Source organism: Pinus tabuliformis, chromosome 7 (genome assembly GCF_031772625.1).
Source record: "Pinus tabuliformis cultivar Carrire ecotype Pingquan chromosome 7, CPIR1, whole genome shotgun sequence".
Taxonomy (NCBI): Eukaryota; Viridiplantae; Streptophyta; class Pinopsida; order Pinales; family Pinaceae; genus Pinus; species Pinus tabuliformis.
Genome location: NC_142293.1, coordinates 1,430,198,984 through 1,430,271,072, shown reverse-complemented (window position 1 = coordinate 1,430,271,072; position 72,089 = coordinate 1,430,198,984). Strand labels below are relative to the sequence as shown.

Genomic DNA, 72,089 nt, shown 5'->3' with positions numbered 1-72,089 from the left:
AATTCTACAATACACCTCCAACTAACGAATCTAGTTATCTAGCTTTTCTGCATTAACTTCTCCATTGTACATAGGCAACTCGAATTTAACATCAAGCTTTAGAAAAGGTGATTTACCAGTTCCTTTTGTAGAATGATGATGAGTATGAGTAAGGGTTGTATTAGTGGAAGAGTGTGAAGATACCTGTGAAGAGGAAGATGAAGAATATGGTGGAGAGGTTGGAGGTTTGTCTCCATTCCCATTACCTCATTTTCCATTACCTCCTCCTGAAGAACCTTCTCCTTTGGGGGGTTTGGAACTTTTTCCTTGCAATCTGTTATTCCTCTCTTTATAGAGGACCTTCACCATATATGTCATATCAAAGAAAGCCTTTTTGAAGACCTTCTCATCTTCTGTCATGGTAAGTTCTCCTTCATGAGACACAGTCTCTAACGACTCAACTGCAACTTCTACAACTTGAGGATGTACTCGTGTAGAGGAATTTGGCAACCTTTCTCTTCTTCCCCTTGAGCCAACTATAGGGCTTTGAACCAACTTCCCTTCTCCTCATTTGAGTTTTAACCTTGTTAGCATGACACAAACTTGCAAACAATTAAATCCTTCTTTCACAAAGAAAATCTAGTAAGCAAAAACCAGTGCTCTGATACCAACTTGATCTGAAATGGAGTAGATTAGTAATGCTGTGTTAATTCCCCATTCAGAATCAAACCCAAGATGCTTATAATTTTCTTATAAAGTGCTTAAGGATTCACCATGTTTGCTTAATTAACTAATTCCCATGAGAGTTTCTTGTGTAAATGTCATAAACAATTTAACATAAAATATATGTTGAACAATAGCAAAATAACAGCAAAAAACATCAAAATACAACACACAACACAGAGATTTGATGAGGAGTTCACCCCTCCTGGGCTACGTCTCCTTGGTCCAACTTCCAATGCTTGGGCCTCTCTATTATGCTCAAAATTACAACAAAAGTGTGTTTACAATGCTCAAATGCCTCTGAAACATGTCTCAATGAGTTCATAATGCTAAAAAATGGTTATCTAGCCTCATTCTGCATCCAATTTGGAGAATTGAAGAAGTTATGACTTCTCTTATTTCTCCCACTATTTTTTCCACAAATTGCTCCAAAATCGACATAATCCCACAAATTCGCTCCAAAATCCGCTAACTGAACGAGAATTTGGTCATGCTGCAGGCCATAACCTGTCGGCCATATCGCAAATTGCAATCGGAAAGGGTCGGTGACTTAAAGTCTGTGAACATGGTGGAAATGTGTGATTGTGCGATGCAATATTGGCGGACCCGACAAGAACTTAAATTGTGGCTCATAAACATATCACGTCTGGGAACTATTGCATTTCACAATCGGTAATCAGTGAGGAAACATTAATCGACAGTATCGGTGGACCCAACGACATATAAATTGTAACACATAACATATCACGCCTAGGGTATTATCGCTCATCGCAATTGGTGAAGAACCAGTGGCAGTCTTAAGTGGAACTTGTCTTTCCTGCGATATGTGATTGCGATATAGCATCACAACCCAACCTCCCGGGGGCTGATTTCCGTAATACTCGTCCATCTGCGATTGTGATTAGATTGCATCGCAACCTGTCTGCGCCAGGATATGCGATATGCGAGGGCCAATGGAAGCCTGCCACTTGGTGCCTCCTCATTCACTGGGACCTTTGCCATGTCATCTAATCCTGCCATGTAAGCAAGTCAGACTTGAACTTTAACTTGCTCTAACTTTTGCATACGAGCTCGGATTTGAGTGTCGTTCACAACGTTGGATTCAGAATGGTGAGCTCTTCGATCTAAAGCCGTGTTTGACAAAATTCTGACACTTTGATTTTTTAGCATAAACTTGAGCCCCTGATCACTTTATTAGTTTTTACATGGATTTTTTACCAGGGCTGTTACATCAACCCACAATTGTGAGTTCAAAATCACTAGCCCACATGCCCTAATCTTGTTTTACCAGTAAGGGGAATTATGAGGGGAAAACAACAAAAATAATATAATTGTTCTCCACTTTAGTATCAGGTTATTCACTTTAGGTTAGCAACTCTAATATTAGGGTCTCCAATTTAGCTTGAAATTCTAGTATTAGGATCTCCAATTTAGCCTGACATTTTTTTATTTGATAGATCAAAATGGTGGAGCTCGTGGACCATATCAAGCATGAAGTAGAGAATACTTGACAAAACTTTGAAATGGCAGAAAAAGGAGAAGTTAGATAAGAGAAAAGATAAGAATTGAAGTTACGTAAATATTAACGTACCAGAATCTAATGAATATTTTTTGTGAAGTACTTATACCACCATCATAATATATAATTAATACATACAATGAATTATGCAATAAAAAAGGGGATATATATATATATATATATATATATATATCTAGATATATATATATATATATATATATATATATATATATATATATATATATATATATATATATATATATATATATATATCAGTGTTGTTAATATCGCGATATTATCATTTTATCGCGATAATTTCCCGCTACCGATATTATCGAGAGTAATATCCGAAATTATCGCCAGTTTTTTTTTATACCCGATATTTATTTTTTTTCGCGGGCAATCGGGGCAGCGAGGTTTTATAAGGGATGCTAAATGTTCGAAATGCAATTTGCTTTGAAAGAAACAAATAATTTTTGAGTGGGGCAGCTTAATGATCAAGTCTAGGCCCTAGTATTGATATGCTATTCATGGTAATGTTAAATTCTTAAAGTAAAAGGATGAAAATGAAGATTAAGGAGAATGTCACTTTTACTTAAATTTTTAACATTACCATGAAATGACTCAGGATGTTTGAGAGTGGTTCCGGCCTCATTGGATTTATATGGAGAAAGTAGAATTTTAGATTTCATTCAAAATCCAGCAGACTTATCAGTTTTTCAGAATTTCAGGATTAGGAGATTGTAATGTTTCCAGGTGACACCACCTGCCCGGGCTACCCCTACCACTAGTAGAGGACGTGTTCTACCTCCTATAGCTCCTACTTATAGTTCTTCAGCTTCTAGAGCATAGCAGACTTCACTACCAACATCTATATCTAGAGGGAAAGGGAAAGCTGTAGCATTTTCTCGCAAGAGGGGCAGAGGAAATCAATAGGATTAGACCTTAGTTATTTCTCCATTTTATTTTATATGACATTATGACATGATGAGATACATTATTATATTTTTTGTTGATATTTTGAGGCTAAGTTGGGACTCAGAATCAGGCTTACTATTCAGGACATGATTCAATGTTATGTGTGATTTTAGCACCAGAAATGATATTAAACATCTTATATATTAGTTCTTTTATCATATCTATGTGTCAATGTATTTATTTTATGTTGTAGATGGTTTAGATATTAAAAAATTTGAAAAAAAAATGAATCTTTTAGTACCAAACGTTTTTTTCCCGATTATTTCTGATTATTTCCCGATAATTACGATTTTTCCGATTTTTTCCTCACGCCGATATTATCCCGATAACGATTAATGCAACCTTGATATATATATATATATATATGCTCAAATCCAGAAAAGAAAAGAATTATTATTATTATTATTATTATGACTTATTAAAGCATGGGTTTCATGCTTGGGTCATCATGTTTTAGGTCAAAGTCCCCATTGAGGACTTCTAGGATTTATTCTGAGTTAATAGAGTCATTTTACTTCTAAAGAGACTCTTCTGGGGCTTTTGAATAATGTAAAAAGGTTAGGTATTCAAGTATACAGACTACCATAATCTAGCCCCTTTTTCCATGAAAGATTTATTTAATGTAATAAATGGGATCTACAAAAAAAGAGAGGTTTCAACCATCCAAGTGGATTATTCTATCACGAAACCTCTTCCATTTACAACCAAGAAGTCTATAAATAACACAACAAATCTAGTTTCAAGGTCTCTAGTTTTGCCTAACATATTTATAGTGCACGGTTCCAATGATGGAGCTAATGGACCATACACTATTGACGTAGAAAGTATTTGGCAGAACTTGAACTTTCAAGTGACAAAAAAATTTAAAGTTAGATAAAAAAAGTAAAGAATAGACAATTTACCTTACGAAATAACAGAATAATTCTAGTCTTAATATTTGTTAATTAGATTAAGAATTTTTAATGGATAGTTACAATGATTAAGTTCATCTCATGGACCATACATAATATGGGGTAGAGAAAGCTTAGCATAATTTTGAAATGGCAAAAAAAGTTAGATAAGATAATTTTATTAATGTTTAGTAATGACCTAAAGGTAGATCAATCAGACTTGAAAATACAGTTAGTGGTAACAAACTGTAGGAGTACGAGAGCACTTATATAAGCTAAATGATGAAAGGAAAAATATAAGCTAGAAGAAGCAAAACTAACAAATGAGAGAAGTAACAAGACATACCAGAAAGAAAGAAGTAAGACATGTATACTTGCAGTTGCAAGTTTTCTTTGTCAGTTCAAATGAACTATACATGTATGAATGCAAACATGGCCTTATACATACAAGAAAGTATATGCATGAGCTTTTGTTGTATCAATTTTCCAGGTATGGGAATGAATTGTAGGTGCAAGAATGCAAAATTCCCATAAACATAATACCTTTGCCTTTCTTGCTAACCTGGTAGAACTACATTGTCTCGGGTGCTCAATATTTCCTAAGTTTATGATAAATCTCAGTATTTCTTGAGCTTCTAATAGCTACGATTCATAATATTAATCTCTAAGGGTTTCCTCTTTCCTTTAACTCATGGTTCTAAACATTTTCTGCAAGAGAAACATATGTCCCATTATAGACACTTGGCATTAGAAGGGGTGAGTAATATGCAATAATCTAGCCAACTATTTCCATATTGAAAGTTGATAAAAAGCCAAAAAAATGACCCCTCTACAATTCAAAGCACACAACATATAACTTGATTTAGTTGGCATTTGGTAGAGGTTCCAAGTGGAACGAAGCAGATGCATATCGGAGACCAGGGATGACCATCAAATATATACATGCAGACATTAAGATATCATCCCATTTTGTTGAAACAATTGATGGCGAAAGTTTTAAAGGACATAGGGAGAGGGTTTCGAACAGCCTGGATGGGAGACCAATTTAGAGTTTTTCAATGCTACAATAGAATTTTTTTCGAGGAAGGAAAAATTTCAGGGTAGTGAAGATGTTGTTCGAAGAGAATGCGACCTCTCAAATAGATAGGATATTTCCTATTAACATGTCACAAGTGTAGGTAAATTATACAATAATGAAGCCTCTATTCTATTTCATTGTGTTGTGGGTTATATTTGTGCAACTTGGAGTCTCTTGTAATAATTTGTATGGTTATTCATGATGAGACGATTCCTAGTGGGCTTGTCTGCAATTGAAAGAGAATAGAAGTGTAGCACCATGTAGTCCATAATCTGGTTGAAGACTGTATGTTTGGAAGTCATAGTATCAGTGAAATGCCAAGGAGTATGACTATTATTTGTTCGCACTAGATAGACCATTCCACCATAAAGTTTGATGTTAGTCCTACTAGTACAATTAATAGCATGCCAATCATATATATTTATTTATTACTATAAAGACTAATAGCTATAGTGAACCGCATGGCCTAATAAGCAATTCCAATAACAATCTACAATTCTATGTGGTAACAATCCCAATACTAATAGTAGCAAGAATAACGAACAATGGACCTAAATAAGACTCAAGAAGACTTGCTAAAAGTTAGACATAGATAACTCAACATGACTAAGAAGATTAATGGTAAAGCACTGATCGTTTTCTTGCTAATATAAATGCTAAAATACCAGTGATGGTTTAGGGATTTTTTGGATTTTTATTCAACCTATACGGGTGTTTCTGGTTTCCCTACACATATTTATACAATATATAATAGTGGATTTTTATTTTTATTTTTTTTTAAATCTTTATTTGTGGGCATGTCTCCAATGGCACGGAGTTCAAAAAGAGTTGCTAAATTAGTTAGACATATATGGCTTAGTGCGACTAAGAAGATTAATGGTAAAGTACTAATCATTTGCTCGCTAATATAAATGGTTAAATAATTGTGATGGTTTAGGGTTTTTTTGGCTTTTTATTCGACCTATGTGGGTGTTTTTGGTCTCCCTACACATATTTATACAATGTGTAATAATGGATTTTATCTAGGTTTAAATCTTATTAACAACATATTGGTTATGTTTTTTTGTGGGCATGTCTCCAATGACAGGGAGTTCTAGTAGAAAGACACATAACAATACTTTCTTCACATTTTAGCACAAATAACCTATTTGTTGTATTCTGAAAGCAAACTATTGAAACCTTTCATCTTTGATGTTTTGAAATTTGTCTATTTTCATGTTGAAACAACAATAGGTAAACAATAAAGGACTACAATATTTGAATATACAATATCTATATCAAGATCTAGCAGATAAGTTACCGGTTGTTTTCTGAAAGCAAACCCTTGACATCCTTAAGCTTTGATTATCCTTTAGGTTCGATGTTCTCATAAACTCGTAGACTGCTTCATTGCTAAAAAGGGCACCCCTTTTGAGTATATATTGGCATTGGAACTCCATGGAAACACAACAGCAAACACACCACAACCAAAATTAAACAGAGAAATTGAATGAAGCCCATGCCAACCCAACACAACAATAAACACAACGCAGACAATAACAAATGAAATACATGCAAAATTAAATGAAGTCCACGTATCCATGCTTATTCAATGCACAAACAGGCAACCTTGACATACATAGGGTCAATTAACAGGCAGGTTGGATATACATAAGTTGAATATTGAATGAATATCGAAGTGAATATTGTTATTGAATGTGCGGTGATTGAATGGGTGGAGACTGCGTGAGATGCATGGAATGCAAAAACCCAAACGATGATGCAGATTTGGGTGGGGCAAAATATTGAATGTGTATAATTAGTAGGAGATACAGGGAATACTGATGCCACAAATTGGTTAGCGGGTCCAGACACTATTGATGATAGTTTAGGTGAAAGTTATCATTGGACGAAAGAGGATGAAAATAGAGACCTCTTATTGGTTGGGGTGAATAGTATCTCCTCACCCCAAGCTTGTGGAGGAAACACTTATTGACGTAATTCTATATATCATTTTTATTTTTCTTAATAATAAATTATATTAATCAATTATTATACATGTCGCAAGCATGGTATTACGCATTAGTTTTTCCTTTGACTACATATTAGTTTGTCTTTGACCAAAAATTTATGTTATTTATCCATAGTTTAACATTGGGTATTCAATTTTCGTAATTTTTTTATCATTATTTAAATTGATTTATTTGTAAGGTGATTGGTTGAGGTCTTATTATAGGTTGTTTAGTAACTTCCATTTCTATTAGTTACTAATTTTTTATTTTTAGTTTTATTTCCTTTCTATTTAACTTTTCTATTTTGATTTTTTCCCTTTTATTTCCCTTTTCATGAATTATAGTTTTTTCTCCATAATTTCAATTTAAGATGACTTATTACTATAAATTTCACTAGATGTTGCAAAGGAAATGTTGTAAGGCATAAATTCGAGAAGCATCGTGACATATAAAGATTCATTGAAGATAAAAATTAGTAAACAAAATTCCTTTCAAAATGCCTTTAAATACAAGACCAACTAGGGTTGTTGCAAGATCCAGCTGCCAGCAAACATCATGAATGTTTTTCATCTCCTCTTTTGTAAGTCTCCTTGCAGGAATCTAATGTGAAAACCTAAGAAGCTCTGTCTTCGGCATGACTCGTCCAGAAACAAGCTAAGGACTAACTTGCTACCGCTGAAAAATGTTCTTGTGTCCATCAACCTTTACTAATGGAACCACCCTCACTCCAAGCTTCTCGGTGAAATTTGTTAGAACCTCTACCATATCATAAGTGTGTCTAACTTCTACTGGAATGTGCTCATCCCAAGTAGAGTCCCATTCCCTATAAAGAGCCCAAACATCATATTTCCTACGTAAAATTTTGATAATGACTTTGGTTGATTTCGAACATTTGAGAGAAAATATTAAGCATGTCATTACTACTCAATTTTCCCACCTTAAAATTCCCAAAAGCGTGATACTTGTTCAACTTTGGCTCTATCCAATTCATCTCTACTTTGAATGGGTAAAAGGAAAAAATATATATATGTACCCCGATTCCTGAGAGAATATCGACTCCATTCTTGGCATGATTCAGAGCTTGCACCATTGCAATTAAAGCCTACCTGGCATCGCCTTCTTCATAAATGCTAAAATACTTAAAATTCGTCAAGAAGTTTATAACAACATATCTTTGGATTTATCAGATGCTAAGATTTGTTGTGAGGTTTTTAATTTGAATAACATCATTAACAAGTCATTGCTTTGACATAGGTAAAACATATTAGGATTACAATATAAGGTAAATGCTTAACTATTGTGGAGGATATCAAGTGTGCTAAATTGATTAAATATGCAAAGTCTATAATTTTCTGCTTTTCTTGGTAACAAAGAGCAGGTGGATGTAAACACTACTAGTTTGTCAACCGAGAAAAACTCTTATGGATAAAATATTATTTTATTTATGGGGATGTTATGATTTTTAGTGAAACTCTCAAACTTCAGGCACATCATGATCATTTTACCTTTTACAATTGCAATAAATATAAAACCTTTATCTAAAAAATACATCGACTACACCTACTGCACATTAAAAATAAACCGCTAGTTTTGAAAGAAAAGATATTTCAAGTCTAATACTACGCTTATATATGAGAGTGTCATAGGGAAGGTTAAGAAGGAAAAACATATTACCGTGTGATCGAGTTCACTCAGTGGTTTGTACTCTCTTCTATATAATCAAAGTAAAGAAGTTAGAACTGAAAAAAAACACATTGACCTAAACAAATCCATAAATAATTAATAAATTCTTAATAATAAAATGAGAGAGATTTGAAATTTAATAAACCACATCAAAAACAAAAATTCCAAAGTAATTAATAATCTTTTTTTATAATAAAATGAGATAGATTTGAAATTTAATAAACCACATAAAAAATTACCTCTCCTCATCCATCCATGAAGAAGTAGTATGGAGACTGGCTTTTGATTCATCTATAAAATGGTAATGATGATGTCTCGAATCAGTGATGTCTCTAATCATAAAACAAAACTTATAAATTCAGCTAAACATTACCAAAATCCATGCTATAATCATACAACTGAACGCAAAAATAATTTTATATACATATCCAATCTCCAACCTCTAAATGAAGTTGCAAAAAGTGAATTTGGGAACAGAGGAGAAGCCCAAGTTGGCCTCCATAAGTGAGGGATGAACAAACTATGAAATAAATTGAGTCTCTGTTCAAATAATATTAAGATTTATACCATAGAGTTTCACTAAAATAAAGGGAATACAAGGAGAGTTGGGAGAGATGAATATAGAGCTTCATCTAGATGCCAAGCAAGTTAAGCATCCACCATATCGGCTTACTTCCCAATTCAAGGAAAAGGTAAATAAAGAAATTGATTTAATGCTAGTTGTTGGTTTGATCTGTCTAGTAGATAAATATGACTGGATCAACTATGGGGGTATATATATATATATATATATATATATACTACTTTTGCTGGATCAACAGAAACAACAGGTGCTTTTCAAATCCTGGCTACTAACTCTGCTAACCATGCTATAGGTGGTGGTTGTATGCCTTGATACTAATAGACGGAGTCCAACGATGGAATGTAGTCCTTCTCCGAGTTCTTACCCAAGATAAGTTCCCATGGCTATGTCCTCATGAAAAAGGGGGAATAGAAAGCAAACAATTTTATCTTCCAAGAAAACAAGACTACATTCATTGAATGAATCCTCGTCAATGAACCCACTAACATAGTGGATGTTTGAATTATGGAAGGAGATAGGAAAAAAATGAACAATGCCCGTTTCAAGAGAGAATGCTCAGAGAATACAAACGAGATAATTGGGATCTTACTGCATTAATAGGTTTGTAATCATTGTACAATTAATCATCAATGAATACCATAATGTAAAAATATAATTAGGAATGTCCATGGTGATCTTAAATAGTTCCTTAGAATGCTTGAAGAACACTGATGCTTCAATTTATAAACCTTCATTAATGCATATAGTAGAAATCAAATAGAGATTGTGGAAAGTAGAAAATATGGACAAAGCATAGCCATCATACAAAAGGATGCTCAGGGAATACAAACAAAATAATCAATTTCATTCTGCAAAACAAGTTTGCAGTCAACACATCACTCTTCAATGGATCCCGTAAAACTCTCAGCCAATACTCAACATACAAAGAGGATGCTTAGGGAATACAAACCAGATAATACATTTCATTATGCAAAACAAGTTTGCAGTCAACATATAACTCTTCAATGGATCCTGTAAAACTCTCGGCCAACACTCAACATACAAATATGAAGCTCAGGGAATACAAACCAGATAATCATTTCATTCTGCAAAACAAGTTTCCAGTCAGCGCATAGTTCCTTATGAATGCATCCTAAAAAAACTATCAAATTTTAATCAATAAACAACATAAAAAAGAGAAACCATAAGCTTTAACAAAGGAATTCCCATAAAATATAATCCAAATAATATGATTCTTCTTGCAAGACAAGTTTTAAATCACTAGGACTTCAAACAAGTCAAAGAAATTTGAAATTTTTGGAAATAATATGGAGGTGATCCCTTAATTGAGAAGAGATGTTGATTCCAGAACCATGGCCATGCCTAAAAAAAATAAAAATTTCCAGAGAAAATATGATGATATGCTTTCACATTTCCAATCCTATTGAAATTAACACCAACATAACATATTGCTCCCTATAATTTAACATTACCAAAGTAGTACTTTGGAATTCAGAAGGAACCCAAAATAAGTTCCAATGGTTATCCTTACAAAAAAAGGGGAATAGAAAGCAAACAATTTTATATTCCTAGAAAATAGGACTAACACAGATCTGTCATGTGTGCTCCAACCTAGTGGAAGATGATATGGGGTACACTATCTAACAACAATGAGTCACCAAACACTTGTATTTTTTAAATGCCACTGTGGGCTGATAGTTTTAAGAGTACTGTTAGGGAAATAAGCTCGATGTAGTTATTTGATCCTCACCTATATCTATTTTAAATATGATATAGTGAGAGTTATTGAGAATTTGAGATAGAGGACACCTCTGGCTTCCCTTTTTTGGGGGTACCTTGACTAGATCCATCAAAGTAATCCCCATGTTCCAGATTTGTCGATAGGAGCACGACCCAACTTTTTTGTGTGTAGAGGTTGATGAAAAGTTTGAGAAGATTGACTGACCTTGGAAGGCACATTGAAAAAGAGTTATATACCTGTCTTCAAAGATTTTAACATTTCTATCTTTCCAGATTCCCCATGATACTATTAGAGGAAGGCCTTTGAGGCTTTTGAGATCTGAGTTTTGCTACCACTTTTTAAAGCACTCTTTAACATAACCTCCTTGTCTACAGTCCTTCTGATTAAAATAAACTCCCACCAATTTCTCACTTAACGATCAAACCATCTTTAAAAAAAAGCGATACTTTAACCACTCCAAGAGAAAGCCTTAGCTCAAATCAAAGGGGCAAGAATCCAGGCTTTAACTTGCTCTGAAGAAACATACTAATAGTGAATTATTCTTAATATTTCAAATCCATATATTGTTTTGTTTGAAAAGAAGCAGAAATAATAGAATATTGTGAATTTTTGGTTGCCATTGACACCTTGTTCACATGTTTGGAAGATTCGCAGAAGAAGTTGCTTCATACCAAGAAGGTCCTCCAATGACCAGGGAGATTGTCCCCATGAATTATCTTTTATTCCCAATAACAACGAAAGCGTTATGAAGGTATGTAAGTGAGGTTTATCATAAATAGCGTTCACAAATCATGCCCTTGACTTGTCGCTGACATACATTTTCTGCGCTCCATGAAAACACTGAAAATTTCGGGTCTGGTTCTTACAAATTATCATTCTTGTTGTTGTGATGGACAGTAGTAGCCCCAACACTTCTGTTGCTGCTGCGGCTGCACCCAGAACAGCATCCCGGAGACCCAAGAGTATGTTTTACTTCCCAATCCCCTATATTTTTGGTTTCAATTTTTCACATAACAATTGGGTTCTTGTTGTATTAGACGATTTAGTTAAACATAACCAAGTAGGATAAATCAATCCTCGATGAGAGATGAGACGATCACTGTGGAAAAGGTGTAGTTAGAATTGAAACCAAGATCTGTTGCAATAATTTGCAACAATCCCCACAAGCTGAAACATCAGGATTTATGGAAACCATTTCTCAATTTCATTTAACTCTTGATATGATGTGATGGGATAGATGCAGCAGAGCTGAGAAAACATGTAACATAATGAGAATTCATTTTTGGAGACCAATATGACCAATGAGCCAATACCAATGAACTTTCCCTCTCATGCATTTAGGAAAAGTTTAATCAAAATTTTAGGAAAATTTGGTTCCCTTCGATAGTAAAGCCAAGGTGTTTCGTAACCAGACCAAGGTTCAAATCCTCGAGAGACATGTTTCCCAGTCGCATCTCAGCCGAAGGAATACTTGGTTATATTCTATTATAATACTCCTAGAATGGGGAAGGGGATGCTCACCACAGTACTAATGAAGAGATCGATTAAACAAAATACAAACCACATCAAAAACAAAAAATTACCTCTCCTCATCCATCCATCAAGAAGTAGTATGGATAGTATGGAGATTGGCTTTTGATTCATCTATAAAATGGTACTGATGATGTCTTGAATCGTAAAACAAAACTTATAAATTCGGCTAAACATTACCAAAATCCATGCTATAATCATACATATGAATGAAAAAATAATTATATACATATCCAATCTCCAACCTCTAAATGAAGTTGCGGAAAGTGAATTTGGGAATTGAGTCTCTGTTCAAATAATATTCAGATCTATTCCCATAGAGTTTCACTGAAATGAAGGGAATACAAGGAGAGTTGGGAGAGATGAATATATAGCTTCACCTAGATGCCAAGCAAGTTAAGCATCCACCATATCAACTCAATCCCCAATTCAAGGAAAAGGTAATAAAGAAATTGATTTAACGCTAGCTACTGGTTTGATCTCTCCAGTAGAAAAATATGATTGGATCAACTATGGGGGTATATATATATACTACTTTTGCTGGATCAACAGAAACAATAGGTGCTTTTCAAACCTCGGCTACTGGCTCTGCTAGCCATGTTATAGGTGGTGGTCGTATGCCTTGATACTAATAGACGAAGTCAAACGATGGAATGTAGTTCTTCTCCAAGTTCTTACCCAAGATAAGTTCCCGTGGCTATGTCCTCATGAAAAAGGGGGAATAGAAAGCAAACAATTTTATCTTCCAAGAAAATAGGACTACATTCATTGAATGAATCCTCGTCAATGAACCCACTAACATAGTGGATGTTTGAATTATGGAAGGAGATAGGAAAAAAATGAACAATGCTCTTTTCAAGAGAGAATTCTTAGAGAATACAAACTAGATAATTGGGCTCTTACTGCATTAATAGGTTTGCAATCATTATACAATTAATCATCCATGCATACCATAATGTAAAATTATAATTAGGAATGTCCATGGTGATCTTAAATAGTTCCCTAGAATGCTTGAAGAACACTGATGCTTCAATTTATGAACCTTCACTAATGCATATAGATTCAAAGTGGAAGCATTCAACTTCTTTCCTAGAATGAAATAAGCAAATATTGCAGTAAAAAAGGGCTAATTGGCCTATTTTGGTCACATGTTGAGACTAAGCAACTGATCCAGGATCAAAATGGTTATGAATTGAAGCGATTTCTTAAGATTTTCCAAATTGTTGATAAGAAGAAGAGGTCATGACACAAAGGTCTGCAAAATATTTAGTATTCATGAATGCAAATTTGGAGTATCTAGAATTGTTTAAGATAAGGAAAAATAAAGGATGCTTAATAGGCCACGTTTGTATGCTTTGTGTCTGTATTTTTTTTTTGGCAGCAATCTCATGTACCATGCTCCTATTTGTATTCTTGAAGTAACTTCCCACCTGATTATTTCTATCCAATGTCCAGGTATGCCATTGACTTACTACAATTGTCAATTGTAGCTACATTCTCGGGCTTTTCCTATGGATTTGTGTGCTCTGTGCCTATAAAGGGTTACTTCAACTGATTATGGATGCATATCTAATTGGGGACGAACAAATTCAGAACTCTTGTAACTTGGACTCTGCATCAAATGACGAATATCTCGAGAAAAAATTGAAGTAAGGTTCCTCCAAAAATGTTAAAAAACCACTACCAAAGGGAAAGGGAAGCAGTGGAATCTATAACAAGAAGGAATGTTCAAAAAGCACTAAAACCTATCGAGAAGGAATTAAGAGGTGAATGGAATACTCAATAGGATTCTCAGAGTTGTAGCAAGAGAATGGATGTGGTTTCTTTCACATTTTCATGTCGTATGAGGTCTACAAGTGGATCCCAAACATGAATTCATTCAATGGAGAAGAAGCAAGGTCAAGTAGTGGATGATTGGAGAGAAAGGCAAACCACCTGTTGGAGAGATCCTTGCACAGATAGTGAACCTGAGAAAATCATATCATAAGTAACATGATCATCTTTGTCTTCTTTCAATCTTGCCATGTTAGGAGGAGATAGCTTAAATTCTCTTTTGGAGCAAAAGTTGTGGAGTTGACCTGGGCGACATAAATTCTTTCAAGGATTCCATTTCTAGTAAAACTACTGCACCTATACTTCAGGACTTGATTATCACACTCAATATAGAAAGACGAGTTGAGATGAACCAAAACTGTGACTAAATACTAATTTTCTATCTCTGTTCTAGAAGCTACTAAGACACCAAAGAGTAAAACAATAATAAAAAAATTGTACAGAAACAATAGGTCCTATAAGATTTTGTATAAGGTTTGATCATGTTGGGAGAGAAGAGTTAACGAGGACCTTAGTTTGTTGACCTTTCATTCAATCTTAGATTAAATGTCTTTTCCTCTTTTACTTTTTCTTAAAATCCCCTGTTATACTGACATATCATAAAATCTATTGTCAAATTAAGTAATCCAATAAAGAAGGGATGACTGATTCTCATGTGACACCCTCATGCTTTTGATCTTTACACGAACTTGCAATGAATCCCATTCATATATTTAATGAGAATTTAAAATTCAACCCCTTAAAGTGAGAAACAAAAAGGAAGTATAAGAATTTCAATATTCTTGAGATGGATTAACAAGGAGAACAATTAAAACTATATATTATCACTGAAAGCAATATTAAATAAATATGTTAACAATGTTTTGATATAAAGTATACAACCCATCAATGCTTATTGTTGTTGTTGTATACACTGCTCACTACACTTTAAGGAAGGATCATTGTTGGAGTACAACTCTTACCATTCACACAGGCTACTCTGAAGTAGACCTCAAGTAAGTATTCTAGTTTTCAAGGAGACATGCTTGTAATTAGTTTATCCTATATATATCCTACTACTAGGCATCTTAGATTTCTTCATCAAGTACATGCACCCAATGCGTAATTATAATACCAAGTACTGTGTATTTATCAACTATATGTTGGCACTAGTCTATTTGAGTCTATTTTAATGTCAAAAAGGTCAAAGAGAAAAGGGTAGTTCTATACATTGTGATGTAATAACATTCTTTTACTTGTTTCAGGGAATGCGCACACTTCATGGTTGAATATCACAAGAATGCAGGAGGAAATAAGCTAAGAGTTGTCCACATGAAGTGTTCAATACCATTTTTTGGTTGTGTTTCTCTTTTAGCCCCTGCCAACTTACCTGGTGATGACAATTGTAGCTCTAACACCTGATGAATAATGCACACCGTGTTTACAACTGTCGCAAATAGAAAGTTTTGGGTTTTGTTCATGGAAATAACCCTTGACAAGGTATACATAAATTTATAGTTGAATTTTATTATACATTGAGAACACCTTTAATACCGAAAAATTAATTATTTTTCATTAAGTCAGAACTCTGCATTAGATGATGAATATGAAAAGAAAAATTTGTAGAAAGGTGCCTCCAAAAATGTTAAAAAACCACTACCAAAGGGAAAGGGAAGCAATGGAATCTATAACAAGCAAGAATGTTCAAAAATCACTGAAACCTATAGAAAAGGAATTAAGAGGTGAATGGAATACTCAACACGATTCTCAGAGTTTCGAACATTTTCTTTCGAACATCTTCTTTCAAGTTGTCTTTCAATGGAACAAAACCATGACATGATAATGTGCGTTTCACTGTCATTATGTTCAGAATGAGTTTCACTGTCATTGTACCTATCCTCCTCCGTCAAACAATAATTCCATGTTTCCAAAGACAAAATTTGCTTCAAGTCTGGTAAGTCAAAGAGCTAGTTCATAAGGAACTGAACATGTCTGATCTCCAACCATACATAACTCAGCTCCAACTTCTGTAATATCTGAATCATCTGTAGTGTCAGATTCTGCCCCAGAATCCTCTTGATATGTAGGGATTGGATGGTCATCATCTGTGGATGAACTTGACTGGGTTTGAGAGTGGCCGCTATTCTTAGATACCTTCAGACCACCCATGAAAATGGCCATTTGATTTTGAAGTTCTTGATCAACCACTTGGCCTGGAGATAGAAGAATACCTGTGCCTTCAATTTCAACTTTCTTGTGCTCCTTGTTTACGCCACTCACACCACTAGATATAGCTTTACCTTTAGGATTTCCCCCTCCTGAGATGTTGCAGTCCTTTTTTTCAACTCTTTTAATTTTGTAAGAGCCCTTGCCTTCTGCTCTTTTGTTCTCTCTTCTTCTTCTTTGTGTAGCTGCTTTGTACGTTGTGCCACAATTTCCTTTATCCTTGCACGCTGGGCCTCATAATCATACGAGCCATGAGATGCTGAGTGTGAGACTCCCCTGCTAATTTATTATCCACACTCTTTGAACCATGTGTACCATTACTTGGCATAGAAGCAACAACTGTGAGGATAATGGCACCATTGCTAATTTATTATCCACACTCTTTGAACCATGTGTACCATTACTTGGCATAGACTCCCCTTCTATTCACTTACGCTGTGTGCTATAGGCATTGAGGTCAATGTAGCAATGATATGTGGCAGTGAAGAAATTTGTGCTCAAGGTAAAGAAGTAGTTCTGCACTTTATTACATATTGCCCTCATACAATCATTATCAAGGACTATCAACTTTGAATTGTACAAATGTCGAATCTGGGTAAACATATAGCCTACAGGTGCAACATGCTATCTTATTTGCAACATGTATTATTAACAACCTATGCATGGTATGTCACCTTACAAGCCCTTGAATAGTAGAGTTTTATTGTAAACATTTGAAACTTTGCATGGTTCTACTCCAATAAGTCTGTGCTTCATTAATGCCTAGAATCATTGCTTGTAATATCCAATTCAGACATCATGCACTGTTCATAGAATGGTAAGTGCGTGCATAATTAGTTGTAAAAATGCAGCCCAACATTACTTCAGCCATGGTTTCCAGCATGCAGGTATATAGCAGAACCTTGTGGAAACAAAATGGATTCTAATAAATATCTAGCTTCACCCAACCAACTTTGTATATATATATATATACACAGCTAGAACAGGTATAAACCAATAGTCACACCTTCCTAGCAATCCTCAGGCATGTTAGATCATGGAACAAATGATGATGGTTGCCTAGCTAGGATCAACTCCACAGCATTACTAAGATGTACAGCGTTAACGTTTAACTCATCCTGGCTACCAAATTCTACCTAAATTTATTACTAGGTCAACTCATCCCATGCAAATGCCAATATTATCCAATGTTGGGAAAGCCATGTGAAAAACCATTGGTGTATGACTGCTACCCATGGAGTTCATGATTGGGTTCAAAACAGGTATATCATGCCAGCCTCCCTAAAGTGAATATGGTGAAGTGTCAACATACAGAGTTTACCTCTGAATTTTGAAAGGCAGGGACTGTAACACCTGTTGTGTCAGCCCTATTGTTGAGCACTCATCCCTAATTTCCTCTGTGGTGAACATGTCTCCAACACCAACATCTGCTGGTTTCCAAGGAGAACACAGTCCGTGGTAGGGGCAAGTTCTCATGATCTATCTATTTATTGGGCTGAGGCTCCTCCCAATTTCTCTTCAACGTATGACATGAACTGACTCTATGGGTGTTTGGTTTTGTTGCTACCACTAACATCCAGTGGCCAGTGATAGTTCCACCACAGTCCATATTCTAAACTCTGCTACAAGAACGTTAGTCCAGAAATACAAATACTGAGCTGAAATGAAAAACAATCAGCAGATCCAATGAAAGTACATCAAGCTGCCAACTCTTAAGGTTTGATTTGTTACCAATGTCCTTTGGTCACGGTGCGATGTTGCATAGTTCAGTGAAACAAGCCCATCATCTAAAGTTTGGTGAGCAGGAGAATGTAGGTGTAATCTATAACCCAGGGTCACACAAATGGGTTCACATGACCAGCAATATGTGGCAATTTTATGCATCCAATCTTATGTTAACAAGACAACACTTGTTTAAGTGCCATGACGTCCAAAATATCATGTGCAGGTCTATGTTAATTTCTCATAGTAACACATGGTAGTCACTCAGAAAAATCGCATTTCGATGGCATGACACATTGCTTTATTAGCAGTCTAGCAGTCCATATGGACAATGATACCTGGGGAGCTCATCTAAGCATTACAGTTTTCCTTACTGTATGCATAAGAAACCCAGGATTAACTCTGTTAGGGAGGATATGACTAAGACATACTCCAGTGTTTAATTCTGTTACTATGCTGTGTATTACTACTGCCCCCCCTTGCAGACGGTATGAGTGAGTTGTTAAGTGTTCAATCCATAAAGAGGGCATAAATCAAGCAAAACATGTTAAATCCATTACATCAGGTTTATTTATTTAGGGTACAGACAGAATATTTACCACTATGAGGTTACCATTGGATGTGATCATAGTTTAGGTCAAACAAGGACAATGTCATTGTGTACAACAGTCAATAATATATGGCCTGTGTGTCTAATCTCAGGAAACGGAGGCTGTACATTGAGGTAAGCTACAGCCAAGTAAACAATTCAGGAGGGAAGGACATTGGAGTAAGATTCAAAGTTCTCCACCCAACCATTGGCAAGCTGCCCATGGTGCAGCTGCCACCCCCTAGCTGATAAAACCCCATTCCAATGTCCAGTCTAGGGAATCCATAGGTATAGGCTATCTTCAAACTGCGTGTAAGAGCATGATTGTAGGCTAGCACAGGGATTCCATAGGCCAAAATCCCCACCCATGTTTAATTTAGGGAATCCAGGGATGTGCCTCCACCCTGTATGTAATTGCTTAACCCTTCAGCTCATATGTGACTCTAGAGGCCTAAATCCCCACCCGTTATTAACTCAGGGAATGCAGGGATGTGCCTCCACCCTAAAATGACTTTAGCAGCTCAACCCAAAGCTGCGAGTCCAGAGCCTACTAGTTTTGGTGAACTAACTCAGCAGCTCCACCCAAGCTGGGTATCCAGAGTTTACTGGTTTTGGGAAACCAATGAGAAGCCCAGTATCAGGCATCCAGTGGTCACAGTTCCATCCTTAGTCCATTTTCATTGCTCCTCCGTTTCTAGTTTCATACTTAGAATCTAAAGATATATTGACTATAGAGTGCAATAAGGAAGACTATCTGCAGTAACCACCAGAGAGTCTTATTTCAGTTAGCGCTCCTTGTTACATGCAACAAAGATGAAAAATGTAGCCACAGATTCAGGTAGCCATTACGCACTATTGCTACAGGGCATGGCACCTAAAACATTTTAATTCAGCAAGGGTGGCTACGGAGGGTTGTTTGTCAATCAAAGCGTGGCAAGAAGTGTATTACTTAATCAAATTGTGTGTGGGAGGTGTTAATGCCCGAATTTCTGGGCACATCAGGTGAAAAAAAGAGGACGTAGTGCTGCCTAGTGAGCATGTTCTCCAGCCTAAGTTTATTAAGGATATGCATCCACAATCCCATTTGATCCGATTGGAATGATTTCCGTCTATCAGTGTAACCCTAGCATTCGGGCACTAGCTAAGCACAACAAAACAATAACATCCAGTCTCTAAGATCTTAATTGGTTCAACGTAACTCACCTATATTGCTACAGGTCCCCCTACCACTCTCGTGCAATTGATGACTCACATTTGAGCTTGTGCCTCCTTTCCATTGTTGTAATCTCCCTGATTATCCTCTAGTGATGTTGATTTAATGATGAATCCTTCCTCTCTTTACTTGTTCACTCCCACTGTGCTTCCTCTCGTTTTTGCCTTGCCCCCTCCTGGTCCAATTCCTCCCCTTTTCTACTGTTCTCCCTCCCAACTTCTGGTTAGTTAGGGCCTGCTAACAGGGCTCTCCTTTTCCTGCCATTTGGCCTCCCCTGTTCTCCCAACCTTCCATTTTCCTTCTTCTTAGACTCCTAGAATCGACCAGGTTTGCAAAAGGAAAAATCTCCTCTGTCATGTGCAAATATCATGCAAAATATCTCCTGCCTTCCCCCGTCTCAGGTCTCTGCTAGACCATTTCACCTCTCAGAATTCGATTCCCCCAATTCACTGCCCAAGATAGGTTGAAGCCCTAGTTGCAGGGCCGAAAAGCTACAGGATTCTAGGAGTAGGGCCGAAAGGCCTCAAGGTCTCTGGAAGGCTAGGCTGAGGCTTGTTTAAAGAGGCTGTGGGGTTGTAGACAATAGAACTGGGGGGCTGAAGGGCTTAGGTGGCTTGCAAGAGTAGATCGAGTTGCCTCAAACTTGTGTAGAGGCTAGCAAGGCATAATGATATTGTTGTTCTAAGAAGGAAGAAGTTGTTGAGTACATTTCTTGAAGTCTGTTCATCAAGGAGGATTGGACAACAATGTTTGAGGGCCTATATACAATGATCTCGAAGGATAAAATCTACTGTGAGTAGCTGAACCATTTGGAGCTGGTTATGTAGTGACTTTGAAGGATAAAAGCCATTGTAAGTCGCTGCTTGAACAAAGGAGTTAGAGCTATTTCTTTGTTGTTATTGGAGGCAAAAGACAATGAGGTACACCAAGGACAATAGGGCAGAAAGGGTTGGAAGCAAAGGAGGGATACAACAAGTCATGTATTTTGTTCTTATTATGTTGGGAAGATTGTAGATTTGATGGAACAAATTGCAAGCCTTAACTGTATACTATGTATACTAGTTGTACTAGTGATCTGAAGGGCCATGATCCTTGGTACAAGAGCCCCATGATTGTTTATTAATGGAATAATAAAGATTGAGCTTTGGGCTTAATATCTCTATGTACTTTATTGATTTCACTGTCGTGGGTTTTTGTTGTGCAGATTATTGTGTGTTGGGGTTCCTAGTGTGTTTTATTGGTTTCAATGCTGTAGATTTATGCTATGCAAAGTACTATGTTGGGGTTCCTAGTGTGTTTGTATGCTTGGTTAGCCATAGACCAAATCTAGGACCCAAGGAAAATTCAATACAGAATAATAGATTCCTCCAACCAGTAATCCAAAGTATAATTCTAATTTCAAAATCAATATTCAACACTTCAGTTACCTATCCAATCCCACTGTGACTACACCGATTATAAGATTATAGCTCACTGCATAATGTCAATGGCAAGAAACACACTAATTACTCATTGTTTCATGCACTTGTGATAGCATGTGATGTTCTAGTGAGATTTGATTACTACCACAGATCTGAATCTCTTGTTCATCCTGTATTTCACGTTCTTTGTTCCAAGTCTACAACCTAGGTGCGAGATTTGATTACTGCCACAAATCTAAATCTCTTGTTCATCCTGTATTTCACATTCTTTGTTCCAAGTCTACAACCTAGGTGCGATGGAGACCCTGCCTATGATTCACAGTCCTTTGGGACCTCTGGGCGGTATATATAACTTCTGCTTTATTCAATTACCCTAGGTCAAGACATAACTACTTCAGATCGTTCTTGGTGCCACAAAGAAGTTGACCAAGTGTGACCTTAGTTGATTTTGGAAATCCTATAGATTTAGACAACTTGCTGCCTCAGATGATTTTCTTCCTGAGATGGTCACAAGTCTAATTCTGGGCTTTAGCTTGTTTGAAAACATAATTGACCTAGTTCGTCTTTTTTGATAGATCCACACTTCAGCATAAAAACCAGTTGCCGTCGTTGCTAGAGAAAGGGTGTTGCTGCCCTAAAAGAAGCACATAATGACTTTAGATACCCTTTTTGACCTTAACCAACTATGGGTCACGGTTAGGGCTGAGTGTGCTTAGATCATAATATCTGAGGCTTCGACCTTGCTAGCCAGCTAGATCTAAGTGGTTCTAAGAGAATATGTTGTGCCAGAACAAAGAAAAGAAGTGACTAGCTAGGGTGGGATCACCTCCACCGAAACTAGACAGGAAATTAGCTAGGGTGGGATCACCTCCATCGAAACTAAACAAGAAGAAGGGGTCTTAAAATCCTCAAGTTTTAGGCTCAAAGAAAATAGAGACAATTCAATCCAATTCAATGATGATAGAATGGTTCCATCTCCCCTTTATTTATAGATTCTTCATGGGGGTTTCTCTTCCTTAATCTAATGTGAGGGGTTCATGTGCAACCCCAAGTTTGGGTTTTTGCCCTAGCCACCCCAAAATTTACCCAATGTTGCACGAAAACTTTGGATGATGGGTTCCCCCTTTATGAAAGACTATAGCCTACGGGGTTGGATAGGCTATTTTGTCCTCCACTGGGAAATTAATCCATAGGGGACATTTCATAAAACTTGTTCAAATAGATGAATATTTTCTAATCCCTACCTTCCATTGGTTTTGAAAAGTTTTTCTACTTAAACAATGGTTTTCTTTCCCTTTCTCTTTTTCTTGTTCATATGAAGCTAAAACACCTTTTCTATTTTTTTTTCTAACATTCCTTTTGGCATGTAAACTAAAAAATGCCAATAAATAGGCATTGCCTCCAAAACTAATTTGACTAAAATCAGCTTGCCAACCTTCGATAACGACTAGTAGCATGAGTTTGTCATTCTCTCTTCATTTTTTTCACAAAGATAGTTCCAATCCTTGAATATCTAGTTAGTAGGCTTGAAATAAAACTTTAGATATTTTAACCCCACATCAATATCTGAGCAAACTATCTAAGCATGCCTCTAGGCCATTGAATAACACTGAATATTTATGAACATTCACCTACATCGTTATTGCCTTATTGTATGACTTCTTTATAGTTTTGTACTTCCCTAATTGTTCCCATGCCAAACAAAACCACACCATCTACAAATAGTAAATGAGACGAGGGAAAATGATTTCTCATTTTAATACCCTTACCTTCCCTTTTAGATGTGTTAACACTCAAACCAGCAGGGGACCTAAAAGGGGTTCTTAAGAGCACAATTGCTAGGTTAATTGCAACGGTGTAGGCTTAGCCCGCTGTCACCGCAACTAAGTCTCCCTGCTCTTTACAGACTTTCACCAATGGGAGGAGTTCCCGTAGCGTAGGGATCACTTGTAAAATATATGCCAATGGATAGGTGGAAAGTGACCCTCGAAACCCTTTCCCAAGGATGGAGTGAAGAATGGAACTTGCTTGCTCTTTAAGCAAGGGACTTGGAACTCCAGGGGTAAGGGGTGAGGATTGGAGGGTTGAGGGAGAAGGAATAAGCTTATAGGCGAGGTTCTCAATCCCTATAATCCTGGGGAAACTTGGATTCCCAAATGGTCCTTCACAAATAATCTTTATTTAAAAGTGGGACCACACGGGGCCAAGTGGACCAGTCCAGGTTCGGGGATGGAATGTAGCAACCAATGATGTTCCTATCTTGGACAAGGTGAAAGGAAAGGACCAAACAAGAATATTTACTTCAAAAGGTTGAATTGATCTTGTTGAGGTCTAGCCTTGTTGATGCCTAGGCAAAATTCGATCCTAGAGCTAGGGCTTGGGATTCCTGGAGATTCCACAGTTAGAATTGCCTCAAATTTGGAGGAGAGGGAGGGGGCCCACTAGTGCAGTAACCTGTAGGAGATCGAAATTTTTCCTTGGGTCAATTCCCGGGAAATTGATGCCCTAGGTGACCTAATGGGGCTAGACCTAGGGAAAAAGGGGAAAAGAGTAAAAAGAGGGTTAAAATGATCACCCTTTTTGAGGGATCAGTGCCTAATTCACTTTGGGATATGGAGTCAAGAATGATGATGAGTAAGAACTTGGTTTCTTGATCAAGGAGGCTCGAAAAGTCAGCTTCATCCAATGTTGAGAGAAAGAAAAGAAAAGTGACCTTCAAGCATTTATACTTCAACGAAAATGATGCAAGTTTATCGAGACAAATAATCTCTCGGACATTTCATTCATATAACATTGGCCCATACATTAAATTAGCTAAAACATGCTTAATTCCACATTTCAATTATGTAGCAACTAGCCCTAATTTTAGCAGTATGCAGCAACAAGAATAACAACGTCAAAATTTACTTACAACGTTATAGAATATATCCAACCAACATTTTGTTTGCAAGACAAAGCTCCAAGACAAGAAAAATAGCCCAAATCCATACGTCAAAATTCATCCATCTCCAAAAATATCCTCCAAGGAAAAAATGTGAAGTTCTCTATGATTAGAGAGATCCCAAGTCAAGTGATGATCCAAATGAATGTATCTAACATCAATATATAGCCTCCTAAGGAGTTCAAATTAGCCTCTGGGCCTACATTAGCCCCTAATGATAAAATAATGTGCAAATAAAACCCCTATTGGTGACAAGCCCACCAAACTAGCTCACAAGTGTAAAAATAAGCCTCACAAGGGGCCAAATAATGATATGTACATGTCGTGGGGCTCTCCAAAGGCCTAATAATGTCCTGAAGTGCCATACTGAGGAAGAAATTCCTCAGAATATGATGGACAAGGGGGTGGCCCCTTGTTCTCCAAGTAGTGGACCTGTGGTGCTCCCAGTGGGTCTGAGGGCACATAAGTGACCCCATGGGTCTCCATATGAATCGAAGATGCCTGTAGATCCTCTGCAAGGGTTCGAGTGGTGGAATGGATGCTTCCATGACATCGTACAAGTCTTGGGACACCTGCCAAGAGTGCGGGGTTCTTGTGGGGGCTTGCTGGGCATAATGTACCAAGCATATCACCATCATCTCAAAAGTGGATCGCTAGTAGTCTCTGAGCATCGATGAAGATCTGTGGAGTGTTGTCTGCTGCTTTGGAGGCCAATGGCTATCTATGCACACCCTATATGTGTGCCAATGTAGACCTTTGGGGTTAGGATCTCGTATAGGGAGACCAAACCCAAATGGAAACCACCTGCAATCCTGCATAAGATCCAATGCTTCCCCTAGGCTTCCAGTCCAACTAGTCATTAATATAATCGAGTAAAAGAGTTTACAAATCATGGATAACAAAGTGGGCACTTCATAATGGCATGCCTTTCCGTAGTGGGCCTTGGCATGTGCTAGTGTCTCCAAGCTCCAAAGGGGTTTAACCAAGTACCTGATTAGGTGGTTTCAACCCTTAAAGGGATATGTCTAAGGTACATCCCTCTAATGGAGATGGCAAGTGATAAATAAGTGGGCGGAATAGGGAATGAGAGGGGCAACCTTGGGCCACATATTGGGGCATAGGGGTAGTTGGATAAGGGGAAGCCCACGCCTGGGTATGTAATGTGTAGGAGGGAGCAATCGTGGTACACGAGGTGCCCTGGCCTTGATTTTTCCACCCTTCTTTATATGTCTTTTGCCTTTTATGAATTTTCTTTCATTAACTCCTCGGGGCTCAAAGGACACGAGCATGATGTGTAAGATATAGCAGTGATTACCCCCTTTTAGGTAGGACAGTTCATTGCCCTCCAGGGGTTGGGACAATCATGGGTTCCTGAATGATAAAGGAGGCTCATCTAGGGCCTATGGAACAAGGGTGATGACCATGGATTGGGGTAGAGCTCATGTCCTGGGTATGTAATGTGTAGGAGGGAGCAATCATGGTACACGAGGTGCCCTGGCCTTGATTTTTCCACCCTTCTTTATATGTCTTTTGCCTTTTATGAATTTTATTTCATTAACTCCTCGGGGCTCAAAGGACACGAGCATGATGTGTAAAATATAGCAGTGATTACCCCCTTTTAGGTAGGACTGTTCATTGCCCTCCAGGGGTTGGGACAATCATGGGTTCCTGAATGATAAAGGAGGCTCATCTAGGGCCTATGGAACCAGGGTGATGACCATGGATTGGGATAGAGCTCATGTCTTGGGTATGTAATGTGTAGGAGGGAGCAATCGTGGTACACGAGGTGCCCTAGCCTTGATTTTTCCACCCTTCTTTATATGTCTTTTGCCTTTTATGAATTTTATTTCATTAACTCCTCGGGGCTCAAAGGTCACGAGCATGATGTGTAAGATATAACAGTGATTGCCCCCTTTTAGGTAGGACTGTTCATTGCCCTCCAGGGGTTGGGACAATCATGGGTTCCTGAATGATAAAGGAGGCTCATCTAGGGCCTATGGAACCAGGGTGATGACCATGGATTGGGGTAGAGCTCATGTATTGACTTTTGCCCACGCGCTAATTATTTTTGTCCCGATCATCTTTTGCATTTTGTGGTACAATTTCCTGCTAAATGTGGCCAATTATTCTTTTTTCTTTTTCTTTTAGCTGCTTCAACCTTGGGGCATCATTCCGGGCCTGACCCAAGGTGGGGGCAAGGGTATAGGGAGGCTGGCCCTATGTGGACCCAGAATGGAAATGTGGACCCAGGTGGGAGAAATGATGAATGGGGTATAGTGAGTGGAAAGGGAGTAATATATGCAGATAAAGGAGCGAGACCACACACCCAAAGTCGGGGTTTCCCCAGTAGTACCACCCTAGAACCAAATGGTCAATAAAGGAGATCCCACGGGACTAAGATCCAAGGGTAACATCCAAAAGAGATCAAGGGGACAAGAGCACAAACTAAGCCCACCCTTTCCGCCAAATCCCCCCATCAATCCATACCCAGAAATATCCATGATAAGTAAACCCAATACTCAATTACCAAATGACAAGACATACCTTTAGATTCGGGAGGCCCAACTTCAAACATACGATTAATACAGGTGGGTGAGGGACCACATGGCTGGCTCAGGGAGCAGAGAAATGTCACATCACAACGAGCTAGTAGGAGGTTGCAAGGGGCTGTTGGCTATAGACTGAGGTTCATCATGGAGAAAAATTTCTCCCGGGGATATCACCCACGAAGTGGTGGGTAACATATGGATCCAACTGGGACGTGATCTCTCGAAGAAGTGGAAGAGGCTGCTCGAATGGGAGGTCACGAGAACTCCAACAATATTGTGGTCACCATAGACCTGTTATCTGCACATGTCAAAGATCGAAGCCACGGGGAAACATGTTTTTCACAGTGATTGATGATCACTCATGCTTAATGTTAGCCCATAAACCAACAAGAAATAAAATATGCAATTTTTTTTTAACCTAAATGCAATCTAATCTATCATGAGAAACATCATATGACGTTAGTTCTAATGCAAAAATCAACATGCAATGCATCCTACCCGAACATGCATGTGATAATGCTAATAGTAAGTGTAATCATAAAGCCAATGCAACCAACATATCATCAAGTCAATATAAATATGCCTGCTTGTATGATTACTCATGCAACAAACCCCAAAGTAAATGCAAACCCAAATACATGGAGGATGCTGTGGGCGGGAGGTGGGAAAATATGATGCCAACACATGGATGATTATGTGAGAGGAGGTAAGAAAAGGATGTAATCTAGTCCATGAGTTCTTCTCTTACAACCAAAATATAGAGATGTCAACAACCAAGCTCATAAACTTTTGATGGATGGAAACCTCTAGCATATCATTTCCACCATTGTCCTTATTATTTATGTCATGGTTTATGGCCTTCATTGGGTTATGATTAATAGAAAAGGGAAGTTGACGAGATGGAGAAACACAAGTAGGTTGCACATGATGATTACAATGGAGAGGAGAGACTATGGAGTGATCAAAACCCTGAGGTTGCATCCACGGAGGAAAAGTATAATCGATGAAGGGCTTTTCCTTGACACTATACTCAGGAGGGGGAAAGGGTTCACATTTAATTGAGATCATATGACCAAGGGTGAGGGAATCACTTGATGAAGACTCGAGATGATGACCAATAGGAAAAAGGGAGAAAGAAGTAATGTATTCAACGGGTTGTGCTTTCCCAAAATCATAAATGAAAGGCTCAAGTGATTTGAACATAGAATCATACTAGAAGAAGTGGGAGCCTTATCAATTTCAAAGATTGGGTCTCTCCTAAAAGGAAAATTGATCCCTCCCAATTGCCCCTCTTCATGCAAAGGAAAAGGGAGATTTTCCTTCCCAAGGGTATCATTGGGTATGTCATCATAAATAGTGCCTGAGGGGAAGGGAAGACCAATCTCATCCTCATCCTCCTTGTCGGTCTCGTAAATGGGAGCATAATCAAATTGAGGACCAACAATTCCCATTTCTCCTTTTCAACGTGGAAATAATCTTCAATGTCATGTTTTGAAGGGCTAATGGGATCATCTTTCTCAAGGTTTTCAAAAGAGGATTCATCGTGAGTAATCTCCTTGAGAAAGGTAGGGTTGGTCTCAATTTCACTTTCTATAAATTCATCCTTCCCAGCACACGTGTCCTCAAAATCATCATTTTCATCATGCGGACCCAAGGAGGACCCGTCTTCTTTCTCATTTCCTAGATTCTTAATGTCTTGATGATGTTCGATGATGGCTTCCTCTTGGATGCTTAATGCAGGGTGTACTTGAAAATGTCTAAGAAAGCCATCAACGAACTCTTCCATGGATGAGATGCTCCTAGGTTCATGATTATGCAGCCATGAGTTATGACCACAGAGAGATCCCATGAATAAAGACATAAGGACATCTTGGTGGACAACCTTCTCTCTTGAAGCATGTGCATTAAATCTTTCTACGTGGTTAATTGTGGAGAGTGGATCACAATCAAACACGGGCATCCCACGTAGCATCCTTCTCGCGACATGATTAGGATGTCCAGGGATGCTAGCGATGTCCAAAGCGGGTAATTTACGATAGAATGACACCCTATTTGAGGTATACATGAGACATGTAGGAGTTGCTAGGGCGAAATTAAAGATGCCTAGAAAAATGCTTGCTTCACCCTACAAGCATTGACCTTAAAGTTCAATGAAGAACTAGGGCTTCGTTCTTCCCATGGAGTTGCCAATAATGATATGTCAATATGTCGTATGGGGAACAAAACACACGTTTCGTGTCCCCGACAACGACGTCTTAATGTTACCACTCAAACTAACAGGGGACTTCAAACGCGTTCTTAAGAGCACAACTCCTAGGTTAAGGGCAACAGTGGAGGCTTAGCCCACTGTCACCACAGCTAAGTCTCCCTGCCCTTTACAGACTTTCACCGATGGGAGGAGTCTCGGTAGTGTAGGGATCACTTGTAAAGTATATGCCAATGGATAGGTGGAAAGTGACCCTGGAAACCCTTTTCCAAGGATGGAGTGAAGAATGGAACTTGCTTGCTCTTTAGGCAAGGGACTTGGTCCTCCAGGGGTAAGGGGTGAAGATTGGAGGGTTGATAGAGAAGGAATAAGCTTATAGACGCAGTTCTCAATCCCTATAACCCTTGGGAAACTTGGATTCCCAAATGGTCCTTGACAAATAATCTTTATTGAGAAGTGGGACCACACAGGGCCAAGCGGACCCAGTGCAGGTTCGGGGATGGAATGTAGCAACCAATGATGTTCCTATCTTGGACAAGGTGAAAGGAAAGGACGAAACAAGAATATTTACTTCAAAAGGTTGAATTGATCTTGTTGAGGTCTAGCCTTGGGGATGCTTAGGCAAATTCGATCCTAGAGCTAGGGCTTGGGATTCCTGGAAATTCCACAGTTAGAATTGCCTCAAATTTGGAGGAGAGGGAGGGGACCCACTAGCGTAGTAGCCTGTAGGAGATCGAAATTTTTCCTTAGGTCAATTCCTGGGAAATTGATGCCCTAGGTGACCTAATGGGGCTAGACCTAGGGAAAAAGGGGAAAAGGGTAAAAAGAGGGTTAAAATGATCACCCTTTTTGAGGGATCAGTGCCTAATTCACTTGGGGATATGGGGTCAAGGATGATGATGAGTAAAAACTTGGTTTCTTGATCAAGGAGGCACGAAAAGTCAACTTCATCCAATGTTGAGAGAAAGAAAAGAAAACTGACCTTCAAGCATTTATACTTCAAAGCAAATGATGCAAGCTTATCGAGACAAATAATCTCTAGGACATTTCGTTCATATAACATTGACCCATACATTAAATTAGCTAAAACATGCTTAATTTCACATTTCAATTATGCAACAACTAGCCCTAATTTTATCCAGCAACAAGAATAACAACGTCAAAATTTAGTTACAACATTATAGAATATATCCAACCAGAATGTCGTTTGCTAGACAAAGCTCCAAGACAAGAAAAATAGCCCAAATCCATGCGTCAAAATTCATCCATCTCCAAAAAATATCCTCAAAGGAAAAAATGTGAAGTTCTCTATGATTAGAGAGATCCCAAATCAAGTGATGATCCAAATGAATATATCTAACATCAATATATAGCCTCCTAAGGAGTTCAAATTAGCCTATGGGCCTACATTAGCCCCTAATGATAAAATAATGTGCAAATAAAACCCCTATTGGTGACAAGCCCACCAAACTAGCTCACAAGTGTAAAAATAAGCCTCACAAGGGGCCAAATAATAATATGTACATGTCGTGGGGCCCTCCAAAGGCCTAATAATGTACTGAAGTGCCATACTAAGGAATAAATTCCTTGGAATATGATGGACAAGGTGGTGGCCCCTTGTTCTCCAAATAGTAGGCATGTGGTGCTCTTGGTGGGTCTGAGGGCACATAAATGACCCCATGGGTCTCCATATGAATTGAAGATGCCTGTAGATCCTCTGCAAGGGTTCAAGTGGTTGAATGAATGCTTCCATGACGTCGTACAAGTCGTGGGACACCTGCCAAGAGCGTGGGGCTCCTGTGGGGGCCTGCTAGGCATAATGTACCAAGCATATCACCATCATCCCAAAAGTGGATCACTAGTAGTGTCTGAGCATCAATGAAGATCCTTGGAGTGTTGTCTGCTGCTATGGAGGCCAATGGCTCTCTATGCACACCCTATATGTGCCAATGTAGATCTCTGGGGGTTAGGATCCTGTATAGGGAGACCAAACCCAAATGGAAACCACCTGCAATCCTACATAAGATCCAATGCGTCACCTAGGCCTCTAGCACAACAAGTCATTAAAATAATCGGGTAAAAGAGTTTACAAATCATGGATAACAAAGTGGGCACTTCATAATGGCATGCCCTTTCGTAGTGGGCTTTGGCATGTGCTAGTGTCTCCAAGCTCCAAAGGGGGTTAACCAAGTACCTTATTAGGCGGTTTCAACCCTTAAAGGGGATAGTATGTTTAAGGTACATCCCTCTAATGGGGGTGGCAAGTGATAAATAAGTGGAGTGGAATAGGGAATGAGAGGAGCAACCTTGGGCCACATATTGGGGCATAGGGGTAGTTGGATAAGAGGAAGCACACGCCTGGGTATGTAATGTGTAGGAGGGAGCAATCGTGGTACACGAGGTGCCTCGACCTTGATTTTTCCACCCTTTTTATATGCCTTTTGCCTTTTATGAATTTTATTTCATTAATTGCTCGGGTCTCAAAGGACACGAGCATGATGCAGTGATTACCCCCTTTTAGGTAGGCTCATCTAGGGCCTATGGAACCAGGGTGATGACCATGGATTAGGGTAGAGCTCATGTATTGACTTTTTCCCATGTGCTAATTATTTTTGTCTTGGCCATCTTTTGCATTTTGTGGTACAATTTCTCGTTAAATGTGGCCAATTATGCTTTTTTCTTTTTCTTTTAGTTGCTTCAACCTCTGGGGCATCACTCCAGGCCTGACCCAAGGTGGGGGCAAGGGGATAGGGAGGCTGGCCCTATGTGTACCCAGAAAGGAAATGTGGACCCATGTGGGAGAAATGATGAATGGGGTATAGTGAGTAGAAAGGGAGTAATATATGTGGATAAAGGAGTGGGGCCACACACCCAAAGTCGGGGTTTCCCCACTAGTACCACCCTAGAACCAAATGGTCAATAAAGGAGATCCCACGGGACTAAAATCCAAGGGTAACATCCAAAAGAGATCAAGGGGACAAGAGCACAAACTAAACCCACCCTTTTCGCCAAATCCCCCCATCAATCCATACCCAGAAGTATCCATGATAAGTAAACCCAATACTCAATTACCAAATGACAAGACATACTTTTAGATTCGGGAGGCCCACCTTCAAACATACGATCAATACAGGTGGGTGAGGGACCACATGGCTGGCTTAGTTGGCAGAGAAATGGCACAACGAGCTAGTAGGAGGCTGCAAGGGGCTGCCGACTGAGGTTCATCATGGAGAAAAATTTCTCCTGGGGATATCACCCACGAAGTGGTGGGTAACAAAATGCATTTACCATTCTACTCAGACCTTTTGCAATCAACATGAATAAGAAGGGAGGCATAGGACATCCATAGAAGAAACTAGATGTTGACCCATTAACCAATACAACAAAGAAAGTTGAGAAATTGTACCCCATTATTCAATTTACTACTTGAGACCTCATCCCAATTTGAATAAAATAATCCTATTATTTAACTAGCTCACCTTAGCTAAGTCTAATCTCATCATCAAAGTTGGTTTTTTTTCTTTTGTTATGCATAGTCCTTCTTGTGCTATTTTGACTACATGAATTTTCCTATTGTGAAGAAAACCAAACAACTCTCTTGAGATAAAGTTAGGGAAAATTCTTTTTAAGCCTATTTACGAGAATTATTGTTTAAATTTTTGATTTTCTAGTGCTAATGACACAAGCATAATTTTCTAAAACTAATAATTACTTCCAGTGATAACTTTGACACTTTATAACACCATTAAGCAATTATTCTTCAAAAAATTCAACAGATAAATGCAAAGGATCACAATAGAAAAGTCATGCATAGTAGACACCAAAATTTTGCCCTGGGAAACCCAAACTAGGGAGAAACCCCAACAATCTTTTATAGGAGAAATTTGTTTAGTTCAAAGAAAGTACAATCCGATATTCATAAGTTAGACTTGGTCAACTTAGACCAAAAATCATAGTGCTAGTCAAACGTGGTCAAACAGACCTCAAAACTTCTCAACTTGGGCGATGTATCCATCTTGTTCAATAGATAGGTAATACCCTAGACACCTTCTCTCTACTGCAACCTTCCTTTTTCTACCTCGGATGGCCTTCTTAAGGTCTTGGTCCTTTATGCTCTCAACACTGAGGCTCTTGGGTTGGAATTTCTAAGTCTAACTGTTAGAAATCCTTCCTGTAATCTTTGATTTATTTCTTCCTACTTGTTCTATTAATTAACAAGTTATTTACCATGTAAATACTGAAAATAATACAAGTACAATCTCAACACATACAGATCATCAACTGAAGGAAAAACAAGCACACAAGTGACACTGTTATTTTTGGACTAATGTCCCCAAAAAAACCCAATGCGGGAAAACCGGTGCAGCTATCTGAGGGTTTTATTATTAAGCAGTTTCAGAATACAATCTAGGTGTCAGAAATGGCTCACCCAACAGAGAATGCCCTCGGCAGTAGTACCTCTCAGTCGGAGACAGATATCAGCCCCAATCTGCATCACGAAATCTCCAACCTCTAGGGTCTGCATCAACCTCTCTGGCCCAGCGTCTGCTCGGCGTCAGCCTCTCTGGCCCAGTGTCTGCTCGGCGTCAGCCTCTCTGGCCCAGCGTCAGCCTCCCTGGGCTCAAGGTCAGCCTTTGGAGCCTTTGCGTCTCCCACGCTGGCCCTCCTCAGGCTCTGCGCAACTCTTGGTTGCCTCTGCGTGGCCTCTGGCTGCTTCTGCGTGGCCTCTAGTTGGCTCTGCGTCAACCCTCTCCCGGCTTTTGTGCTGATGCTCCCGATACTCTCTCTGCCTCTCTGCTACTGCATTCACTGCCCTTCAGCTGCAACTCTGATCACTCCTTCGATTTCCTCAGCAAGCCCTGCCCTAGAAAATCGAATTCTTGATCAACTTGTTGTGTTCTCCAACTGACCCTCAAGCCTCTTCTTATACTTTTCTTGTTGGTCCATCAATGACCGAGATTAAATCTCTAATCAACGGCTAAGATTAGATTTGGCTTGATCCATGACTTTTGGACCCTTCTAACCCAGTTTTATATTAATACCCATTAATATTTTAATTTTCCTAAGTTTAGACTTAGGAACTCCATTAAAAATATTATTTATTTTAATATCTCCCAAACCGGTTAGAATCTGCCCAAACCATTTCTAGGCCTTGGAGATCTCATGTGCTTTAGCCTCTCCACCAATTTTCATGGCTATAGCACATCTGATGCTACCTTAAATCAACACTCCCTCTTACCGAGAACTGTGCTCTAGTAATATTCCTCATTGAGTATCACCCTGATCATCCAGCATCAGTCCTTGTGCTGATGCTAAGCCTCCCCGCCCAACATCCTCTACACTGTTACATCATGTACTGCTGCCCATGGCCCTGCCATTGCCACTGCTGCATCCATACGACAACTCCTTCTGCATCTGTGCTGCTGCTAGTCCATATACCCAGCACTACATCCCCTTCTCCTCATGCTGCATCGTGCTGGCCATAGCACTGCCACTGCTAACTGCTGCACTGCAACCCAGTTACCGAGAAGGAAGTAACTGATCCACCCAACTCTGACATCCCTGTCAGGGTAGAGACTCTCCCAATGCTGAAGCTCCCTTTGCCGCTAACAAGTGCTCCCTCTACTGACCTCTGCGCTGCTGCAACAACTCCATGCATCTCGCACCATTGCACACCTCTCTGTGCCATCCTGCACTGGTGCAACACTCCCATGCTTCTCGCATTGTTACAACCTGCTATCCCAGGACTCCTGCACTGCAGCACTCTCTGTCGCTTTATCCGCATTTGTCTCTACCAACATCTGCCAGTCCTGTTACTCCTCTTCGGGGCTCTCGTAGCAAGGTATAATCCAAGAGGTTGGGTACCTCAAGGATCCTGCCCCTCATCGCCTGTAGTTTGTCAGACTACAGCTCGATGTCACCCCACTTCCTCTCAAGTGGCGCATGAGCACTCATGGCACAATCATCATCTGTCTCCACTTCTTTCTCCGCCCTTCCTAGCGTAACCTTAGTCTTAGAAGCCTTTCCCTTGCTCTTCTTCTTCAAACACTAGCTCGCATAGTAACCCAGCTCCCCACAGTGGAAGCATTTGACCTTGGAGAGGTCCTTCTTCTTCCGTTTCTCCTGCTTTCCCTCAGATGCTAGGGCAGCATCCTCCTTTTCCTCCTTCTTGATTCTGACCCCCTTGCCGCTGCTTCCCACCTTGGTTAGCCTTCTGATCTCTTCTTGACGAAGAGTCGCCCACAGTTCCTCCCAATCTGGAAGGGTTGACCTGTCCAGTATGCTCTAGAAAAATACCTCCCATTCCTCTGAGACTGCGTTCAATGAACTCCTCACCAACATCTCCTCATTCGGCGTGGCCCCTATGGAAGTCAGTTGATCCTGGATCACCTTCAATCGACTGAGGAAGGTGTCTATCTGTTCTCCCTTCTGCATCTGGTATGATCGCAGCTGATTTTCTAGTAGCATCTTCCTCTGCACGGAAGTATGCTGATACAATTTCGTCAGGGCCTCCCACATCGCATTTACCATGTCCTTTTCGGCAATATGTGGTACTACATGGTCCTTGACCTCGTCAAGGATGATGCTCTTGGCCCTCGCCATTGCCTCCTCGTACTTTTCGTTCTCAGTCCAGTCAACTGGGATCGTTGTTCAAGGCGAAGTGCTTGAGACGATTCTTGTCTAGAACGGACAAGATCCTGGCCTTCAAGACTATGAAGTTTGAGGCTCCGTCCAGTCTGTCTTGATCTCTAACCCCATTCTCTACCATTTCGCTGCTCCTCTTTCAACTCTTCCGCGCCTCTCTACTTCCCTCCTGGAAGTTCTCAGTGTGACTCCCTTTGAGCCTCGATTTCCCTCTTGGAAACCCTCTGCCAATGTCGAGATGCCCCCACTCTGATTGTTAGTGCAGCTGCACCACTGATCCGGATTTCTTGGCTAGAAATCCTCAGTAGCAACTCCCTCCTCCTTAGTATTTCCCTGTTAGGTACTGTTCTGAACACAATACCCCACCAGCTTCACTTCGCAACTTACCCACAACCTCCTATGCCCTGGCAAACTGAAGGTTAGATCCTTTAGGCTCTGCGCAATCCCGACACCAACAAAATCTGCACCTCCTGGCCACGGGCGTCAATCCCTCCTGACGAGAAAGATGACTAGGCACTGCGTAGGTCAGGTCTGCTCCTCTCTGCACTGTGCTGATCCTCTTCCAGGCTCGAACTAATGACGCAGGCACTACGTTCACCCCTTCCTTACTGCTTTTCCGCTAGGAACAACTTTTGTCACTCGGGACAACTGTTTTTGCTGCTACTGCTTTGCTCGGTTGATGCCCTTAGTTATCCTGTGATCTGCAACCTCCCTCTGATACCATGTTGGAATTTCTAAGTCTAACTATTAGAAATCCTTCCTGTACTCTCTGATTTATTTCTTCCTACTTGTTCTATTAATTAACAAGTTATTTACCATGTAAATACTAAAAATAAATACAAGTACAGTCTCAACACATACAAATCATCAACTGAAGGAAAAAAACCACATAAGTGACACCGTTATTTTTGGACTAATGTCCCTGGAAAAAACCCAATGCGGGAAAACCGGTGCAACTACCTGAGGGTTTTATTATTAAGTAGTTTCAGAATACAATCTGGGTGCCATAAATGACTCACCCAACAGAGAATGCCCTCGGCAGTAGTACCTATCAGTTGGAGACAGATATCAGCCCCAATCTGCCCCACAAAATCTCCCAACGTCAACCTCTAGGCTCTGCGTCAGCCTCTCTAGCCCAGCGTCAGCCTCTCTGGGCTCTGCGTCAGCCTCTGGAGCCTTTGCGTCTCCCACACTAGCCCTCCTCAGGCTCTGCGCAACTCTTGGCTGCGTCTGCGTGGCCTCTGGCTGCTTCTGTGTGGCCTCTGGCTGCTTCTGCGTGGCCTCTAGCTGGCTCTGCGTCAACCCTCTCTTGGCTTTTGCGTTGATGCTCCCGGTACTATCTCTGCCTCTCTGCCACTGCATTCACTGCCCCTCAGTTGCAATGCTGATCACTCCTTCGATTTCCTCAGCAAGCCTTGCCCCAGAAAATCGAATTCTTGATCAACTTGGTGTGTTCTCCAACTGACCCTCAAGCCTCTTCTTATACTTTTCTTGTTGGTCCATCAACGACCGAGATTAAATCTCTAATCAACGGCTAAGATTAGATTTGGCTTGACCCATGACTTTTGGACCCTTCTAACCCAATTTTATATTAATACCCATTAATATTTTATCTAAACTTAGGAACTCCATTAAAAATATTAATTATTTTAATATCTCCCAAACCGGTTAGAATCTGCCCAAACCATTTATGGGTCTTGGAGATCTCATATGCTTTAGCCTCTCCACCAATTTTCATGGCTAGAGCACATCTGATGCTACCCCAAATCAACATCTTGGCCTCCTCTAGGGCTTCGATCCTTTCACAAAAACCTTCTTCTCACAAAAATTGAGGCTTTTATCCTCTTTTAGGGCTTTGGACCTACCACAAAAAGACACAGAGCCTTGGACTCCTTTGTTCCAACAACAAACAAACTTGGCAGCCCCAAGAACCCTTCATGTTAGCCTTCTTTCAATTGTCCAACAAACCAAACCTTAGATTAGCAACTCGACTTCCTTCACTAGGGTAGATTCTCTTCCAAATTCAGAAAGATAGACCTCAAATTCGTCCTCCACTTGTGATCTACGACTCCTTGGTTTGACGCTTTCACAAGAAGAGTTGGTTTGATATATTTGAAATGAGAAGGGCTAATGCCCTTTTATAATGACTTTGGGGTGCCCAAGGGGTAGGTCTCTTGGTTGGGATGACTTGGTATTTTGAGGCCGACTTGAAGAATTAATTCAAATTTTAAATTTTAATTTCCCTCCTTTTTCATGGGCCGATTTATACCTCGGGAATACCGATTGCAACTACCCAAAAGTAAACACTCCCTTTTAGCTATGGAGGTATTCACCTTGACTTCCTCATATGTCCTCTTTGCTGAACAGTTTCTCCATCCCAAGAAAAGATTAAAGATATTGCTATGTTAATGTAGCCATCCACTTCATGTTCTATTCCAAAACCATGTGGAAAGCATCCTGTAGCATCATGCAAAGGATCCAGTTACCCACTAGTCAAATCCCCTTTGCAAATGGATCTAGTCACCTACTAGCCAAATAACCTTTGGTGGCCAAATAACCTTTGGCGATATGGTCGGGCACCCCCTGACCGGAGTAAGACTAGTCCTGGGTCACCAATTATCCAAGTCGTCACTTGGAACCAGGTTAGTACCCGTGACCAATGGTGAAACTGTGATCTAATTTACCATTCCCTCATGTCGTCACATGCTATTGAATGGTAAAACACTTGCCTGATGCTTTGAGGCACTCACTCTACTCACTAGCCAAGTAATCCTTGGTAATATGGTCAAAACATTCTGATTGAGGGAGCACTCTAGGCCTTGATGATCTCTGGGCCAATCTCCCTAGCCACATTATAGGGCTCTTGGTCAATACCCTTAACCTAGGAAGAATATTTTCCCTTGATGCTACAAGATCAACACTCCCTCTAACCGAGGGAAGCATTCTCAACCATTCCAGGCTTGTCCATGAAGTATACAAACTTCATCTTGGGACAAAGGCTTTGCGAAAATGTCAAGAACCTGCTCATTTGTAGAAATGCATTGGAGCCTTACTGCTCCCTCTGTATCATGTCTCAGATATAGTGGTACTTGATCTCAATGTGCTTCAACCTGTCATCACAGTTGTCTTCAACACCTAATCAAACAATTCTACGAGCAACATCCGAAGCCACACTGCTTCACAACCTTCCAAAACTAGCTGCAATATACTCAACCTTTGCAGTGTTGAGTGCGAAAAATGTTTGCTTCTTGCTCATCCAGGATATCATTGCAGAACCCAAAACTGAAGCAACGTCTTGATGTGCTCTTCTTGCCTTCTACACTCTTTGCCCTATATGAATATGTATATCCCTATAGTTGTACTTCACCATTTGGGACATATCTCAATCCATGCCCAAATGTACCATGTCGATGCCTCAACACGAGTCGCATGCCTCGGCTCAACCATAAATTGATCGGTTTCCTTCATTGGATCCATCACCACGGTCCACAGTTGCTCTCTAGTCACCCTCGCTGCTCCCTCTGCCACTGCTGCTTTCAAGTTACTGAAGCATATCTGCTATCTGAAATGGTCCACTCATAGAAGGATCTCAATAGTATACTTTCCTTGACCAAGGAAGTAATGCATCAAATTTAGACTCTTCATCTCAAACTCAAAGGTCAACTTACTGTGATATTGAAGCAGGGCTTCCTGTGGTAATCTTGACTGCTTCCTCTATCATGGAAGCAAATGCTACTGCCACTATTGTTCCCTCTGTCACGGAAGTCCTTCTGTCAGAAACAAGTCATATAATAACAAGATCACAATCTTCACTTATAACAACCAAGACTCATTAGATATCCATCAATTTGAGAATACCAAGCCCGAGGTGCTTTTTTGTACAAAGCCTTCTCCAGTCTGCAAACACGAGATTCCCTCTCATGTACATCAAAGCCCTGAGGTAGCTCTATGTACACTTCTTCCTCAATTACTCCATTGATGAAAGTGTTGGAGAATGTAGTAGGGCAACTATTTAAACTTTTCTCCTTATCCTTAATAATTTTTGGTGATCTTAGGTTATCTTCTTATAGTTCTTTGTTAGATTCTTTTCATCGATCATAAAAAAATAGTGGACACAAAATATAGGCTTCAAGCTAGGGAAAAACCCCTTCAAGGGGAAAACCCAGAAAGAATCTCTTCTTATTTTTATAAAATTTGGTGCATGGCTCAAGGATTAAAGCTTGCTTTTTTATGATCTAACATTTGTTTTACCCATTAATATGAGAGAACTTTTCGTTCATAGGGTGGGACATGCAAGGGTTCATCTCCATGAGATGGAGCATCAACGGTTGAGGAACCGAGTGATGGATAATGAGGCAGGTTGAGTTCATGCTAGGATTTTGCCCACATGCTAACTTATGTTGTTAATTTTAGGTATGTTCTATGCTTAGAGCAATTTATTTCAATTTTACAGTTAGCTCAATATCTTTTCCAGATTAGCAATCACATCAGCGTTAAAGTAAATTGCAGATAGAATATAAACATAGATCGCATAAGACAAGCCAAGACAAGAGGACACAAGACGTGGCGCAGCCAGGGACAAACCCTTGATCAATTCTTCTTATATGTTATTTAATAGTTCAGCAGAGAGAGAGAGAGAGAGATAGTACATTTAAAACAGAAGTCAACACTTTGACTTATAATAGCATAGATCATCTCTAAGAAGATGATACATGAGGTAGCTAAACTCAGTTGAAGACATGATGCTTCAATTGATTCTCCAAGGTGACTCCATCACCTATCATTGTGTTGCACCTCGTCATCACGCTGCACCTCACTGTGCTGCATCATGCTGCACCCAACATCACTATGTTGGACCTCATTACCATACTGCACACATCATACTGCTGCACCTTCCGGTACTGAAACATCTTGTTGTACCTTATCATCTTGCTGCACTTACCAGTGCTGCCTCATCCTGTACCTTACGGTGCCCATCATGCTGCATCTCATTGTAGCATTTAATATCACTGTACTATACTAGCAAGTGCTGCACACAACATGATACACTTCACTTTGTCATGACGCCCATCATTGTGTTGTAGCATTTCAGATCATGCTGCCCCTTATCACAATGCTCCACCATGATTGCATTTGTTGTTGTCCTAATGTTTAGCATTGCTGTGCCATGTCATAGCTTGTTGTCCCAAGTACCAAGCTCCAACAAGCACCATGTCCTGCTGTACCACTTACCATGTTGTTGTCCCTTGCAGCACCATGCTGCTGTCCCATTGTTTAGCATTGTTGTGCCATGTCACAATGTGCTTTGGTTGCCATATGTCATTGCTACTCTTATGATTGCTTGTTGTCCCATTTGTGTTTGCATCACCGTGCTTGCTGTTGTCCCATTGTAACCTACAACAATCCAACAATCATGCCCCAAAAACATGCCTTGAACAACCTTAATGAACTGCGGCCTAGTCAAGGTAGATGGTTGCCTCCTCATGCTGTTGTTCTGAGCATATGGCAGCCCCTAACACTTCCACGTTGGCCTGTCTTGGAGTGGCTAGGCCTGTGGCCTACCACAGACCTCTGCTGCACACTAACAACCTTCCGAAACAGTCTTACCTTACCTTTTGTTGCCCTCAAACAATCTGTAATTTCTCCTTTCCAAATTCGGGCCTCCATGCAAGTATCAACATACCTCATTTAGAATAGCGTATGGTAGTGAATGATTGCAGTGAATGAATAGTGTATGTTCATCAAGGTGGGACATGCAAGGGTTCATTTTGATGAGATGGAGCATCAATTGTTGAGGAACTGAGTGATGGATAATGAGGTAGGTAGAGTTCATGCTAGGGTTTTTCCCATATGCTAACATATGTCCCGACTATTTTTTGCATTTTAACTTTTCATTTTCTTTCATTGTGGCCATCTTACGCTTTTTTATTCTTTTAACTGCATCAACCACCAGGGCAATGTTTTTTGGCTTGAGTCAAGGATGTGGATAAGATAGTGCCAAATCTGATTGAACCAATGATAATTAACACAGAGAATGGAGATGATATCGAAAGAGATAATGTGACATGGAAAATGTTAAATATGGTAAAGAAGAATGGACATGCTATTTCAATCCATGTTTTGCAAGTAGTGCTCCTCCTATAACCCAAGGCTTTAAGTGGAGGTCCCCTTGGTAAGGTGAGAGAACAAGTTTACAATCAAGATAGGTCAATCATTCTGATCACCCCTGTATCCATACTAAATGCCTAAATTGAAGATTCAATGTGCAAAATTATTAAAGGTAATTTTGCACTAGGTACATGAGTAACAATACCTAGGGTAAACCCTTGATCCTTTAAGGCACAAGGCTAGGTCAATACCAAGGCTCATTAGAGAACTTTTGAGGTCTAAAATGGGCCTCCTAAGAAAAATGTACAACCAAAATAAACTTTATAAGAACCAATAGGATTCAAGATGATGATGTCAACCATAGGGGATGATTCACCATTTTGGGGGTAAAAAAATAAAAAGATTAAAAAATAATAAAATAATAAAACTACTTTTTCAACTTGTATTTTCAACTTATCTCCCTAAGGTTTTACTCAAATTTCGAGCGAGAGTACTCGTTCGATGCAAAATTTAATTCCCCATCCAAGGAGTGCCCATGTTGCATACTTTCGATGGACCTTGCTACATTGAAAAAAAAATCTGATTGCAATCACATTTTTTTTTCAATGTAGCAAGGTCCATCGAAAGTGCAATCACATTTTTTTTTTCAATGTAGCAAGGTCCATCGAAAGTATGCAACATGGGCACTCCTTGGATGGGGAATTAAATTCTGCATCCAATGAGTACTCCCACTTGAAATTTGAGTAAACCCAAAGAGAGATAAATTGAAAATACAATTTGAAAAAATAGTTTTTTTTTGTATATCTTTTTTTTTTAATCTTTCCCCTCTAAAATTTGATGATGTAATCTAATCTTATTTTATTGTTTCCACTATTATTTTATAATTTCCTTAGGAGGCCCATTTTAGACCTCAAAATTCCCCTAATGTAAATACATTACAACAATATACTTGTTAAGAGCTCAACATGTCACTTGTCAAAATTGATCCTCGGTGGGGAGGTTAACACTCTTGTCAACCACCTGAGCTATACCCAATTGACTGATGTCATGTTCTTATTATTGTCATTTTTCTTTTTCTTTTTGTAGCTCTCATGCCACATTTAGCCACTTTTGTTGAGAAATATAATGTCCTTAAGGATTCAAAGATGCCTTCAATTTCTTACATTATACTAGAATTCTTTGTAGACTTTATATCTTTTACATTATAGGCTAGTTTTCTTTTCTTTTTAGGAGCTGCCTTTGTGCACCCATTTTGAATATCACATTATTGTACTACAAGTCCCACTGACCTATTTATAATCATTTATTCGACAATGATAAAATTCTCTTATGTTTTCTTATTTTCCAACGACCATTCTTATTTCTTCCAAACCCATCTTATGTTTTATTTAGGGTAGTCTCTCAATAGATGTGTTATTTCATGAAAAGTGGCACACCTAAATGAAATGTTCCCGTTATTAAGGTTTCAAGTAAACTTCTATGGGAAGATAATATTTTCACCAATACATGATGCACATACACTGTTTCTTTTGTAGGATCAAACCTTGGTAAATGAAATGTTCTAGTTATCAAGGTGTCTAATAAATTTCGATGGGAAGATGACATTTTCATAAATACAGGTTGCACATACTTTGTTTTTTTGGGGGATCAAACCTTTAGTCTCCACCTCTTGAGTTCAAGTAAGGATAGTCTCTAATACAAAATATTACCTAAGAATTTGTTCACACATGCCCTAGAATGAAACTCAAATGTAAGCCAAATTTGAATTAGAAAATGAAACATTGGAGTGTACCATAATATTTTGTTTTAACCTCTCTCTATCCATGCATGCAATGTTTCACGGGAAACTTGTTTCCCGTGAATTTTCCGTATTCCAGAATTTTCCATTCTGGAAGCGATTTCTCCCCTTTCCATGTCATCACCCAATACTAGTCTTTGGATTTGATGCATTTCTTCTTATGTTTTCTCCCTAGAAAACCTAGTTTTGGTGGAGTTTCCTTTTTCTTATTCTCCTCCTCTATACCACTAATAATAGGGCCATAACTCATGTTTTGAAATTTCCAATGTACAAAAGATTTCTTGGAATGTTCCCTAACCATTGCTAGTAATTAGCTCCATTCCTCGAACATGACAGAATTGACATTTTCCCTGAGATTTTGTCCTACTTTTGCAAACTGATAAGAGAGTATCTCTTTGCCTTTCTTTGATACCTTTTGATGCATTCCTCCTATTATCATTGGGCTGGGACAGGTTGATTATTATAGTCTGTGTTAATAATTTTTATGAGATTCTTTTGTTCCTTTTAAAGATTTCTCATAATATTTTTTTGGTTTTGGTTTTGTAAGTTTAATGGATGGGAAAATTAAAATAGGCCCAAACAAGATCCTAATCAATGTCGATTCCACATTGCAACCTCCCCTTTTTGATATTATTATAGTCTATGTTAATAATTTTTATGAGATTCTTTTATGCCTTTTAAAGATTTCTCATAAGATTTTTTTGGTTTTGTTTTTGTCAAGTTTAATGGATGGGAAAATTAAAGTAGGCCCAGTGCAGATTCCTAATCAATGTCGATTCCACATTGCAACCTCCCCTTTTTGATATTATTATAGTCTATATTAATAATTTTTATGAGATTCTTTTATGCCTTTTAAAGATTTCTCAGAAGATTTTTTTGGTTTTGTTTTTGTCATGTTTAATGGATGGGAAAATTAAAGTAGGCCCAAATAAGATCCTAATGAATGCAGATTCCAACACTTGCAGTGGGCATAAGTGAAGGCTAAGGCTAAGTTAATTATGGTTAATTTATATCATTTTATGCTACATAATTATATAATGTGTTTTTAAAAATTTAGAAGCAATGCATGTAAAATATGGTGGAGGAGCACTATTGAATATCTATGCATAAGAGGGGCAAAGGGTGAGTCTTTTAGTTGTAAAGCCCATTTAATTCTCCTCATTTCAAATATAATGGTATTACTCCTTCCTTACTTTTGCATAAGATTTTTGGTTGTTATTTAACATTTTTTGTAATATATTATAGTATGTTTAATACTTTTCATGAGATTTTGGCATCTTGTAAAAGCTTTTCATTGGGTGGAGGAATCAAGGTAACCTGTGTTTAACACTCGATATTGTCTTTTTAGGGTTGACAAAGTTTCCATAGGTGGAGCAAATGAAGGCGAAGACAAAGGATGATGAGATAGGTATGTTTTTTAAATTTATTTTATTTTTTAATATCTATATGAGAGAGAGATTGTATTACAGTGTAAAGGTAAACACAAAGATAGGTTTTGCATCACAAAGATAGGTTTTTTGGTGCAAAACCTGTGTATGATTTGTTACGAAATTCTTCTCATTTCAAATACAACAATTCTCCTCCCTCTTAATGATTTAGGTTTGATTTCTAGTGCATAAGATTAATCATAATATTGTTGGTCTCTAATCAATATTTCTCATAAGATTGTTGATATTTTGTGCAGGGTGTCCTTCGTTGGCCATCAACCCATATTGGGGTTGTGGATAGGTGTCTCTATCTATTTTTTTCTTTTCCTATTTTCTTTTTGTTATTTTTCTTTTTTTGTTTTTTTCTATTGATGTGATTTTTTTCTACTCTTATTTTTTCCCTTTCACATTTGTGAGCATGGCCATGCTAATTTGTCATTTGATACTTTCTTTTTTTTGTTATGTGCCTTTTTTTCTCTTTTCCTAATTTTGTTCTTTTTTGGATTTGGGGTTGAGGGGGAAGTAATGAAACAAGTCATTACAACGCGTTGTGGGATTAGTTACAAGAGTGTAGTGGGCAAAGGAAATGGAGGTATGTATTAAGGAATTTACTTGTTTACAAGTATATAATTTTATCCTTGTTTTAATTTAACTCATTTGTTGCTTCACAAAACAATTATTCAATCAAAATAGACAAGAGACATGTGGACAACTCACCCCCGTGAGAAGATGTGCAAATCATCTTCACATGCATGGATATATAAGTTAGTCAACCCCCAAATGGGCAATCTTCAAGAGAATGCATGGGATCATGTGTAAATAATCCTTTTGTAATGAACATTATACAATATATGATGGGCCATCTCATGTTGTAACTAATTACAATTTGCCAAATGCAAATGCCAAAATAGGTGCCCTTAATTAGCATAAACATTTGTGCATAAAATTTGTACCGTTAATCAAATTGCCCCAAAAATAGTTGTCGGTTTTCAAATACGTGGGTAAAGTATTTATACCATTAATCAATTTGCCCCTAAAATAGTTGTTGGTTTTCAAATATGTGGGTAAAGTATTTGTACCATTAATCAATTTGTCCCCAAAATAGTTGTTGGTTTTCAAATATGTGGGTAAAGTATGTGAGACGATTGTCTATTAAAAACCTTTAATCTCCTCAAATATGTGCCAAAGTTAGCTACTAGTTTCCAAATTTGTGGTTAAGTATGCTAGCACCTTTAATTTCGGGGGTGAGTTAATTTTGTCGCAGAACAAGTGTAAATGGGCAAAGGTGAAGGAGGTATCTATGAGGGAAGGAGGTATCTATGAGGGAATTTACCTTTTCATGCATAAAGGCAAACAAGGTATGTATGGTTCATGTCCTTTTTTATTTAACTCATTGCTTCATCATTAGATCACATGTGTTTGTTGAAATGCAGAAAGGTGAAGGAACAATGGTGAAATTGCTATTTTCTGTGTAAGAGAGATGTGAGGCACCAAAGCAAAGGTATAAGCAAAGATAGTGGGTGAGTTATATTTTGTTGCAAGACTCATGCTTTTAAATAGATGCATATTATATTATTTGAGATTTATGTATATAATGTGTGGTATGCAAACGTGGGTAGAGGAAGGTGGCAAAGTATCAAGGAAACTACTAAAATGTTCCTCTATGGGAGAGACCTACTAATGTGTAGGAGAACAAGGGAAAAATGTGTGTTTTCTTTTGGTTTCGACAGTTATATTTTGTTGCAAGACTCATGCTTAAATAGATGCATATTATATTATTTGAGATTTATGTATATAATGTGTGGTATGCAAACATGGGTAGAGGAAGGTGGCAGAGTATCAAGGAAACTACTAAAATGTTCTTGTATGGGAGAGACTTACTAATGTGTAGGAGAACAAGGGAAAAAGGTGCGTTTTCTTTTGGTTTCGACATGGATATCTTCTTATTTCAATGTAATGCTTCTCCTTCCCCTTCCTTGTTTTGGAATTATGATTTTTGGTTATTACAAAAGATGTACTTTTGCAAAATATCACTCAAGTGACTTTTTGTTTTGATTTATCATTTTTCATAATATATGTAAGTGTTTGTTTGGTACGTTGTGTGGGAAATTAAAGCAGGTCCTAACAACACATGTTTATCCAAGCATAATGGGTGAAGCGGAAGATTGAGGTGATATGTATGGTTCCATATGTGTGTATTTAAATTCAAGGCATCTTACATTATCTGTCATATATCTAATCATTGACCACATTGTAATGCAGGTAATGTAATGCAGAAAATCACTAACTAAAGTGTTGAATGATAGGTTTTGCATCACAAAGATAGGTTTTTTGGTGAAAGCCTGTGTATGATTTGTTACGAAATCCTTCTCATTTCAAATACAACAATTCTCCTCCCTCTTAATGATTTAGGTTTGATTTCTAGTGCATAAGATTAATCATAATATTATTGGTCTCTAATCAATATTTCTCATGAGATCCTTGATATTTTGTGCAAGGTGTCCTTCGTTGGCCATCAATCCATATTGGGGTTGTGGATAGGTGTCTCTATCTATTTTTTTTCTTTTCCTATTTTCTTTTTGTTATTTTTGTTGGTTTTTTTGCTATTGATGTGATTTTTTTCTACTCTTATTTTTTCCCTTTCACATTTGTGAGCATGGCCATGCTAATTTGTCATTTGATACATTCTTTTTTTGTTATGCGCCTTTTTTTCTCTTTTCCTAATTTTGTTCTTTTTTGGATTTGGGGTTGAGGGGGAAGCAATGCAACAAGTCATTACAACGCGTTGTGGGTTTAGTTACAAGAATGTAGTGGGCAAAGGCAGAGTAAAACGTACATGTGAGTTTTCTTTCGGTGCAAATCTCCGTATATGACTTCGTCGTTATATCATGTGTGTTTGTTGAAATCTAGATGCTGTGCAAATTAAGAAAGGTGAAGGAACACTGGCGAAATTACTATTTTGTTTGTGTGAGAGAGATGTGAGGAACAATAGCAAATGTATAAGGAAAGATAGAGGGTGAGTTATATTTTGTTTTAAGACTCATGTTTAAATAAATGCATATTATATTATGTGAGATTTATGTATGTAATGTGTGGTATGCAAATGTGGGTAGAGGAAGGTAATGGGGTATCGAGGAAACTACGAAAATATTTTTATATGGGAGAGACTTGATAATGTGTTGGAGAACAAGGGAAAAATGTGTGTTCTCTTTTGGTTTCGACATGGATATCTTCTTGTTTTAGTACAATGCTTCTCCTTCCCCCTTGTTGAGGAATTATGATTTTTTGTCATTACATAAGATGTACTTTTGCAAAATATTACTCAAGATTTTTTTATTTTGATTTATCATTTTTCATAATATATGTAAGTGTTTGTTTGGTACATTGTGTGCAAAGTTAAGGCTAACAACCCATGTTTATACAAGCATAGTAGGAGAAGCCGAAGATTGAGGTGATATGTATGGGTTCCATCTGTTTGTATTTAAATTCCAAGCATCTTACATTATTTGTCATCTATCTAATCATTGATCACATTGTAATCCAGGTAATGTAATGTGGAGAATCACTAGCTAAAGTGTTGAAATGTGTTTGTGAAGAAGAGATTGTAGTAGAGTGCAAAGGCAGAGTAAAAAGTACATGTGAGTTTTCTTTCGGTGCAAATCTCCGTATATGATCCACTATTTACCTATTTACCTATAAATGATCATCCCTGCTTATCTATTTAGGGTTTATGATTTTTAGTATTTGCCATAGATGTACTTTTTAGTGCATGAGGCTATTCATAACATCTCACAACATTTTGTGTGTATTTAGTATTTTTCATAATCACTGACTGAGCAAACAATGGAATATTTTTAGAGAGATTGTAGTAGTGTAAAGGTAAAGACAAAGGTAGAGGTGAGTTGTTTTTTGGTGCAAAATCTATGTAGGGTTTGTTACAAAATCCTTCTCATTTCAAATACAACAATTCCCCTCCATCTTAACATTTTAGATTTGATTTCTAGTGCATAATGCTACTCATAATATTGTTGGTCTCTAATTAATATTTCTCATAAAATATGTTGATATTTTGTGTAGGGTGTCCTTGGTTGGCCATCGATGCATCTTGGGGTTGCAGATAGGTGTCTTTGTTTGTTGTTTGTCTTTTTGTTAGTTTTGTTGTTTTTTGTTATTGTTGTGATTGTTTTTCTACTCTTAATTTTTTTCCCTTCACATTTGTGAGCATGGCCATGCTAGTTTGTGGTTCGATTTTTTTTCCCTTTTTCTTTTTGTTACGAGCCCTCTTTTTTATTTTTCGTTTTTTTTTTGGATTTGGGGGTGAGGGGAAAACAATGAAATAAGTCATTACAACCTATGTTGTGGGTTTAATTCTAAGAGTGTATTGGGAAAAGGAAATGGAAGTATGTATTAAAGAATTTACTTGTTTACTAGAGTATAGAGTTTTAAACTTTTATCCCTGTTTTAATTTAACTCATTTGTTGCTTCATAATTATCTCATTTGTTTAAATTAAAATGCAGTGTAGTTGAAGGAAGGTGGAGGAGCACTGGTGAAATGGTTGAATATCTTTGTGGGAGAGATATGTGGTGCATTATAGAAAATGTAGAGGCAATGACATAGAGGGTGAGTTTCTTCTTTTGTTTTTGTTTTTCCACTATTGTTGATATTTATTTTTGCATTTGGGAGCATGGCCTCCTTGGTTTGATGGTAAAGCATGTCCAATATCCCAAAAAATAGTAACAACTTCATCCTCAAATGTGCCCTCTAGAAGAGTTATTGAATCAAAATAGACAGGTGAGTTTCTTCTTTTGTTTTTGTTTTTCCACTATTGTTGATCTTTCTTTTTGCATTTGGGAGCATGGCCTCCTTGGTTTGATGGTAAAGCATGTCCAATATTCCAAAAAATAGTAACAACTTCATCCTCAAATGTGCCCTCTAGAAGAGTTATTGAATCAAAATAGACAAAAGATATGTGGACAACTCATCCCCATGAGAAGATGTGCAAGTCAAAACTTTCTTCACATGCATGGATATGTAAGTTACTCAATCCCCCAAATGGACAATCTTCAAGTGAATGCATGGGGTCATGTGCAAATAATCCTTTTCTAGTGAACAATATATAATATATGATGGACTATATCATGTTGTAACTAAATACAATGTGCCAAACTCCAAATGCCAAAATATTTTCAAGTGAATGTGATGCAAGTGCATTAGGCCGAGCACATAAAAATGATAAGTTATTAAAGTCATACCAAGAGCCTAGCAATGTGATGGATTGATCACATGTCAAGGCTAGAACATTTTAAAGTTTATTAATGAAAAGTTTTTGGTATTCAATTAAGATTAGTTAGGAATATCTAGTTAAAAGAAATGATTTTATGTGATGGATTGATCACATGTCAAGGCTAGAACATTTTAAAGTTTATTAATGAAAAGTTTTTGGTATTCAATTAAGATTAGTTAGGAATATCTAGTTAAAAGAAATGATTTTATAGTTTGTAGGTAGTTAGGGCTAAGGGAAATTGGTTCACATCCGTGAACTCATTTCTTGGACAATGGCTTTTAGTTTTTGGGGAGAGGAGGAACATTTTTGGGTTGGAAGTTTTGGTGTGGGAGAGAGGTACGCTGATTTTTTTCTCTATGTAAGATTGAAGTTAACTGAACAACATTTCTTAGACCAGTGGTTTTTATCAGCAAATCGAATTTGTAAGTGTGTGTGAGACAGTTATTTTCATATGCACTTGTGAGGTTTGTGAACCATAATATCAAATCGAATTTGTAAGTGTGTGTGAGACAGTTATTTGCATATGCACTTGTGAGGTTTGTGAACCATAATATTAATATCTGGAGATTGAAATTGATTTGGTCTTTAGATTGCTGTGTTGAATGAGGAGTTCATGCACTGTATTTTCTCTGTTATTTACATTTAAATGAGAACCGGGAGAATCACATTTCAATTAATCTACTAATCTAGTGCTTTTGCATCCAATATTGTGTATTGGAAAGAGTCATTTACATTACAGATTCGAGAATATAGAGCACTCTGTATCAAGCCAACAGAAGAAAGAAAATTCGTAAGGGAAAACTGTCATCAAATTTGCGGGTCAATTTTTGATCAAAAGAAGATGAAATTTGAAATTCTGGCATCTGGGTTTTGTGCAAAGTAGAGTGTATTTGGTAACTCGCGAGCGATTTTCCAAAAGGATCCTTGGTTGGAGAGTTACGAAGGGATCTTTGAACTCTGTTTTTACAGACTATGGCTGGGAAAAACAATTTGTTGTTCCCCTTGTATCAACACTGTGGTTTGCTGAGATAGCAACGATTTGTTGTTCTCCATGTATCAACACTATGGTTTGCTAAGATAGCAATGATTTGTTGTTCCCCCTGTATCAACACTGTGGTTTGCTGAGATGACAACGATTTGATGTTCTCCCTGTATCAACGTTATGCGTGGCTGAGATAGCAGCCATCCATTTGTGGTATCGAAGCCTTAACATTATTGGTCTCTACAGTATAGAGAGATGAATAGGCGAGCAGGAAGGGCACGAAGTCGCGAAGGTAGACCCGTGGGTAATGTAGAACTCTGGGAAGAGATAAGGAGACTGCAAGTTCGGTTAGAAGCCATGGAAGTAGGGAGACAACGAGATCCTGAAGGTGGAGATGTTAGTGAGGCCGAAGAGGAACTTGAAGAAGAAGGAGCAACACCTGTTGAAGAAGCTGCTGAGATTAAGTTGTTGAGAGCAGTATTGGGCTCAAGTTCAAGGCCAAAGCCTGAAATCTCTATTTACGATGGCAGTTTGAAAGATGAGAATCTACTAGATTGGATCAGTGAGATGGACAAGTATTTTGAGTACGAGGAAATTGATGAGGATAAGAGAGTCAAGTTTGTTGTGACAAGGTTGAAAGGCCATGCTGCACTATGGTGGGACAATGTACAGGCTGAAAGAAGGAAGAAGGACAAACCATTGATCAAGAGTTGGGATAGAATGGTGGCAAAGATGAAGAGTAAGTTCTTGCCAAAGGATTACCAGCTAACTCTTTACAAACAGATGCAAAATCTTAAACAAAAGATAATGACAGTGAGGGACTACACCGAAGAGTTTTACAAGGTGAATTTGAGAGTAGGCTATGTAGAAGATACCCTAGAGAAGACAACAAGGTATATCAATGGTTTGAGGTTAGATATCCAAGATGAAATCAGCATACTTTCTCCAAGGACAATAGAGGAAGCATACCAGTGTGCCTTGAAGGCAGAAGAAAAGATAGCTAGGAAGCAAAGCTCTGGCAGAGGACGTGGTTTTTCCAAAGGGAAAGGATAGACAAATGGAAGAGGAAAGTTTCATGCACAAAATAATGATGAAGGCAACTCAAATCAGCAAGGGTAGTCAGAGAAAGAAGGTGGCAACAGAGGAGGAAGACCTTACCAGAGAGGTAGAGGTAGAGGAAGAGGCAGAGAGACTGTCTACCGGTGTTACAAATGTAACAAATTGGGTCACCGATCTTTTGAATGTCCTAAGAATGACAATACGGGACATCAAGGTGCATACATAGATCAAACTGAAGCAGTAGAGGCACAAGTACCCGAGGTAGAGAATGTGCCAGATAGTGGAGAGGTGTTGATGATGCACAAAGTCTTGTTAAAACTAGCAAAGGAGACTGCTGAACCAGTCCAAAGGAAATCCCTATTCAAGACAATGTGTAGAGCAAAAGGCAAATGCTACAAATTGGTGATTGATAGCAGAAGTATGGACAATCTAGTCTCCCAAGAAATGGTGGAAAAATTGGGATTGAAAAAGATTAAGCACCCCACACCTTATAAGGTATCGTGGTTGCAAAATGGACACCAATTGTTGGTGCATGAACAAAGTGAAGTTGAGTTTCAGATAGGCAGGTATAAAAAGGTGCTCTGTGACGTAATGCCAATGGATGCTTGTCACATTCTTTTGGGTCACCCATGGCAGTTTGATAGGAAGGTGACATGATGGAGATAGCAATTGTTATAAGTTCAAAAAGGATGGCATCAAGCACACTCTTGTACCATTGAAAGAGGAAGGTACAACTGAAACAAGCAGCCCAAAAGCACTGTTGCTTAGTGGAAAAGAATTTCTACAACAGATGGAAGAAGAAGAGGTAATCTATCTAGTGGTTTGCAAGCCAAAGGTAGTACTTCTGCACACTGAAATTGTAGATTTACCTATTGAAGTTCAGGAGTTGTTGCATGAGTTTCATGATATTGTAGTTGATGAATTGCCACCCAAAAGAAGCATCAGTCATCACATAGACTTGATACTGTGAGCAAGTCTTTCGAACAAGGCTGCATATCGAATGACACCCAAAGAGAATGAGGAAGTGAGGAAGCAAGTCCAAGAATTGTTGGACAAAGGACTAATAAGAGAAAGTTTGAGTTCGTGTGCCGTACTTACAGTACTAAGTCCAAAGAAGGGTGGAGAATGGAGAATGTGCACTGACTCTGGAGCAATCAACAAGATCACTATTCGTTACAGGTTTCCATTGCCACGGATGGATGATATGATGGATTGCTTGGGTGGAGCAACTTACTTCACAAAGATTAACTTGAAAAGTGGTTATCATCAAATTCAGATCAGAGAAGGAGATGGGAGGAAGACAACTTTCAAGACCAATGAAGGCTTGTACGAGTGGATGGCCATGTCATTTGGCTTGTCAAATGCACCCAGTACCTTTATGCAGCTGATGAATGAAGTCTTGAAGGAGTTCATTGGTAAGTTTGTCGTTGTTTACTTGGATGACATTTTAATTTTCGGTCAAACTAAAGAAGAGCACTTAAGACATTTGAAGTATGTTTTAGAGAGATTACAGCAAGAAAAGCTATTGATTAACATGAAGAAGTGTTCTTTTATGAAGAGTGAGCTTGTATACTTGGGTTTTGTCATTTCTAAGGATGGCTTGAAAATGGAGAAGATAAAGGCAATTGTAAATTGGCCCTCACCTAAGAACATTTTTGAGGTGAGAAGTTTTCATGGCTTAGCTAGTTTCTACAGAAAATTTATCGGGAATTTACGTGGCATTTGTGCACCTATCATTGACACCATCAAGAAGAATAGGCAACCATTTTATTGGACAACAACATCAGGAAAAAAAATAAAAAAGATTTTATTCAACTATTGAAGAAGAAGATCACTGAGAAGCCGGTGTTGAAGTTGCCAGACTTCAATCAGCCCTTTCAAGTGAGATGTGATGCTAGTGGGACAGCCATTGGAGTTGTACTAAGCCAAGAAGATAAGCCGTTGCATATTTCAACGAGAAGTTAAATGAGTCAAAACAGAAATACTCTTCCTACGACAAAGAATTTTATGTGGTGGTTCAAGCTTTGAAGCATTGGAGGCATTACTTGATTCCTACCAAGTTTGTTCTATACACGGATAATTTTGCCTTACAATACATTATGCAGAAACATAAGTTAAATCATAAACATGCAAAGTGGGTGGAGTTCCTTCAAAATTTCACTTTTGTTTTGAAGCACATTAGTGGGAAGGCAAATAAGGTTGCCGATGCCTTGAGTAGGAGATGCTTAATCATGTAGGAAAGTCAAATACTCTTTTGGACAAATATGCCCAACAAATTTCGGTTTCCTAGATGTCACAAGAGTTGTTGCTTTGTAGCTATAAGAGGCCTGCGTACATTATGGTTGTTGCTTGTTAGCTTCAGTTTATAGCAGTAAGTTTTGTGTCTTGTGACTTTGAGGATTTGGCACCTCAGCTTTGACATTTACAGGGGTATACTTGCTCTCATCTAACTTGGAGTTGTGATCCCCTTTTTGTGTAGGGGTTTTCCATTCACAATGCAATGCCCCAATCTTTGATCAAGGAAGACTAGTTTATCACAATGATGTCTTCAAGAGCATAGTCACTCTAGCCCATCACAACCATTGTTGCATTCTATTCATGTACTTGAAGGTCCATGAATAGAATACATGACCAGATATTCTTGCTGTAAAATCAGATTGGTAGATGCTTGTAGCTCATTTTGATTTAGTTTTTTGATCTATTGTTGTAGAATGTTAATGTCTTCTAGAAAAAAATTAGTATCATCTTGTTTCGATACCATGGGAGTTGATAAACTTAGAAAATATGAACATTGTACTAATAGTGCCTGTCCTTATGCCGGCTTGTTGGATCTACCATGTTTCTCCACCGCTACCGAGCAAGTTTCCCACATGCCAAAATGGTGGGTAACATTTGGCTCCAAGTAGGGTACAAGTGTTCTTGGAACCACTTGGGAACCCTTGAATCCCATCGAAATGAAATATGTGCAAGAAACCAATGAGCCAATGAAACCATGTAATGATTTTGTTGGCACAATGAACTTGCCTGTGTTTGATTATGATTCATGATAAAATAGAGACACATTGAAGCTTGAATGGTCATGTGCTTTAATCTTTTTCATAAGTGTATTAAACCATTGGTGTTCACTTATTTTTCTTTTATGAAAACAATTCATAATAGAAAATTGCATCCTTTGTGAAAATTCCTAAATTTAACACATCAGAAACCCCTACTGCAATTACTGGTTTACAATCTCCTACTTCTTGTTTACATTAACAAGTTATTTAATTGCATAAACATCGAAGTAAACACTATTACAACCTTCATAGATATACAGATCATGCACTGAAATAAACAAAAACAATAACACAAGGGACACCGTTATTTTTGGACAATCGTCCCCGAAAAAACCCAATTCGGGAAAACTGGTGCAGCATATAGAAGGTTTGTATTATTAAGCAGATTTCGCGAATACAACTAGGGTGCTAGAAATGGCTCACTCAACAGAGAATATCCTCGGCAGTAGTACCTCTATCTGGAGACAGATATTTCGACAAATCAGCAACCGGATGATCAAACCCCATAGCGACTCCGGCTGTTCCCTATGTTGGACAGTGAAAGCTGCTCCAAGCACTGCTTAAGAACTGCGTCATTCCTCTAGGAGCTGCGTCACCCTATCCTAGCTTAGAATTTTTTGATCTGCTCCCAGTCTGCCCCACAAAATCTCCCCAGCGCTGCCTCTGAAGCCCTCTACGACTTCTACGTTAGCCTCTACGTCTTCTGCGTCAGCCTCTACGGCTCTCTACATCCTCTGCATTAGCTCCTACGGCCTCTGCATTAGCCCTTCTAGGGCCTGCGTTGTCTCTCTCGACACTTCACTAACTCTTTGCTATGTATTCTTCAACCTCAGATGGAAATCCCTTGTTGAACTGCCCCTCACTGCAACTGATCACTAACTCGATTTCCTCAGCAAACCTTGCCCCAGAAAATCGAATTCTTGATCTCTCTTGGTGTATCTCTAACTGACCCTCAAGCCTCCTCTTATACTTTTCCTGTTGACGAATCAACAACTGAGATTAATTCCCTAATCAATAGCTAAGATGAGAACTGGCTTGATCCTCATCACTTAGAACTTTCTCACCCATATTTTATTAATACACATTAATATTTTTATTTTCCTAAGTTTAGACTTAGGAACCCATTAAAAATATTAATTATCTTAATAACTCCTCATCCGGGATCTCATGTGCCTTAGCGTCTCCACCTATTTTCAAGGATAGAGCACATATGATGCTACCCAAAATCAACACTCCCTCTTAGTGACGAATGCGTTGCTCTAGCAATGCTTCACCATAGAAGCATCACACTGATCCTCCGCATCGGTCCTCTGTGCTAATGCTTGGTCTGTTGCCCCACATCCACTACACTGTTACTTCCTGTACTGCTGCCCATGACACTGTCACTACCACTGCTACATCTGTACTGCAACTCCCTCTCAAAATGCTGCATCATGCTGCCCATAGCACTGCCACTGCTAACTGTTGCACTGCAACTCATTTACCGAGAAGTAAGTAACTGACTTCACCCAAACACTGACATCTTGGTTAGTCTAAAAGCCTCGTGATGTTGAAGCTACCTCTGCTGCTAACATGTGCTCCCTTTGTTGCCACTGCGTTGCTGCAACCTCTTCTGTGCCTCTCGCACTGCTGCAACCTCCACTGCGCTGCTACAGACTTCTGCACTCTAGCATTGCCTTGTCGCTCCATCACACCTTGCTCCACCCGACACCTGTCATCATGCTACTATCGTTAAGGGCTCCCGTAGTCGTATGTGATCCAAGAGTTTGGGCACCTCAAGGATCTTGCCCCTCAGTTCTGTAGTCCCTTTGACTACAGCTCTATGTCTCCCCAACTCTTCTCTAGAGGCGCATGAGCACTCATGGCACAATCGTCATCAATCTTGACATCCTTCTCCGCCTTTGCTAGAGCAGCCTTTGAGTCGGAAGCTTCTCCCTTGCCTTTCTTCCTAGGGCACTGAGAGGCATAATGTCCCAGCTCCCCACAGTTGAAGCACTTGACCTTGGAGATGTCTTTCTTCTTCCTCTTCTGTACCCCCTGTTGTCCCACTGATGCGAGAGCTGGATCCTCCTCCTCCTCCTCCTTGATTCGAACTCCCTTACCACTACTCCCCGCCTTGGTCAATCTCCTGAGCTCTTCCTGTCGAAGCGCTGGCCACATCTCCTCCCAACTGGGGAGAGTCACTCTGCCCAAAATGCTTTGGACAAATGTCTCCCACTCCTTGGAGACTGGATTCAGGGCAGTCCTGACCATGAACTCTAGATTCGGTGTAGACCCCACAAAAGTAAGTTGGTCGCGAATTCCTTGCAACCTGAGAAGGAATGGTTCTATCTCCTCTCCTTTCTGCATCTGATATGACCTCAGCTGATTCTCTAATAACATCATCCGTTGCATGGAAGAGCCCTGGTATAAGGTGGTTAGCATCTGCCACATTTCCCTTGCTGTGTTCATCTCAACAATATGTGGAATGACATAATCCTTGACCCCGTCTAGGATCATGCATTTCGCCTTTGCTTGGGCCTCCTCATACATCTCATTTGCATCTGGTCAACTGGGACAACTACTGTTTTCGAGGCATAGTCCTTGATGCGATGTTTATCCTGAAAGGCTAGGATTCCAGAGGACAAAATTGGAAGCCTCGTCCAATCTGTCCTGATCCCTCAATCCGTTCACTGCCATCTCTACTCCTCTTCTCTAGACTCCCTCTGAGTCCTGATTTCCCTCTCAAAAATCCTTCGGCCAACAGTCGAATCACTCCTCTGCAATCCTCCTTTGTCGCTGCAACCCAGATCTAGATTTCTGGGCTAGAAATTTGTTTAGATAGTGCTTCCCTCTACCTTGGTTCAGTCTCCTTAGACACTGTTCTGCACCAACAAAAACAAATTCCAACCAGCTCCACAAATCAAAATCTGCACAGCTTCCTTAGCCTTGACAACTCGAAGAATCTAAGCCCTTCAGGCTCTATGCAATCTCTGCGTGGGCTGAATCTGCTCCTCCTGGCCAACTGCCTCAATCCTTCTTGGCTCAGATGGCGTGGCTTTGCGTGAACCTATTCTTCCCTCCCCTGCCTCTGTGCTGGCCCTGATGGCTGACGCAGCTATTGCGTGGGCTCCTCCCAGCTACTGCGTCTTCCTCTTACGGCTCAAAATGCTGACGCAAACTCTGTGTGAGCCTCTATGTCACACTCTCTGCACTGCGTCTCTCTTCCTCTTGCCTCTTCATCTTCGGAAAACCCAATTCAGGAAAATCGGTGTAGCATATAGAGGGTTTGTAGTACTAAGCAGATTTCGTGAATACAATTAGAGTGCCAGAAATGGCTCACCTAATAGAGAATATCCTCGACAGTAGTACCTATATCTAGAGACAAATATTTCTGCAAATCAACAACCGGATGATCAAACCCCATAGCGACTCTGGCTGTTCCCTATGCTAGACAACGAAAGTTGCTCCAAGCACTGCTCACGAACTGCGTCACTCCTCTAGGAGCTGTGTCACCCTATCCCGGCTTAGAATTTGTTAATCTGCTCCCAGTCTACCCCACAAAATCTCCCTAGCGCTGCCTCTGAAGCCCTCTACGACTTTTGTGTCAGCCTCTACGGCCCTCTGCGTCCTCTGTGTCAGCTCCTACGGCATCTGCGTCAGCGCTTCTAGGGCCTGCGATCAAACCCCATAGCGACTTTGGCTGTTCCCTATGCTAGACAAAGAAAGTTGCTCCAAGCACTGCTCACGAACTGCGTCACTCCTCTAGGAGCTGTGTCACCCTATCCCGACTTAGAATCTGTTAATCTGCTCCCAGTCTGCCCCACAAAATCTCCCCAGCGCTGCCTCTGAAGCCCTCTACGACTTCTGTGTCAGCCTCTACGGCTCTCTGCGTCGCCTGCGTCAGCTCCTACGGCATCTGCGTTAGCGCTTTGGTGGGCCCCAGTATTGTAGCAATAATGCTACAACTCCTGGAACTCCCTTCTTTAATTTTATCAACCCGGTAGTTCGTAACAAACTTGGAAGCGACGGTGCTATATGCACAAGTACTAGCTCTTGCCGCAGCTGTCACTTGGTCAGCTGGCACAAGTCCGCTAGGGGCTCAAGCCAACTTCTATGAGCTCTTAGAAGAAGCTTTTTAACTGATGGACGAAAGCTAACTCAAAGGAAGTTAATCTACTTGCGGAAAAAAACTGAAAGCCAAAAAGAAATTCAAACCCTAGCAAACCCTAGCAAACCCTAATTCTACCAACTAGTCCTACTGATGCAAAAATGAGAATGCAAACTACGAGAAGAGATGCCATTACTTCTAGGAAGGTAAAATGCATGTGTCTAAGTTATCACTATCTGAAGAAAACATTTTTTTGTATTTTTGCTTAAGTTGTTGAAATTATCATGCATGTGCTTCTAACTAGTTTTCCACTGTGCAGGGATGGATCAAGGGATGAAATGCTTTGGGAAAGGTTGGGATGTTACAGAGAGGGTCTAAGGGATCCCTAACATTCTTTCTGAGAGTTTCACAAAGTTTGGATGCCATGCAACCGTGTTTATGAACTTCTACAGGAAGTCTGCAGGGGTTTCTACAGGATGTTCTGTAATTCTTCTACAGGATGTTCTGTAATTCTTCTACAGGATGTTTCGAAGTGGGATTTGGGAGCATGGATGGAGGAATGAGTATGAAGGTGAAATAGGGGTGTGAAGGGGTCTAGGACTTGGTGGGTGAGGCTAAGGGGTGATTGGATTTGTTCAAGGATGGATGAAACGATGTTGCACAAGAAGATGAGAATCATGGCAAAGTAAGCGGATGAGGCAAATGTAAGGTAAGGGTTATAAGTGAAGGGTGAAGCAGGTAGGTTGGATGGAGTATGGGCAGGTAAGGAAGGGTGACAGGTACTCTGCAAGTGGTTTTTCAAACTGAACAAACAAAGACATGCAAGAAAACAAAGATCTAGTTATAAAACCTATGACCTAGTTACTTCACTCTAATCTGACCTAACAGCAAAAGGAAATGAACAGAAGTTTATTTGCAGTGAAACCATGTGAAACAACTATGAAACTAAGTGATCATAAACCTATGCATGCATCCAAACTGATATCGAGTTCTACGAACGAGATTCAAACACTAATGATTGCATGGTGAAGCAAAGAAAGTGTTTTTGTTTGGGACAACATGGTTACTTCAACTCCAGCCCCTGATCCAATAAGGAAGAGGTGAAACCAAAAGCGTTTGCTGACCCTTTTTTGGAGCTTTTTCCTGTTATTATCCTACCAATATATTATAAACATAAACAGCTACTTTAACCATCAAAAGAAATCTAAATACCGAAGCAAGATCTAAATCTACATAGCAGATTTTATTTTAAGAACGCATCAAACACATAAAGATAAACAAAGGAGGTACTGGGCGCTTGAGATGGGCCCAACCCCAAGAGCTACAGCCTCCTAAGAGAAATTTAGAGCTGGTGCAAAGCTGGATTCATCTTTATTGATCAAGAAATGAAGAGTTACATCAAAACTGTCCACAAGGAGAGCTTGAGAATGAGCTGAAAGCAAAGCTAATCTATTGCATAAAAATCGAACTACAAACTAGCTACAACAAGACTACGAAATGACTATCTACCAGCTACTATCTACTGGCTAACTAGCTAACATCCACTGGCTACACTGGCTAACCAAAATGAGGCCCTAAGCCTTCTTATTTATACAAATTGAGGACCCAACAGTCCTCCTAAACTTTAGGGACTCGGCTGCCCAAAACTTGGAGTTAACAGCAGTCCTACTTGACTTGCTTGGCTGCCCTTGTGCTGATTGATTCGGTGGCCCTTGAACTCCGAGCTGATGGTGGAGAATTCGAGGTAAGGGCCCATAAATGAAGGGGACAACTTCCTACAAATCCTCTCCCTTGTTCTCCCACGAATTTGGCTGCCAAGTGCTCATTAAGACCTTCAATTTTGTCTCCAAATTGACCAAAAAGGCTACACAAAGCACCCATTAGACTTGTTGGCATAATGGCTAACCAAATTCACTCTATTAACATAAATATAATAAAAAACATGCAATAAACTAATGAGAATGGTGGATTAAGTCAAATTAGGAGGTTGAATGAGCCCAAATAATTGTCCATTTTTGGGGCTCATCACGCTTCTAGGGCTTGCGCTGTCTCTCCCGGCACTTCATTGCCTCTCTGCTATGTATTCTTCAGCCTCGGATGGAAATCCCTTGCTGAAATGCCCCTCATTGCAACTGATCACTAACTTGATTTCCTCAATAAACCTCGCCCCAGAAAATTGAATTCTTGATCTCTCTTGGTGTATCTCCAACGGACTCTCAAGCCTCCTCTTATACTTTTCCTGTTGACGAATCAATGACCGAGATTAAGTCGCTAATCAACGGCTAAAATTAGAACTGGCTTGATCCTCGTCACATAGAACTTTCTCACCCATATTTTATTAATACACATTAATATTTTTATTTTCCTAAGTTTAGACTTAGGAACCCATTAAAAATATTAATTATTTTAATAATGCCTCATCTGGGTGGAATTTCTCCAAACGATTTCTGGGTCTTGGAGATCTCATGTGCCTTACCCTCTCCACCAATTTTCAAGGCTAGAGCACATCCGATGCTATCCAAAATCAACATCCTTCACATCAGGTCAGAAATTCTCTACATCATCCTTGTCTTCATTTTCCCTGAATTTACCAAATTTATATGCAGTCCAAAACTTCGTTTCTCCATTCTTATGATCGTCAAAAGTGATTTTGTTCTTAGAATAATGGAAAGTGAAACAATTGATATTTCATTCTTCAAACTTGTTTTTGAACATTTGCTTGATTCCATAGGCACAACCAAAGTCTTGATGAGCCCACTCGATTGTACATAATGCATTAAAATTTTGAAATAATTTTTGCTGAAAATTTGAGAAATGCTTACCAACGTCATCTTGGAACAGAGATCTGGTCTATCAAAACCGCAGTGATCCATGGCTTCAACTTTTGTTAACCTTGGGAGAGGAGTGGGAATTTCAATCCCCCGAATTTCAATTCCGTTATACACCATGTCACATCCAAAACTTCAACTATGGAGAGGTCACACAAAGTTTTGTTCACAACTGAAAGATCATACCCTGTCTTGTTCAAATCCCATATTTGAGGTGTCCTTATTCAACACTTCGATATGCAGTAAGATTAAGCCCACCTTCATACTTGCTTGAGAAAATAATCCCATATTTGAGGTGTCCTTATTCAACACTTTGATATGCAGTAAGATTAAGCCCGCCTTCATACTTGCTTGAGAAAAGACTATTATTTGCCTGCAAACAATCATATACTAGATGTTGAAAATGGTTCAAATCTTTGATGGGCATTTTAACAATACAGTCCTCATCATTAAAAAATTGAAAATTCATTAAATGCTCTGTTTCTTGGCAGTATTCATCCTCCTCATCATTTGGAGCAACAATTTGAAAAACCTTGAGATTGTCTTTCTGATTAGTTGTGTCATCTTCATCAACACTAGGCTTATCAGATTCTATTCTTCTTATGAGAAGGGAAGTGCCCTCCTTGATTATCTGCTATTTTGCCTTCATCACACCCACCATATCCCGTAACAAACCTGTGATAGGGTCAAAGTCAGAGTTCCCTCTTGGTGGTCATCATCAAACACTGGTGGCCCGTCAAGCACAATATATATATGATATGATCTGCCTCTATTTTGTCCCAACTATAAGGTCTGATGCAGATCGATGAGAAAATTATTACGAGTGTCAAGGCTACTGTTCAATATGATCCCGTGATAGGGTCAAAGTCAGAGTTCCCTCTTGGTGGTCATCATCAAACACTGGTGGCCCTTCAAGCACAATATATATATGATATTTTCTGCCTCTATTTTGTCCCAACTATAAGGTCTGATCCAGAACGATGAGAAAATTATTACGAGTGTCAAGGCTACTGTTCAATATGATCGCATGTTGTTACCTCAACCCCAACAAATCGATCAGCTCCAAGTTTTCTTCATGTTTAATTACAAGTCCCCTTTTTAACTACCACTAAGTGTACCTAGCTTCTTCTGCGCAGAAGTAGATCATCATGCTTCAGAGCGACTTCAAAACTTACTTTTCTTTAAATCTGGATTGCCATTATCTTCAAGGGAGTTAGAAGGATCTTCTTCAACCAATACTTCATCTTTTTCTTAGCAATGCCTTTGTTACCTTCAAAAAGACCAAGGCAGCCTTCTTTGGGCTGCATGAACACCTGATGCAATACCTTCTCTTTACTTCTAGAGAGTAAGTGAATAGCATCATCAACATGTCCTCATGTTCTTTTACAATATGGAGAACTAAAAAGGATCACCAACATGTTTTGGATTTTCTTCCAACCAACCAACTTTGTAGCGAATATGGGACCCAGGGATCATCAACATGTCCTCATGTTCTTTTGCAATATGGAGAACTAAAAAGGATCACCAACATGTTTTGGATTTTCTTCCAACCAACCAACTTTGTAGCGAATATGGGACCCAGGGATGCTCTTGACATCAATAACCTTATACATTTCATGAAATTTCCATGGATCCATCTTTCACTACATGCCAATTTTGCATCATGAGACAATGTAATTTCATACCTATGATACATAATTCAAATAGATTCCTCTCCAATGTAATATACAATTCCATGTGTAACAGATTTCCTCCTTGAGTTCTGTTACAGAGAATTTTGTGATTATAGGGGTTCCTTCGGTATATGTTGCTTAAAAATGAGTAGCAATACATGGCAGCAATGGGATCCTCTTCCCAGGCTTTCTTATATGGTGCAAATGTCCTTGCATGAAGGAAACATAAGATCTTTGCTTATTGGGAGTTTAGTAGTTTTTCTTTCCTGCAAATAGAACTTCTCCTCTAAGTTGAACCCTCTTCTCAGACTTTCTTATATGGTGCAAATGTCCTTGCATGATGGGTCTCATAACAACAGTGAAGGAAACATAAGATCTTTGCTTATCAAGAGCTTAGTAGTTTTTCTTCCCTGCAAATAGAACTTCTCCTCTAAGTTGAACCCTCTTCCCAGACTTTATTATATGGTGCAAATGTCCTTGCATGATGGGTTTCATAACAACAGTGAAGGAAACATAAGATCTTTGCTTATCAAGAGCTTAGTAGTTTTTCTTTCCTGTAAATAGGACTTCTCTTCTAAGTTGAACCATTTTTCCGAATTCTCTTATTGCATGTAAAGTGAGTTACATTGATTTTGGGATAATCAGAAGTTAGAACCCTTAGGGAGGCAGGTAACTTCAGTGTTGCAAACTTTCATTGGAATTTGAGCAGATATAGAGGTAGTCTTGACTTTGTCAGCTTCTTGCTCTTTTGCTTTTCCATTGATATATAATTGTAAACAAAGTTTATCTCTGGTTTAGGAATTCCACTAGTATCTGCTCAAAGCCGTCCACAATAGCTGTTGTATTCACAAAGAAACTCCTAGCCATTAGCGGAGCAGGAACAATTGCTCAGTGGAGTGCACAACTACGACAACTGCAACATTTTTACACTCTATTAGAGGTGGAGATCAGTGACCATATCTTTTTCCTCTACTTTCATTAATTCTATGAGTGTTTCAAACATCCACCAAGGTAGAGAGATCACCATCAGTTTGGGGATACAAAGAACCCTCCCAGGGAGGAAGTGAGGGGACCATCAAACTCGAGCCAACTCTGAGGTGATATTATTAATAAAAGCTTTCTTTTGGGTATTGGAGTTACTTATATCATTGCTTGTCTTTTATATTTCTATTTCTTTTGCTGCATTTCTTCATTGCAGATCTATAAGTAATACAGGAACATATGTATTGTGAGTTGGTCTGGAGAGAAATTTTGAAGGGAATATTAACACCGCAGGAGCATGGGAGACCAGAGACATCAACTGATTTAACGTTGGGGAATTGGGAATAGACACTCTTCAGGCAACTGCACACTGCTCTCCTTCCAAGGGTGGTGGAAGCCAGACCTGCCAACTTCTTCACTCCTCTGCAGCAACTAGGGGTTGGTTTCCCCTTCATGTCAAATATCCAACACACTGAGTCAGATCTGAGGTGACCATCCGACAACTTATGCCTTATGCCGTTAATATTGTAGGCATTTTGTCAATTTTGAGTTTTGTTCCACTGTGCCTCTGACTGTATGTGGTTATTGACAGTCATATTTATTTTCTGTAGCTTATATTTCTTGATGTGTAAGCTGTTAGGGTTTCTGCCTTTCTGGGTTTTTATTTATAGGTTCTTCTGTTTAAGCCCTCAAATCTTAAAAATTATTTTACTAATTTGTGTATTTTATTTAGAACGGAAATATGGATATCAATGCTATACTGTGTTCTGCATTTTATTGTCTTTGTAGCTATTGTATAAAATTGTATGCAACCTTGTTAGAGTTCCTACTCTTCGTTGTTTTATGTGAAGAGTTATTTTTTGCCAACTGCTTAAAGTTTTGGCTTTGGGGAGTTTTTCCTTTTAGTTTATGAATTGCATTTGTCATCCTTGGGAGGAAACGGTTTCTCATTTTCTTAAGGAATTTGGTATTGTTTTTTCATAATATGTTGATAAATAAACAATTTTGACCAAAACAATTTTGCTTGTGATGATTTACAGGTATATCTGTTGGTTATATTCCAGTTTCAAGATGCAGATGTTTGTCAAAACTCTTATTAGGACCATCTCTCTCGAGGTTGAGAGGTGTCACAGGTATATCTGTTGGTTATATTCCAGTTTCAAGATGCAGATGTTTGTCAAAACTCTTATTAAGACCATCACTCTCGAGGTTGAGAGCTTTGACACCGTTAAAGATGTAAAAGATAAGATCCAGACCAAAGAAGGAACTCTTATTAAAAGATAAGATCCAGACCAAAGAAGGAACTCTTATTAAAAGATAAGATCCAGACCAAAGAAGGAACTCTTATTAAGACCATCACTCTCGAGGTTGAGAGCTTTGACACCGTTAAAGATGTAAAAGATAAGATCCAGACCAAAGGAGAGCTTTGACACTGTTAAAGATGTAAAAGATAAGATCCAGACCAAAGAAGGGATCCCTCCGACCAACATCGTCTGATCTTCGCAGGAAACCATCTTGATGACGGACGAACCCTTGCTTATTACAATAATAAGAATGTATCTACCCTCCACCTTTTTCTTTGTTTGAAGGACGGTATTGAGGTCAAGCTTAAAAAACTCAGACACTCTAAAATGAGTGCCAGAGCTTCAGCAAGATAGTTGAAGAAATGTATCCTCCTTTTTACTGGAATATGCATAATACCAAGGGTTTATAGGAATTTCCCCTTTATCATGTATCATTGTCTACCCAAACCCCTTCAACGGCTCAGTATACTGCGCAACCACCACATCTATCCCCTGTAAGAGGTGCAGATTGGTGCTCATAGCCATTGGTTCCTCCAGTGCTTCTACCAGGAATATTTTGGATAATGAAAATAGGACGTGGGTGGTTCACACCCCACTTTGAGTAGACTGCACAACCACAACATCTATCTCCTGTAAGAGGTGCAGATCGGTGCTCATATCCATTGGTTCCTCCGGGGCTTATACCAGGAATATTTTGGATAATGAAAATAGGACGTGGGTGCCTCACACCCCACTTTGAGCCCTCTGGATATCTGATGATTCCACTAATTATATCCTTGAAAGAGTTTAAATGTTTTTCAAAATTAATTTTTTAGAAAGTCAGACAGACAACATTTTCTGATGCAATAGAAAATGATAAAAGGGAGAGTGCACCAAGTCACACAGGTAGTGATTATCTTCTACCATATGGGAATGGCATTTCAACCACCAGCTGTCATCAATTCCACGAGTCTTTCAGCCTTTCATCCAATAGTTAATATGGGATTCGAACTATGACAGAAGAGGCATGCTGATCATCGATTTCAACAATAATAGCCGAAGGTCAGTTGAGCGTTCCACTGCAAATCCAGAGCATGTCATGTCAGTGTTTATCCCAGTACTATTTTCCATACTTCATCTTCGCCAGACTCAATCTCAAATGTCTTTTATTGCCAGCTTTATCCTGCCAACGGGGATGAAGATATTGGAGAAGTCGTCAGCAGTTCTTTTATAGCCAGCTTTCTTATTCTGCCAAGGAGGATGAAGATATTGTAGTTGTTAGCAGTGTTATCCAGCTTGTTTTCTGGTGTTGGCTCTTGGGCGACATTGCAGAACAGCCTGCTTCGGTGAGAAGGTCATTGGAGATGACAACTTGGGTCCAATGCAGTTATTCCGTTTGTGTCCACAAGACATAATTCGTTCTAAGGAGGTTGGTTTTAGTCCATAATACAAGCTTCTAGGGAAACTAAAACATTAAGGAGGTGCTTTTTGCAATCTGCTCTAATGGCTATTTATGTGGTGAAGTTCTTGTAAGTTATTTATTCTGATTTTTAATTGCTGAATGAGTTTTCCTCTTGTTTCTTATTCGCAACTCTTTGCTCTTTCCTGTTGTGTCTGCAGATTGGTTTCTCGAAGAAGGCCAACTTAATATTCCTTTTATTTTTGCTGCGAAAGCTCATTCCCCCTTTCTATTCATTCACTCTTTTTTGTATCATTCTTCCAATGATTATGTTTTTGCCAGAAGCTGAATTATATACTATGTGCCTGCTATCTTGTCGTTTTTTAATATACTTTCTGTACCAAGATCGTTCCATTTCATTGTTCCATATCTTCTCTTTGAAAACACAATGTCTGTAACAAAATTCAATGCCATGATCTCTGGGCTTTTTCAACTTGGCAGTGCTTATGAATGGGTGGTGACAAAAAAGTTGGGCAGATCATCTGAAGCTGATTTCATTACTTTTATGGAGAAGGAATCACGTCCTCAATTAGAACACCCGGACACCCAAAGTATCATCGGGTTGTTTCAGAGTCAGCCGTTGATGTCCTCAACAAATTGAGCAAACAGCAGCAGAAACAACCCTTTAAAAACAAAGCCAATCGGCTTTATTAGAAAGAATTGGCTTTAGCTTTTCTTCTTTTAACAGCCTCTACTAGGAGTTTATTGTCTGCTCAAGGAATTCATTTTTACTTTTTACTGTTTCAAGGGATCTCTTTCCTCCTTGTTGGCCTTGATATGATCGGGGAGCAGGTTAGTTGAATTCCGCAGCATAAAGCTTGGGCAACCTCTTTACAAATTGCCTTTCCTTGTAATGTCTTTGACACTAACTGGAGACCTGATTTTAGGCCAATATTCAAGCGCTCACAACTTTGAATAAATATCGCTGCAGGCCTAGTAATTTCAGGGTATGGTTTTGCAGATGTATTAAATTGGAGATATGAATACAGCACTTGATGGCGCTGGGTAATATGGTGTTGATGGGCTGCTGAAAAGTGGCTAAGTTTAAGCCATCACCCTTTTGGGGAGTCGAGTAACAGATATTTCACCAAATATTTGTATGCTTTTTTAATGAAAGCGCAGACTTGTCATTCCAACGTGCAAGCGTCGCATTTTCGTGGCTGATTATGCTTACGAGATATGATTGTGCAGCAAGATAATATTATTCTGGGGTGTATTTATGACTAAGATAATATTATTCTGGGGTGTATTTATGACTATGAATCACAATGGGAGTCTGCTTTCGAGAATTGGTAACGCCCATAGATTGTTGGGCAGATCATCTGAAGCTGATTTCGTTGCTTTGATGGAGAAGGAATCCAGTCCTCAATTAGGACACCCAAAGTATCATCGGGTTGTTTCAGAGTCAGCCCTTGACGCCCTCAACAAATTGAGCGAACAGCAGCAGAAACAACCTCTTTAAAAAGAAAGCCAATCAGCTATATTAGAAAGAATTGGCTTTAGATTTTCTTCTTTTAACAGCCTCTGCTAGGAGTTTATTGTCTGCTCAAGGAATTCATTTTTACTTTTTACTGTTTCAAGGGATCTCTTTCCTCCTTGTTGGCCTTGATTTGATTGATTGGGGAGCAGGTTAGTTGAATTCCGCAGCATAAAGCTTGGGCAACCTCTTTACAAATTGCCTAATGCCTTTGACACTAACTGGAGACCTGATTTTAGGCCAAGATTCAAGCGAGCTCAACTTTGAATAAATATCGCTGCAGGCCTAGTAATTTCAGGGTATGGTTTTGCAGATGTATTAAGAAGTTGGAGATATGAATATAGCACTTGATCATGCTGGGTAATATGGTGCTGATGAGCTGCTGAAAAGTAGTTGAGTCCCCGCCATCACCCTTTTGGGAGTCAGAGTAACAGATATTTCACCAAATATTTGTATGCTTTCTTGTGAAAGCAGCAGCCTTGTCATTCCAACGGAGTCAGAGTAACAGATATTTCACCAAATACTTGTATTTTTCTTATAAAAGCCGCAGCCTTGTCATTCCAACGTCCAAGTAATAGCTGATTATGCTTATGAGAAATGATTGTGCGGCAAGATAATATTATTCTGGGGTGTATTTATGACTGCGAATGACAATGGGAGTCTGCTTTCGAGAATTGGTAACACCGATAGATTGTTGCCTACGCATGACTCTGATGTATCTTAGATTTCAGTGATCCAGCATAATTCTTTATTGTCTTCCCTATTCTTATGATTCTGGGTCAATTTTTTTATTGGAAACTTTTTTTATTAGGTATGAGCCTGCTTAAGAGAGGTTTAGGGTGAATTGTCTACATTACGAAGTTCTTTTCTAGCCTATTTGGCAGATATATGTGAAGATGTATTCCATATTTGTATATCCAATTACACAGATTGAACAAAGCAGAAAAATTGCTGACCTCTCTTTTGCGTAACCAACCTCACCTTTTTTCCCTTGATTATATTTGATTATCTTTGTGTGTTAATGTTCCCCTGCTCATCCAGATTGTAATACGTTAGCATATCAACATCAATAATATGTCTCATGATTAGCTTGTTATATCACTTCCTAATTCCTTGAATGGGATCCTTGAAGTTGTCTTTTGTGAGCGGATCTCATGAACTGTTGGTTCAGAAAATTGGAAAAATAAGTTCAGTGATATTTATTTGCCCCGTTCCATGGGAATTGACCACATGGTTGAGAGTGCATCCCTGGTGCTTCCCTTGTCCTTGGGATGCAGGGGCATGTGGTGAAACGTTTTGCCAAACCCCCAATTTTGTGAAACTTGGCAAAGTGCACCGTGAAATGTTTCACAATGTTTTCCATGAATTTCTTAAAATTTTGGAGATGTCTCCACACGCACCCCATGAATTTCTCTGAAATTGGGGTGTCTCTACACATACTAGGCAATTTTCTGAACTGCCCATTTGCTATGTCCAGATTCATTACTGTTCTGAGGTTCTTCAGTGCTTAGGTACTGCTTAACTATGATGTCAATCTCTTTGACAGTACTCTTAATGCATGACCGAAATATTTGAATAAACATTTAACTATTGGTATGCTTCACTCGCACAGTCACACTTCTGTTTACCGTTTATTGTTCATTCGTTGCTGCTCATCTTTGATTTGTAGATGGTGATAATCTACCCTAAATACATGATATATTTGAGGATTGTTACACTTTTCTTGTGGATCAAATAACTGTTTATTAGCATAGTTCATATGGATCTACTTTGAGAACACTGGTATCATGCTATGAATATAGTTATGTGATCACTGCCCTTGTTGGTTATAATTTACCTCGAATATATGTTTTCAAATGCATCTTGAAGGTATTTTTGGAGCATTGTACACTGCTGTTGGTTATAATTTACCTCGAATATATGTTTTCAAATGCATCTTGAAGGTATTTCTGGAGCATTGTACACTGCTGGTTATAATTTACATTGAATATATGATGACAAATATGTTTTCAAATGCATCTTGAAGGTATTTCTGGAGCATTGTACACTGCTGGTTATAATTTACATTGAATATATGATGACAAATACATTGTGAATGTTGTCGAATATATGTTTTCAAATGCATCTTGAAGGTATTTCTGAGCATTGTAGACTGTTGGTTATAATTTACTTTGAATATGTGAATGTTGTCGAATATATGTTTTCAAATGCATCTAGAAGGTATTTCTGAGCATTGTAGACTGTTGGTTATAATTTACTTTGAATATATGATAGCAAATACATTCACAATACATTGTGAATATCGTCGAATATATGTTTTCAAATGCATCTTAAAGGTATTTCTGAGCATTGTAGATTGTTGGTTGTAATTTACTTGGAAGATATGATGGCAAATACATTGTGAATGTTGTCTTTTTTATGGTTGTGTTTTTTATGATGTTTATGTGTTGTAGAGAGTTGAATCTTACATCGCGAACATTGGATTTCCACGTTGGTTGACATTATTTTTCTGTCCTGAAAGCTGACGTCTTTATTATCACTATGGGCACTTGGTCGAGCAACAT

General features: G+C 38.9%; 1 long non-coding RNA gene across 3 annotated transcripts; it reads left to right on the top strand.

The window, feature by feature from the left end:
• Positions 1-45,896: 45,896 nt before the first annotated feature.
• LOC149253049 (uncharacterized) lies at positions 45,897-68,318 on the top strand. 3 transcript variants are annotated; one of them, XR_016267027.1, is made up of 7 exons: positions 45,897-48,190; positions 48,897-48,990; positions 49,871-49,973; positions 65,124-65,422; positions 65,524-65,794; positions 66,347-68,018; positions 68,210-68,318. It is a non-coding gene; the product is annotated as an uncharacterized LOC149253049 (long non-coding RNA). The 3 variants fall into 3 exon arrangements; XR_016267028.1 differs by having other exon boundaries at positions 45,899-48,990; positions 66,347-67,651; positions 67,766-68,018; XR_016267026.1 differs by having other exon boundaries at positions 45,898-48,990.
• Positions 68,319-72,089: the final 3,771 nt, after the last annotated feature.